This window comes from Cryptomeria japonica, chromosome 11, assembly GCF_030272615.1.
Source record: "Cryptomeria japonica chromosome 11, Sugi_1.0, whole genome shotgun sequence".
NCBI lineage: Eukaryota > Viridiplantae > Streptophyta > Pinopsida > Cupressales > Cupressaceae > Cryptomeria > Cryptomeria japonica.
The window spans coordinates 33,318,414-33,390,502 of NC_081415.1; the positions used below are offsets into that span (position 1 = coordinate 33,318,414).

The 72,089-nt window shown below is 36.9% G+C and overlaps 1 protein-coding gene across 1 annotated transcript; it reads left to right on the forward strand.

Moving 5' to 3' along the window:
• The first annotated feature begins 26,891 nt into the window (after positions 1-26,891).
• Positions 26,892-53,128, forward strand: LOC131031364 (uncharacterized). The gene is made up of 5 exons (XM_057962464.2): positions 26,892-27,295; positions 44,836-45,040; positions 51,710-51,778; positions 51,994-52,141; positions 52,229-53,128. Exons 1-5 carry the CDS (start codon positions 27,043-27,045, stop codon positions 52,925-52,927), a joined length of 1,374 nt encoding a protein of 457 aa, XP_057818447.2. The 5' UTR covers positions 26,892-27,042; the 3' UTR covers positions 52,928-53,128.
• Positions 53,129-72,089: the final 18,961 nt, after the last annotated feature.

Here is a 72,089-nt window from a genome sequence, read left to right on the forward strand (position 1 = left end):
TAGAATCTTAACTTGGGGAAATTAGTAGTTCCGAATGTTTTTGTAGAACCATTGTCGATCAGGGAATTGGCTAAGTTTATCATCTAGAAAGCATGACTATGAGAATGACTAATAACTATATTCTGTTGGAGGTCTCCAAGGAAGCCATTGTGCAGTATTTTGATTTGGATAAAAGTGCCATCAAAAGTTTCAATGAGAATAGATTGGAGGAAAAATACTATGCAAAAAGGTAAATCTATAGGGGAAAAATTGTGCCCCTCTACATGAAAAGGATGTATAATGGAGCAAACACTTCTCTTTGATTCTGAAAAGAATCCATTTGAATTAAAGATTTTTGATGACTACTTTGTGAAGACCTACTATGCACTTTTCCAAGTTTTGGGAGAGGATTGTGGGTTGAACCAAATGCCAGTTAATTTTATGGTGATGACAATAAAAATTCAGCATCTTAAGACAAGTGAGCTTTATGATTTTGCCACATATCGTGACAAGTTGCATGAGGGCGTAATGGAGGCCAAGAATAAAAAAGGAGATCTAAAATTCAAACATTATTCATTGATTTTCTATATGATTATTTTCCAAAATAGAACAAATTGGGATGATGCCCTGTAGGTGAATAAATTTGACCCAGGGACAAGGGAAAGATGGCTCATTTAGAGATGGACCCAAATTTGGGATAAAGGGTCTAGGTTTGCAAATTATACGGTTTTTTGTGATCATTTTGTAATGAAAGTTTTAGGGATGTGTGGGGTTAGGTTGCCAAGGTTCCCATTGCACATAGCAAAAGGTCCTTAGAATGAAGAATTAAAGGACAAAAAATGTTGAGTATCTAGAAGGTGCCTTCTCCCACAATTTTGAAGATTTTTTCTTATATTCATATTGTACTATAATCAGGGTTTATGGATGCCCTCAACCACATTATATTTTGCCACTCACCGTCCCCCCATGACTGACCTTCATTAAATTCTTATGGCAGTTGATGTGGATAGAGAAGTGGTGCAGGAGCACCCTTCCAAGCTCTTCCTCTTTCTTTGTTTGTTGGTGTTATGCTTCTTTTGAAGCCATTGTATATAAAATAAAGAGCCATGTGCTCACTGGTCCTAGTTAGGGTCCTAGTTGAGGTCTTAGGGTCTTGAGTCAAAATTTGAGGATTTCTTGGAAATAGGGGGTATGTGTGCATTTGAGGTGTTTAGGGGTCCCTCATAGCATGGTGGAGTCCTTAGGTTGGCCCAATGTGGGTCTAGGAGTCAAGAAATAGGAGTCAAGAAAAGCAACATTGGGAAAGTTGCTCAAAAGTTGCAAAAGTTGCATGACAACTTTTAAAAGTTGTCAAGCAACTTTTCCACCATAAGGCCAAAATCCTTAGTTTGGCATGGAAAAACCCTAATATGGGCACACAAACTGAGGAGAGGGTAGTATAAGTACTTCCAAACCCTAAGTTAATGGGTTGGATGTCAGACATTGTACGACCCAAGTAAGAAAAGCTTGACTGTGACTGTTTGTTGGTTACCAGTCAGTTTGAATGAAGCTACCGAGCAAGTTAATGGATTGATTTGCATGTAAAACTATGTGGAGTGTCTTCTATGGTGTAAATAATTTCATTGTGAGCAATTAGATTAGGTTTTTATTTGCAGGTTGTGTGTGTTTGTAAATAGTTTGTAAATTGCCTTCTCACTATCTAGTTTTGGACTGGTTTGTGCAAATGGAATCATAACTCCATTCCCCATTATGGAAAAACAATGAAACCATGGGGAATGAGAGTAGAGACCTTATACCATAGTTCAATGCAAGAAGGGCCCTTGAAAGTGCAAGGAAGCCATTTGAAGACCCATTCCTAGGCGAGACTGGACGGTGCTCGGTTAGGAATGGTTGTTGGTGCAGAGGTCTTGGAGAGCAAGGTTGGTCAGAGGAGAGTGCACCCTTTGGAGGAGGTGTAGAGGAGTGTGTGAAGCACCACTAGTGTGAAGGAGGAGCCTCCACCAATCTAGACAAGGTGGCTAAAACACAAAACATTCACTGTGACCTAGGCAGACCATAAAACCCTCACAAAACCCTTAAAAACCCCAAAATTCGCCCAAGGCACTGTACGGCCACTTGGAGGCCCAAAACTAGAGAAATCCTTGAGCCCTTACCAACTGAATGGTAGTCCATTTTGGGAGTTTGGGTGGTTTGTGCATCATTTGTGAGAGGGAGCCCTAAAAGTCCGGGTAGGAGGCCTAATTGGTCCTAATTCTTATAGCCCTATTTTGTAGGCAAAACACAAAATAGTGAAATCGGTAGGAGGGATGAAGGTTGTAACTTCTTGGGGGCACATGGATGGATGTAAAACATGGTTTAAGACATGTCCTAACCTTTCTAAGACCTTGGAATGTGTAGAACAAGCCTAGCCCTTATTAGCCATAGTAAGGGGTTTTGAGTCTCATGAGTAGGTGAGACCATAGGAGAAGCATTGCAACTCATTGGTGGGTGGAATTGGGCAAGGTCAGGGGATTCCTAAAGAAATGGAAGTCCTAGAGACCCTAGGGTGTGTAGAGAACACCAAGTGATCCAAGCAAAGGATCTAAGAGCATAGACTAGGCTAGTCTATCCCAGACACCATCCCATCAAGAAGGATATAGTTTGAACAGAGAAGAAGGGACAACACCTTCCCAGGATGATATTTTTTGAAGATATTCATGTGGGTAGTGACACTTTGGAAAAGGTGCAAAGATTCTTAATAAGCAATTACAAGCTCAAAGTAGGTCATGCAATAAATTTTGACCTGAAGGGGTATATCAGTGAATTAAGGATCCAAAGGCTGAAAGTGAGAGACTATTCTCGTCAATTCAATGAGAGGGAAGACCTAATTAGGAATTTCCAGATCCCTGGATGCCATTCAAAGAAGGGGGAAATGGGACTACCTTCAGAATTTGGAGAAGGAGAGGAAAGAAAAGGACCCTAGTTTCCAAGGATTCTACACCAACATATAGAGTGAACTTGCTAGGATGATGTGCAAGATGAGGACTTTTGGTGAAATACTTGCCACTGAGCTGAAAAGGAGGAAAGATGCGTAGGCAAAATAAAATTTGGAGGAAAGGCCAACTTATGAGCCCTCAAAATCAAAAGGAAAGGAAATCCTAACTGGAGAGTCTTCTCAAGATGTTCCCTCACATCCCACCCCACAGAAAGAAACCCCTGCAGCAGGTTCAACAAGAAAGGTGGAGAAGGGGAAAGAAAAGCTCTCTGATTTCGTGGAAGTCATTGAGCCTGAAGTTGATACAAGTGTCTGACCACCTTCCCTACCAAGGGATACTTTCAAGGAAGATAAACTAGCAAAAGTACTTGTGGACTTGGATAGGTCACTCATTTTGAGTGTAATTCCATTGGAGGAAGCAATTGTTGAGAGGATAATTGCCTCTATGCAATTCATGTCTGATGAAAATTTTGTTAACACCCCTAAATTCAAATCATTTTGGATGAGGGAGAAATTAAAGAATTTGTCTAAAGAAGAGCTCCAAAATTTTGACAAGGACAATATTAAATGCACCCTTGAAGAAGGAAGGGAAATAGTAAGAAAATTTGATATAATGCTTATCCCGGGGTGGTATTTAGAGAATTTTTTTGTGCTAGATCAGGTCATGAGACAGAAGGACCCAATATATGCTGAAGAGTTTGGTGAGCATGGGTCGGGGACCAGTCCAAGTGTGAAGTCTTTTGCACTATGGATTGAAGCTACGCACACTGATAAGCCAATTATTCTGCAAGGGGTTGAATACAAAGTAGGAGATGTAGTAATAAGAACCATGACTGACACTTCATCTATTGAGGCAACAAAAATCGCAATGCATGTTGCACATTTTGCAAAGCTAGCAGCTAAAGAAAAAGCAAAAAGACATGAGGTTCTAAGGAATGGGCATATGGCCCTCACACATGATCATAATAAATTATACATTGAGAATGTGAGGTTGATAAAATAAATTGAAAAGAAAGACATTAGATCCTTGACAGGACCCAAGCCAGAAGATTTGGAAAAGTTGAAGGAGGATCTACAAAAGGCGAAGGATGAAGCAAGAAAGGAGTATTTTGAAATAAGAAGGTCAACAATTTTGCAGATTTCTAATAAAGTTATTGATAAGTTTAGTGAGGTCCATGCCTCTTATTCTTTAATGTCACAACAATTCAGCCAATTGGATGAAATTCTTTCATTATTTCAACCTATTAGAGTTATTTAGTTCACCAAGGGTCAGATGCTAAAGGAGATTCTTTTGGCAGTAAAAAATGTGTCATCTGCACCCCAAATTGTGGGGACAATGTGGAAGAATTGTAATTTATTGATTAAAGAGCTTCCCTACATTGAAAAAGAGAAGAAAGCATTGGGTGGTAGGATTGAATCATTCAAAGGCCTTTAGAAGTGGGATATTCTCACTATTTTGATCAAAAGGAAAGGAAAAAGTCCGAACAAAGAAGAAGGGACAACACCTTCCCAGGATGATATTTTTTGAAGATCTTCATGTATGTAGTGACACTTTTGAAAAGGTGCAAAGCTTCTTAATAAGCAATTACAAGCTCAAATTGGGAAGGTGTTGTCCCGTATTCTCTATTCAGACTATATCCTTTCCTTTGCTTTAAATCGGGTTGTATGGAGGTAGAAGGTAGAAAGTGAATATGGATTGGTATCATGTCCCTAGTTTAAATCAAATGGGTATACGGGGCAAGAATGTTGGAAGGATAATGAGCCTTAAGACCAAAAAATTAGAAAGGCAATTATATGAATTTTCAACCCTAGGATCTAAGAAAACTAGTTAGTAGTGTAGAGAAACACCTCGAGGTGGACGAAAACCCACGAAACAACACTACTAAGACACCATAAAATATTGTACTGTAGGCTAGAGAATTGCCTGGGGAGACACAATAGGTAATTGATATCAACTCAGAAGGAAATGTTGAATTTTAAGGAACCCACCAAATAAGAACTTTTGATGAGGCTCAATTAGAAGACCCAAATGCAACTTATAGAGAAAACAATTCATACTTGGTAGCTGATGAGATCAAGAGTATATAGTCGAAGAAAGAGGGGAAGAATGAAGAAAAGGAATCTCTTTTGGACAAAGGATTCAACATAATGGGAGATGAACATGCAAACTCCTTGATTGATGAGTTATGTAGAACCTCAAATAAAGAGGAAGAGAGTGAATATGAGGAAGAAGAGTGAGAAATTCTAGAGGAAAGAATGATAGAGTAGACCCAATCTAACAAAAGTCTAGAGAAATATGGCATAAAGAAGGGACTGATAAATTTTAGTTTTCCCAAGAAATATTGGAATCCCTTGTTGTTTATCAATAGGAACAACTCTTTGATTGCATTAACTCTTTAAGGATCAATATAAATTGCCTCTTTGACAACCACATGTCCCAAAAATTACCCTATGGGACTCCAAAAACACATTTCTTGGGGTTTAAGGACACCCTAAAATCTTGACAACTCTTAAAAACCCTTTCCAAATGATCAAAATGATCCTCTTTTTAATTTGAAAAGATAGTAAGTTTGTCTACGTAAATGTGAATAATCTCATTCACCAAACCTTGGAAAGCTATGTTCATTGCTCGTTGGAAAGTAGCGCTAGCATTTTTTAGGTCGAAGGGCAGCTTAGCATATGTGAACATCCCCCATTTTGTTGTGAAATTATTTTTATGTTGATCTTTTTTTAAGACATAGCTAGTTGTATTCAAAGAAACCATCAAGCATTTAGAAAACCTCTTTTCCCCAACTGCTATTTGTATAATATGCCACATCGAGGGGAAGGGATAGTGATCTTTCAGAGATGGCCAATTTACAACTCTGAAGTCTACAGAGAGTCTAATCTCCTTTTTTCTTCTTTATTAATACTAGATTAGACACCCATATAGAATTATTGATTGGGTAAATGATTTTTGAATCAAGTGGTTTCTTGATTCTTGGGCCATGAGAAACTCAATCTTTGTATTCACTTGTATTTGCTTCTATTGTATTGGTTTGACTCCCTGCACTAAATCAATTATATGTTGCATAATGTCCTAATTGTACCCTTTAAGTCTTCATAGTTCCAAATCATGACCTTGTCATACTGCAAAAGGATATCAATCGGTCCTGCTTGCTTTGAGAAACATCATTTTCCACCTTGAGTTTCTCATTGTTTTTGACACCTATCTCTGAATTATCTCCTTTATCTACTACAAACATCCTCTTGTCAATCTTCACATCATCATAATCAAACATATTCTCAACGGTTATCAACCTATTTGGAAGTTTATTAGCTTTCAACTAAACAATCTGATCCTTGTAGGATTCCTCTACTTTGGGCTATAACTGATATGTGAATTCTCCCGAATGTTGCAAAAATAATACGATATAAGAGTCACTCTAAAAAACTTTCCAATTCTAAATTTGGAATGGATAACATGGTGATTATTTTTATTGCATTTTTATTAGCCAATAGATCATTGGTCAAATCAAATTGAGAGTCGATGATCACCATCCTACCTACTTCAACATTATGGGACCTTGGAACTTCTTGGATATTGGAAGCATCAAATGTTTCAATCAAGTCTCGTACACAGTGGTGATGAGATCTCATTCAAAAATCATTTTCCATAACAATCCCTCTAATTTGTTTGACCACCAATTCAAAGTCTCCAAAAACTGTTATCTGTTTCATGCCTATTTTACTGATTACAGTCAAACCAAGAACCAAAGCCTCATATTCAACTTTATTGTTAGTCCAACTAAACTGAAATTGAAAAGATCTAAGAATCTTCTCTCTTGCAGGAGATGTGAAGTAAATACTAGATCTAGAGCATGTCTTACACTTGGCACCATTAAAATGAAGAGTCCAAAAGAGTTATCTACCTTTGGAGTCTTTTTTTTTCTTCTTCACTTACTTTATGATCTCGAGAATCATTAGATTTTCATGATATATCACATGAGTCCCCAAGCTAGTTGAGTCATAATTCCCAAGAGGGTCATTTTTTATATGCTCATTAATGAGAGCTTCTTCCCCCAAGCTTCTATTTCCAATTAATGCCTCTTCTTCAATAAGTTCAACACAATACATCTCATCTTTTGAAAAAGATGTATGAGTGCTTTAAAGATTATAATTGCATCATCAGTGATATGTTCCCCGTGTAAAGGCTCTGATATTATTTTCTCTTTAATCCATACTTGGTTCTCAAGATCAAGTGAGACCAATCTAAAGACAAGTAACCTCCAAATTCTAGTAATGGAATCTTAAATTAAACAAAGGTTGAAAACAAGTGGAATATCTATGACCATAACTTTCTAGGGAAGAATGATGTTGGGGAAAGAATATAATGACAAAAAGAGCTCATTGATAACCCCTATTGTCATAATCTTCTTCCTATCTAACTACATCACCCTCTTCTCCAAAGGTTCATACTCTAATTGTAGTGAATCCATAATTTATTTGGGTATCATAGTACTACACGTGTCGTATTCCACCATAGAATTATGTAACAACTTATCTCACATAATGAGAGTCAAATAAAAATGGGTGGTCTTGGGTTTACTCACTTCTCCCCTTAAATTAATGAATATCATTGCCACCCATGGTTGTGAACATTTCCTTGGTTACTTTGCCTTGGTTTGATTTGTATTTATAGCCCGAACTGTAGATGTTGGCTACTCTTTATCTTCTATTGCTTCCTACAAAAGGATATGTTGTAATCGTTTGTCGTTGTGCCAAAAGCTCAAACTATTAATGTCTAATACAAACGCTTGATTTGATGCGATCTATGAGAGGCAATTAAACCATCTCATGAGTCCCCAAGAAGGTGTTGATCACCAGTCAAAATTCTCCATCTTAGCACTAATCGAGCCTTCAACACCCACTAAAGTGAGATTCGAACCTGTTACCCAGGGCTTTGATAGCAATTGTTGGAATCATTTGTCATTGCACCAAAAGCTTGAACTATCAACACCTGATATAAATGTCAGATTTAACCCGATCCACGGGAGGTAGTTAAGACATGTCACAAGTCACCAAGGAGGTGCTTACCACCAAGTCAACATGGTCTTCTATTTGGGGATGGACAAAATATCCCACAAAGAGACATTAGTCGGAGCCTTATTCAATTGCTCTACTACATTTGGCGACCCTTGCGACTGAAGTATAGGACTCTTTGCCTTATCTAGCACTATGTTATCTTTCTTTGGAAATGGTGGAGATACCTCTTGTGTTGTTGGATTCCTTTGAAAAGTTATCTCAAGTTGTGGGATCACTTCTTGATTATCAACCTTCGTTCTATTTGACTTGATAAAATAATTTGACTAGACTTGAGGCACTTTTAAGGTAGAAGCATCATTAGTAAATACTACTTCTTCAAACCATGAGAAAAGTGCACGGTTGGTTGCATTTTCTTCTTCTTGTTCTAGGGACATTGCTTGCATCTTAGCCACTAGAACAAAATTTTCAACCCTATAAGATTGATATCTATAATAGGGAGGTACTCCTTTAGGCATTGCTTTCTACCTCCTTTACCCTACTATCTTCTCCTACAAATTACCTCTCAAATAATCTCAAGGCATGTGGGCATTTTTGTAGGGAAGACACCATTCATTAGAATCATTTGCCAAATTAATTTGATGCAACTAGCTCTCAATGTGATTTAGGCACTATTGCTTGCAATAAGGTCATAACTAGAACAATATAATTGGAAAGTTAGGTCTAGTTTGGCCTCATACCCCCTTGATATTGACAGTATTGGTAATTTGGCCTTCTTCCCCGATAATTTTAATAAGGGGGCCTTGAGGCTATAGCTTGTTGCCTCTTAAGGCTAATTATTTCATTTGAAAAGATTTGTAGGATGCTTTTCATGTCATTCATTTTTATGGCTAATGATGATGAAGCCAAAACCATTGCCTGGGTAGTGATATATATACATACATTGAAGGGGTTGGCTTGCGAGGTGCTTGGAATTTCCTCTTGGGGTGTTATGGACAATTCATGAAACATAGGCATAGGCAACCTAGTTGGGAATTTTACAACAACTATCAAACTATTCTCAACCTTCATAATGAAATAATATGTATCCAAGAATGTTTGACCCCTAAGCGATTGGATTATCATGCCTACATCTGAACCAAACTTCAAATAGAATAAAAATGTCATCTTTGTCGAGGGTCAAGTCGTTACCATGATCCTTTGTCAATTTTTATGAAACCTTGCTTTAAAATTGATGATAACATTTTATGGGGCCCTCTCTATTGTGATAAGTTATTGCAACATAGGGGATTAGTCCTCCTTTTCATTGAATTGATTGAAGAAATTATCTCCTAACTAATCCTAGTTGGAAATTGTGTTAGGTAATAGGGATCTATACTAATTGAGGGCTTTCCCTTTAAAATATGTGGCAATCAATCTAAGGGCCACATATTCCTGAGTGACAAGGTGTATGGTACAAATATTTGCCACATCCTACAAGTGTTTAATAGGACTTTTGAAATCTTTCTTGATAAACTTATGAAGCACTTTGAATGCATTATTTGGGATGGGATCCCATACATTTGGAGCCATTAGAGGAATGAGAGGATTTTCACTATCCCATGATACAAAATTTCTTGGTGAACTTGAAATAGCCATAGGTGCCTACACTTGTTTTTGCACTTCCTTAGGTTCAGTTGCTCTTCTTCAAGTGACTATTACTAGAGGTTGTAACAAAATACATGGAGTTTGCACCGATTGTGATTTGGTAAAGGGTCCCTATTTCATGCAACTTGACTTTTAATTAAGAAGCGAAGTATGTCCCACTAAGCATACCAAAAAAAATGTTCATTCTTAAGGTGCACACCAAATACACCACAATATAGAAGTTTCAAAAATATGGGACTATGCTTTGCGAAACAACTTCTAAGTTTTTAAGAAGTTGGCTCTTCTGATCTTAGGGGAGTTTAGAAAGAGAAAAAAATACTCTTAAAGAAACTAAATTTACTAGAGATCCCAATCTAATGTGATACATAACAAATTAAATTAGTTGTCCTTTCCACAAAAAATAATATAACTTGTAAGGATTAAAATTCATGGAAATTCTAAAAGAGTGCATGCATGATATAAAATTCAAGTTATAACCCAACATTAAGAATTATAGAAGCCAAAACTAAGAAATTAGAGAGCTAATATTTCCAAATAAACTAAGTAGAAAATACCACAGACTCTTAATTTTTGGGGGAGAAAAATTACAAGTCGTTATGGATTAATCTTAAAATATTCAGATCCCTTTGCGAGAAGCATCTACTAAGACTCGCTAGAAGTAATATTACAATTATTCTTATAAAACTAGAAAGTATCAAAACTCAATTACACTGAAAAAAATAATTTTATATATGAAAAGATCTTGTAATCATGGCAAAAATTATGGATGTAGCTGGAACTCACTAGGGCTACTATCGATTATGGATGAAACTAGTGGGCATGTAGCTTACACTGCCAATTGGAACTACTGGTTATTCTGATTACTCTTCCTTGGATGGTGGTATGCGTTGGTTTGAAGCTACGACCAAAAATAACTAATGACACATCTCCAAAAAGCATCAGATTATCCCTCAATCCCAAGGAGCATTGTGGTGCCACATGTCTTATCATGCTTCTTTTCATATTTGTTCCTTACTTAAACTAATAACATGCTAGGCTAATATGTTCTTACTAATCTAAAAACAAGGTTGCAAGAAATTTGTTGACATTATACACTCAGATGAGAATGGTTGATGTTGTCATTTATGACAACCAACTGGTAATAGGGTTCAAAGGTTCTACAGGCAACAGACTTCACCTACCAGCACTGACGGTCACTACAAGGTTTATTCACACCGACATCCAGTTACACTAGCAACAGATTTTACCGGCAGTCCAAGCCGACTTGGAAATAATATTGTTTATGTGAAATGTATTGTAATGTAATATTATATTTGTATGGCCAACATGATGTATTGTAAAGACTCGTATATGTATGAGATCTTGTAGGTCATTTGAACATATGATATGTAATGTAAGGAAGCGGTAATATGTGATAGGTTATGTTAGCAAATAATTGTATATGCATTTTGATGTATTTATCTTGAGAGCGAATAAGAAACAAAGGAAAGCGAAGCAAGGTTTTGGTAGAGGTATTAGACAGAGCTTAATCCGGTACTGAATCCAGCATTGCAGATGCTATTTTGAGCAATACATTGTTATTGGATTTAACCATCCAATTGTGTAGTCAGTGAGACTCCATTTTTGTTGTTGAGCAGTGAGCTCTAGGCAGTTGGCCTTCCTGCATGTGCAGGCCCCTATTGTATTGAGTAATATTTATTCATATTGGCCAGTGAGTAAATATTGTGGGTCACAAATCCCACTGAGGTTTTTCCCTTATCGGGTTTCCTCGCCAAAAATATTTGTGTTGTGCATTGATGCTTATTCTTTTGTTTCTCTTTACTGCATTATAATTTGCATACTGGTATATTGGTTTGGGTTGTAAAGTTGCAAATAAGTTTAAATCTTTCATCCATCGGTTAGACACTGATTCACCCCCCCCCCCCTCTCAGTGTCTTTGGGACTAACCAAGTATCTAACAATTGGTATCAAAGCCTAGTCCTCTATTTGCAGAAGCCTAACAGCTTGAGGAAGATTCTAAAACCGGTACCGATGGAAAGTTTGAGACAACAGTTGGAAGGAGCTCTTGAAGATTTTGATACAGAATGAATTAAAGAATATCAAACTAGAAGATGAACTCAAATCTGCTCGGGAATTCATCAAAGCACTTCAAGAAAACCTAGTCATAGCAAAGAATAAGAGAAAAGAATTACACGTGCAACAACAAAACCAAGATGATGAAGAAAAGGAAACTCTCAGAGATATTACAGAGAAACTAAGACAAGAGAACAGTAACATGAAGAATGAGATGCAAGATTTAACCATGAGACTATGTAAGGATATTGAAGATAGAAAGAGGAATGAGGAAGATTTGGCCAGAAGACTCAATGAAAGATCGGATGAATCTTTAAGGCTTAGTTATGAAAATGATATGCTTAAAACAGATTTGATTCACATGCAACATGAGAAAGAGGAACTTATAAGACAAGTTAGTACTTTGGAAAGTGAGTTGGTCGCTGCAAATGAATTCAAAGACAAATTCAAGAAGAGTTCAGACAAGCTTGATGATACATTGAAAAGTCAAAAACCTGATGGAGATATAGTTGGACTTGGATTTGAACATGGAGAAAGTTCTGGAACTACAAATAATCATGATCACAGCAAACCGGTAAGACAACCTAATGCTTATAAATTCAATGGCAAATGTTTTAATTGCAACAAATTTGGTCATAGAGCAAATCAGTGTAGATTTAGGAATAATCAGAATACAAATTTACCCATCGGTCAATGTTCCAAATGCAATAAAAAATGGTCATAACTTAGACAATTGTAGAATGAATGTGAAATGCTATGTTTGTGGTAGATTTGGACATCTATCTAATCAATGTAGAACTCAAACCGGTTAAGGTTATGGAAAATCTATTCAAAGAAACAATGTAACATGTTATGCATGTAACAAGATTGGGCATATTGCAAGATTTTGCAGAAGCAAGAGTATACCGATGAACAACAAAGGATCTAATGACAAAGGAAAAGGAAAGGTGAATGAAATCAAATGAGAATTCACTTAACAATGGATCAGGAAGAGAGATCAGAGGAATGATGAATTTGTCTTTGCACCGGCAGAACAGAGAAATCCTGCACTGACAGGAGACTCTTCATCTAACTAAGGAATAATCCTTAGGGGTAAGGAAACTAATTGAAGATCATGCATTTACCCTCAGTTGGTGGTAAGAAGTCATATTTCTTCTTTATCGGCACATATGTTGAGTATTCACTTCACCGACGAAGCATTTAATGCAGTTATAAGTTAACTTTTTGGTTATAAAGCACTTGAATTTCTCATTTCGACTCACCAAGCATTCAAGCATTCAAAGAGCGCAGAAGTTGAGCACCAGCATTCAAGAAGAAAAGCAACAAAGGGTTTTTAGGGCATCCAAGGTTTTCACTTACATTCGACAATCAAAGGTATTTATCTGACGAAATGGCCTCTTCATCCTCCATTCTTGAATTCATTGCAAACCCTACTATTGTGTAAAACATCAAGCGACCTAGACCAGTCTTTAAGATAATCCCTAAGATAGCAAATTTGGATGACTCCATTGGTGCATTTTCGAAAATCCCGAAAGGAGTTGCATTTGCTAAAGACCCTGGGGCATACATTCACTGTAACATCGAAGATTTAGGGTCTAAGGATTTAAAGAACATGTTCGTGAATGTTATCATTGACAAACAAGGTGTAGTCAAACCAGAACACAAGGTTGTTGAAGATTTAAGATTCATTAACATCCTTCACATGCCTGAATTTTCAGATGAGATTGTCTTTTATGTTCTTAGCAGAGTTCACGATGAATTTTTGTGGTTAGATTCAATTTTCAAAATCACTAAGGAAGCAATTAAGGTTGTTACTGGTTTACCTTCTACCGACACTAGGCCTGAGAAGAAAAAGAAAATTCCAAACAAAGAAGTTATGAACTTAACCGGTGCAACATCAACTAACAGATCACTTAGGGTTAGTGATATAACCGATAACAATGTTAAATATGCTAGTATGGTTATTGAATACAAAGTTGCTCACACTAATAGGCTGAATTTTGTTTCAAGTTTATGCATTCATAGTACCTATTAGATGATTATGAATAATGCTAAAATTGACATCTGTGAATGGTTGAAAGATGAACTGTTAGAAAATTTGGATAAAATTAAAGGTGATAAGAAGGGAATATTCAAGTTTGGGAATTTGATTGTATGCTTAATGCTATATTTCTCAAAGGAGATTCCTGATATTGGACACAAGGAATTTTCCTATTATATCTCTGTTGGAAAATAGATTAAGGGGGCAATTACCGACATAGGCTCAGATGGTGACAAACTAGTAAAAGAGTATTTCAAGGACTTTCAAGCTAAAATGAGATAAAGGGAAAGGATTTCCCAAAGCATTGTTGACAAATATGACAAACATATATGCTTTGTGATTAAAAGAGATGAAGTATGGATGGAGGTAGTTAGACTTAGAACTATCTGGATAACAGAGATGGGTTATGAAGTGGACTCACACATCTTGGAATCTTATGCCAAGATACTCTTAGATGCTCCACTGGAACCGACAGAGAAGATCTTTGGTAATGTTGAAACTATAGAGAGTGATGTTACTATGCAGAAGCAGAGGAAGAAAAGAGACAAAGTAATAAAAGATGCTTCGAAGTTTGTTGAAGTTGTTAAGAAGGGATTGTTGAAACTTGATTCGATGAGAGTTGTTGCTAAATAAGAAAGAAAATCAGAATAACAACTGGTAGCACATATTTCTCCTATGGCTACCTCATCCGGTTCTGACAATGACAAGGCTGTTGAATTCAAAAGGGTGGAAAGAAAGAAAAGAAAAGAAAACCCTCACCGGCACCTGCTCCATCACTGAAGAAATCAAGAACACTTAGAAAGAAACAATGGGCTATGAGAGAGCCCAGTGGTCAGAAGAAGAAAGACACACCAAATAAACAATCAGAACTAAAGGAACCTAACACTCTTTCATCGATAGAACTGATAAATGAAATAACCCAAGAAGGAAATATTAGTAATGTTAGTAAGTTTTATCATTCATTTATAGATTCTAATAAGGATACTATTGAGGAGAGCATTATTTTATATCTGGATATATATAAGAAGGTTCTTATTGAGGTTGTAGATGTTCTTTCTAATGATCTATATTTGAGACTCGAAGCAAAGAGAATGTTTGTTATGGAGTTAGATAAGAAACTGAAGGTTGAGGCATTGTTAGAAGTTCATCTTGTTAATTTTAAGCAAGAAATAGATGATTTAATATCTGAAGCTAATAGGACTATTTTTGTGAGTGGTCATCGACAAGTTAGTCTTATGACCAACAGAGTAAAAGAGATTGCAGATGAAACAACAAATAAGTGGGATATATTCTTTGTTGAGAAGGAGAAAAGAGAAGAGAAAGATAGACAAAAAGTGGATAAATAATTTACTAAGGTATATTAGAAAATAGACAAGGGTAAGAGTAAGGTTGGCAGTGTACCTGACATCATAGTTAAGGACAACCTACCGCCACCGGCACAGGACACCCCACCGATAGTAGCAGAGGCACTGGTAGAAATAGAAAATGAGCCTGAAAAGATATCAGAGGAAGTGAAAACAAATAATGTTGATTCCGAGTCAGACATTCTATTCATAATGAATGTTGACACTTAGGACATCAATATTGTATTGGACAAGGAAATTGCAAAGGAAAAGAAATCTGAAGCTATAAATGTTGAGAAACCTGAATCATCGGTCAAGACTGTTGACACTCAACAAAATATTGAGATACCGACAGAAGTAGAAAAAGATCCAGAACATACACAATCAGAACCGGTAGAAAATAAGAATGAGAATAAGAGTAAAAATAAGGAAGAGAAAGTGGATAAAGAAGAGGTTAAGGTAACTGAACAGGTATCTGGAGAAGAGAAGAGAATTATTGCAGAACCTAGCACTCCTAGTACTTCTACTATGGATTACAGACTAACAGATGTTACTAATGTATTATTATATTCCATAAAGAAGATAATAGAATGCAATGCCTTAGCATTTAAGGCTATTGATGATTCTTTACCAATTTTGCAGATGATTGCACTAGTGTGCAAGGTTGATCACATTGTTGGGTCTATAGGTAAATTGGACACATTGTCCAAATTCATTTCTTCTAACATTCAAACTGTAGATAAGATAAATGAGGAGACCATTCATGAAAGAGTTAATAAGGAGAAGGATGAATTCTTTGACAAAACAATAAAGGATTGCACACAACAGATTGATTCATTGCTACCGGCACTGAATTCCACCATTCTGGAATACAAGGAATTGTATAGGGAAGCATGCAAACCTCACCATCTAACAACAGATATTGATGAGCAAATAAAGAAAACACGGAAAGAGATTGATGACATTACTGGCAATATGATTGGTCCTTCGGAACTCACATCTGTTTTGGATCAAGAGATGGCTATTTATGAATAGAAGATTGAGAAATTAGAAAGGGAGAAAGCAAGGTTGAAGATGAAAACCCGGGAGTTAAAGAACAAACTTGGTCCTAGATTGGATAATTTGTTAACACACCAGAATGAGATATCTAAGGCAACTATTCAAGGGGAAAGATCACCAAAGAAACAGATGCATTATCTCACTGGGATGATCTGGCAGATAGAGACTAAAATTTCTGACACTAAAAAGTTTTTGCAAAGTCTTAACTTGGTTTTGGTAGACATTTTTCAGATTGTACATAACCGACTACAAGTATTTAAGTAAATTTTGAAATTTTGATTCTTTTTGACATCCTTTGTCATTGATGTCAAAGGGGGAGTGGTATAATGAGAAAAATATACAGAAGGAGATCACTTGCTCAGGGGGAGAACTCCTAGTTTTTGGACTTCAAATTTTGGATATCAATTTTGATTTTTCTCATGAGTGTTGCCATCAGTGCCAAAGGGGAGATTGTTGGCATTATACAATCAAATGAGAATGGTTGATGTTGTCATTGATGGCAACCAACTGGTAACAGGGTTCAAATGTTCTAGTAGCAACAAACTTCACCTACCGGCACTGGCAGTCACTACAAGGTTTATTCACACCGGCATCCAGTTACACCAACAACGGATTTTTACCGGCAATCCAAACCGACTTGGAAATAATATTGTTTATGCGAAATGTATTGTAATGTAATATTATATTTATATGGCCGACATGATGTATTGTAAAGACTCATATATGTATGAGATCTTGTAGGTCATTTGAACATATGATATGTAATGTAAGGAAGCGATAATATGTGATAGGTTATGTTAGCGAGTAATTGTATATGCATTTTGATGTATTTATCTTGAGAGCGAATAAGAAGCAAAGCAAGGTTTTGGTAGAGGTATTAGACAAAGCTTAAACAGGTACTAAATCCAGCATTGCAGATGCTATTTTGAGCAATACATTGTTATTGGTTTTAACCATCCAATTGTGTAGTCATTGAGACTCCATTTTTGTTGTTGAGCAGTGAACTCTAGGTAGTTGGCCTTCCTGCATGTGCAAGCCCCTATGGTACTGAGTAATATTTATTCATATTGGCCAGTGAGTAAATATTGTGGGTCACAAATCCCACCGAGGTTTTTCCCTTACCGGGTTTCCTTGCCAAAAAAATTTGTGTTATGGTGTGCATTGATGCTTATTCTTTTGTTTCTCTTTACTGCATTATTATTTGCATACCGGTATATTAGTTTGGGTTGTAAAGTTGCAAATAAGTTTAAATCTTTCATCCATCGGTTAGACACTGATTCACCACCCCCCCCCCCCCCCCCCTCTCAGTGTCTTTGGGACTAACCAAGTATCTAACAAAATCATGTCCATGAAGGAGGAACTAAGGCAGATAAAAATGGGTATTCTCCTACAACAACAGAGGAAAGAGACACTCCACACCTACAAGAGCTCCAATCAATAATAGCAAACATAGAAATAAAAGAATCTAAGCTAAAGGAGCAACTTGAAGAGGAAAAATCATGGGTACAAGTAATGAAGGGTTCAAAAGAGAGTCAAAAGGAACTCATAGAGAAGCAGATTATAGTGCAAATAAGGGAAGAAAGACAATGAAAAGATAGAGAAACAAATATAATAACAAAATGCTTGAAGGATTATGTGGAAGGTGAACATACAAATAGGTTAATAAAAGAATTTCTTGCAGACAAGTTGGAGTGGACATTGCATATTCATCAAGCAAGCAGAATTGGAAGTGTGTCACGAGATGGTGAAAATAGAAATGTAAGAGTAATATTGAAAAGTATTGAGGACAAGAATAAAATTTTGATGAACAAAAGGTTTCTCAAAGGCACATGATTCTTAATAGATGAAAATTTAACTCCTTTACAATTAGAAGAGAGAAAGAAAGAATGGGAAAAAGTCGTAGCAGTAAGAAGTGCAGGTAATGAAGCATGGATGTTTAGATGGAAAGCCAAGTTTAGCAACAAAACAACACATAGTAAATAGGAAGGTGACCCCCCTGGGAACACCTCTCAATGGTAAGCTGGAATTGTAGAGGTTACCCTTGGAGGAGAGGGCCCGGTTTAGGGCCCATTGCAGAAGGGATGGACGTGATTGTCCTCCTTGAAACACACGAGCATGAAGGATGTAAGGTTCAAAATTTTGAGGGATATATGAAGGTATCATTATGGAATGAGCTAACTGAAAGTGGAAAAGGCCATGGAGAAGTAACAATCTTAGTAAGAGATTCTTGGGAAAGAATTATACACGTGGAAAAAGAAGACCCTAATAAAAAATACATATGGATAAAAATAGAGGATAAAAGAGTTCACTATCTACCTTGCAACATGCTACTTTTCTCCTCATGGCTCAAAATTTTATAAGAAGAGGAAATTAGACAAAGAGGACCCTTATGCAACCTTGAAAAAAGATATATCAACATATAATGACAAAGGTGAGATCATCTTAATTGGAGACTTTAATGCTAGAACAACCAGTAACCAATCCCTTTGCCTTAATGATGAGGAGGGAATAGGTGGAAACCATTTATGGTTAGAGGAAGAAGGGAGTCAAAAATGGGAAATAGTATCTCAAGATGAATTGCTAGGAGTTTGCAACTTGTATGATCTAATAGTATGCAACGGTTTTAAGGATTGACCGAGCCAGGGAATATTATGTTCCACACTTATAATGGCCAAAGTGTAGTGGACTATGTTATAAGCTCAAAGAAGCTTGTGACAAGTGTAATAGATGTTGTGGTGAAGGATTGTGTCATAGAAATCAAAATCAAATCACAACCCAATATATGTTAAGACTGGCATGCAAAAAGACAATCAATTAGAAAAGAAGATTCAACAATTAGAAAAGAAAGATGTCACTCAAGGAGTTATCCTCTTGACACATGAAAATAAGGAAATCTTTCAAACAATGCTTAAAAAACAACTGCAAGAAGAGGGAGTCAATGGGTTGGTCAATTAAAACAAGGAAATCATAGGTAGTGTAAAGCTTACATCCATAATCCTCGGGGCACCCAACTCTTGCAACATGACTAGACCCAAATAGGGCAATAAGAATAGCTTCCCCGCAAACCCTAGTATGATGAAGACTGTGTTAAGGATATAGCTTCATTCAGATTGAAGCAAGTAATATATACCGACATTGAATGAAAGGTCATGTCCCCATCGGGTCATGACTCTATGTGGCATAAGCCACATAGAAATCATGCCCCTACGTGGACATGACTCTTCATTCTTTTATTTATAGGCATCGACACTTGCTGTGAACTGAAACCAATAACTGTGGCAGTTTCACAAACCAATAAGCTATCGATATTATCATAGAAGATTAATAGTTAGAGTTATATATATACACATCTGAGGTAAAACATATTCATTGTAGTGATCTTATTAAAGTCTATCCTCATTGCATATTACCAGACTATTGTATTCTCTATCTCTGATCTAAATTCCTTAACATTGTATCAGAGCCACATTGGTAGAGAAATAATAAAATAGTGACACCTCTTTTATAAAAAAAATTCAGACTTGCACTCAGAATCAAAGGAAAATCAATCATGGTGAGCAATTTTAGAGTGGAGGATAGACTCGAAGGCGCATCCAACTTCGTCTCATGGAGAATTCAAATAACAACAATTCTTCAAGAACTCGAACTAGATGCATACATAGAAGAAGATACTAAGAGGCCCGAAGACGAGCGAGAGAAAACAATCTGGAAAAGACACAACAACGAGGCTAAGAAAATCATAATTGATGTTGTTAAAGATCACATTCTCCCAACCATCTCAAAACTAACTACAACTGATTATTTGTTCAAGACCATTCAAAACTCATATGAAATAAATAATGCAAGCAAATTGCTCACTTTAAAACAGCAATTAATGCATATCTACATGAACAAAGGAGAAAAAATCACATCCTATTTCATGAGGATTTCAGAATTTAAATACCAATTGTCAACTATTGGGAATAATATAGATGATATGGAGCTATCTCTAATAGCACTTAAGGGATTACCATCCAGTTGGGAATCCTTTATTCAAGGCATTAGTGCTCGTCCGACACTACCAAAATTTGATTAACTCAAGAATGATTGTACTCAAGAAGAATCTCGACTAATCACAAGAGGATTGGGTCCAAACAAAGGGGGAGAAATTCAAGCATTGTATGCTAACACAAGCAACAAAGGGAAGAAAAGGAAGTTGAAACAAAAGAGAGGAAGTAATCACAAAAGCAAAGACTTCTCCAAGATTCAATGCTACAAGTGTGATAAATTTGGACACACTCACAGGTTCTACCATGAAAGAAAGAAATCTCAAGCAACCATACCTAAAGTCAAGGAAGTAGAGAATCCTCTATTTTTATTAGCCTTATCAAGTGAACTAAAATCAAACAAACATATGTGGATAATCGACAGTGGAGCATCTTGGCACAACCGGTTTTAGAGATCAATTCGAAACCTTTGAAGGCCACTCAACTGAAGAAGTTACATTAGGAGACAATTCTACCTATCCAGTGAAAGGAATTGGGACCTGCTCAATTCAATTAAGAATAAGAGTTACATTACAATTGAAAGATGTTCTCTTTGTACCACTGATATCCTGACGAGATTTATATTTTCCTAAGTCGAGGAAAATACACCACTAATATTCTGACCAGATTTGGTATGATAGATTGTAAGCCTCTATCCATTCCAATGGAAACAAATCTTCATAAGCTCAAAAGTGAAGCAGTAGATTCAGAACCTATAGATCCTACATACTATAGACAAATTATTGGATCTCTTATGTACCTAGTAAACACTCGTCCTGATATTTGTTATGCTACCAATGTGTTAAGTCATTTCATGTGCGAACCTAAGAAGATTCACCTAATGGCTGCTAAGCATATTCTGAGATACTTGCGTGGCACTATTGGACTTGGCTTGAAGTATAAAAATGTTGAGATACAACTCCAAGGGTATTCTGATTCCGATTGGGTAGGAAGTTCCATTGATCATAAAATTACAACGGGGTGTTGCTTTAGTCTTGGATCAACTATGATATCCTGGTTTAGCAGAAAACAGTCAGCAGTTGCTCAGAGTTCCATTGAAGCTGAATATATGGCTGCCTCCATGGGAGCACGTGAGGCAGTATGGTTAAGGAAATTGCTAGTTGGAATATTTGGGAAGCCCCTAAACCCCACTATGATTCACTGTGATAATCAAAGCTGCATCAAACTTTCTGTAAATCCAGTTTTTCATAATCGATCCAAGCATATAGAAATCACATACCATTACATAAGAGATATGGTAGACAGAGATGTCATCAAATTGACCTACATCAGCACTGAAGAGCAAAGTGTCGACATATTCACCAAACCTCTTGCAAAGTTGAAAGTGGAGTACTTTAGAGGTAAAATTGGTATGACTAAATTATAATGGAAATTTTTGATATTAATTTTAATCATATGTAATTGATATATTCATGAATATCTTGAATACAATATTGCATGCATGTGGTGACAATATTTCATGTGATGTAAGTGTAAGATTGCTATTGTAAGGTGACGACTTTCACAATAGCCTAATCTGTTATCAAGATTGACTACATTAAGTTGTTGTCATGGAATGTGCCAAAAATCTTGATACTAAATTTGCTATGATGAGTTATTGAATTGTTATCATTAAATGATTGTTCTAAAATATGTTGGAAATTATGATAACAATCATATCATGATTGACTACATTAATTTGCTGTCCTGGAATGTGCCGAATATCATGATACTAAAATTATTTCACTTGTGATAATGACAATGTTACAATTGTCACTAGAATCAAGGTTGTAATCTGTTAAGACTTCAAGTAGTTGTTGTCCCAGAGTGTTGGATATCGGATAATCCATATCTCTCTGAGATATGAAGTATTTCAACTAGTAAGTGTTACTAAGTGAATGATCATGTCAAATGAATATGTATATCTAGAATGTTGTTCCTTAAAACTTAATTATGAAATTCAATCTTCTTTTGCTAAGAGGGGGTGTTAAGGATATAGCTTCATTCAGATTGAAGTAAGTAATATATAACGACATTGAATGAAGGGTCATGACTCTACATGGCATAAGCCACATAGACGTCATGCCCCTACGTGGACATGACTCTTCATCCTTTTATTTATAGGCATCGACACTTGTTGTGAACCGAAACCAATAACTGTGGCAGTTTCACGAACCAGCAAGCTGTCGATATTATCATAGAAGATTAATAGTTAGAGTTATATATATATACACATCAGAGGTAAAACATATTCATTGCAGTGATCTTATTAAAGTCTATCCTCTCTACATATTACCAGACTATTGTATTCTCTATCTCTGATCTAAATTCCTTAACAGATTGTAAGGTAGCAAAGAAAATGGTAAAAATACGAGGTAACAACAAGGAATATACAAAACTATGAGAATGAAAAAAGAGGAGTACATGCAAACAAGAAGAAAAGAGTCGATTAAGATTGGGAGACAAAATTCAAGGGGCTTTTGGAAAGAGTTGCAACAAAGAGACACAAGAAAATAAAATAATATGACAAATTTTCAATAGATAGAATATGCAAAGTAGATATATGAGAGAGTTCAAGACAAAGTTAGCTCTCTAATGATCAGATTAAGAATTAAACTCTTCTCTTTAGACAATAATTAAAGAAGGAATTAGAAAGCTCGCGATGGGTAAAGCTCAAGAAATAGATGACATACAATTAGAACATTTAAGATGGGGATTATAAATCCTCACACCTCACATCAAAATAATATTCAGTGGAATCATACAAAATGGATTTCCAACAAATTGATCAACTAGTGTGATCATTCCCTTGCTCAAAAGTGGTGACATCAATAACTCCTCAAGTTACCGTACTATAATGATCAATCCTCTCTTCGGTAAAATTTTTGGGAGCATGATAGAAAGGCAGATTAGTATTTGGGCTGAAAAAGAGGAAAATAGAGCAAATGAGCAAGAATGCTTTAGGCCAAAGTATTCTACCATTGATCATTGAATAACACTCAGACATTTGATTGAGAAGACATGGGATAAACAAGAGGGGAGTCTTTTGTTGTTTTGTAGATTTCAAAATTTAAGCTTTTGACACAGTGTTGTTCATAGATTGTATGACTAAGTTTGGGCTAAGATACGAACAAAGCAAGGATTATTAGAATGTTGTAGAAGTGACATTGGGGTCAAGCAGGGCTGCCCATTATCCCCTACCCTAATTGGGTTATACATTGACAAATTAGAGGAATGGATAGACAAGTTTGGGGGTGGTGGGGGAGTTCATCCAACCAACTATGTAATAAAGTTGCAAAAGGAGAAGGAGAAAGAGGTTTAACAATCACATAACATAATTTCCTTTGGATTTGTTCAAGATTTGCATGCCTTCTTTTGCTAGCTATTTGTGAGTCCCATAGGTTATTTGCCCTTGTGTACGTCATTAAAACATTCGTTCATTCATTCACTGGCGTTGCATAAAGGAAGGGTGAGCATCCTCAATGAAGAGAACACACACCAAGACGACACACATCCCACTTGCGAAGGGTGATTTACTTAGCAAAAATAAACATGAAGTTGACTATGCCATAAAGGAATCTCCATCCTTGTTTGAAATATTTACGTTGTTTCTATCAATGCCTTGAGCATGGAACTAGAAAAATGTAGAACTTGTCTATATTAACCATTCTCTAGTCTATGGAGGCAATCCAAAGTCTAACACTACTTCATCGAAGAACTCATTTAGTCCTTGCCTCCATTATGGTCTAATTGATGAGACTTAAATCTCTCAAATCACTTCCCTTAATTCTCTTGCTTTTAGAAAGGTTGTCAAAAGCATAAAAGGGAAATCAATGTTGAGTCCATAATAATGAATCATTGTCATGAATTTCTCTCCTATTGTAGATTTCATGGCATGAAACACTATTATTGCCTTACTCTAAAAAAATATTTTCAATTGAAGTTTTAAGACCCCTCATAAGAAGGCAATTTACTTCCCTCCTACCCAATAATCTCACATTTTGTATATGTTTGGTAATTGCCTGTTGTAATACAAAAAACTTGTATAAATGAGTGCTTTGAGTACTTGGAGAGATACTCAAATTGATCTCACATGCTTTAAAATCTACCACTTATTATCATAAATGCCTTCAAATATTCCAAGCAAGATCTACCACCTTATATTATGAGAGACATATTTCATCGTATAAGAATTTATTTGATTTTATATAATATGAATTGTTATTTAGTTAAGAGTTATATATATATATATATATATATATATATATATATATATATATATATTCCAGATCGTTTACAAATATTTTGCTCATATGAGCATCAACTTGAGACCATTACATGACACTAATATTTGCTCATATAGAGAAACCATAACCATGACACTAATACTAGCTCATTTCGAGAAACCACACTAGATTCAAGCCGTGGAAGTCCAAGAGTCACAAATTAGAATCCACTTATCATAATCTACCATTAGCTCATTTCGAGCAACCACACTAGAATCAACCTCTGGAAGACCAAGAGTCACAAATTAGAATCCACTTATTAGAAACCACCTAGAAGCCAACAAATATTTTTCTCGTATGAGCATCAACTTGAGACCATTACATGACACTAATATTTGCTCATATCAAGCAACCATAACCATGACACTAATATTAGCTCATTTCGAGCAACCACACTAGAATCAACCCGTGGAAGACTAAGAGTCACAAATTAGAATCCACTTATTAGAAGCCACCATTATCTCATTTTGAGCAACCACACTAGAATCAACCTATGGAAGACCAAGTGTCACAAATTAGAATCCACTTATTAGAAACCACCTAGAAGCCAACTATGGAAGACTAAGAGTCACAACTTTGAATTCCATATTAGATGTCCCTTTGGGATTTGAACTTTGATCTCCACAAGGAGAACTCAATGCTTTAACCAGTATAACACAACCCCTTGGACAATTATTATACAATTTCATAAAGCTATATTACTATATTACACCTTTATGTAAATGATGAATTTGGAACTATTTTATTTAGTTAAGAGTTAATTTATTTATTGAATTTATTTTTAGAAGAAAATTACAGACTAGGGTATGTACCCATTTGTATTAATATGAAAATTAATATTACATCATTTTTTTATGACATCCATGATGAAACCTCCCTAAAAATTAGAAAAAAAGGATTCCGCTTACTCAAGTAATTGATACAAGTAAAACTATCCCCAAAGCATATTTATATAAAATACATATTGCATCATTTAAATAGTTATATATAAATTTTATTTCAAAAGTCCCTACCACCCAAAAAATCATCTAGTTGACCACATTAGAGTTGGGTTGAGACATCTCCATCACCACTTTGGCACCTCATCTCTTGTAATATGCATCTCCACTCATCTTGGCTCCTCCAACATCTCTTTGACAAATTCCATTCTTCCCATTGCTTCCCTCGTTGATAATATTCATCTATATTGGAGTCCTACATCATAAAAGGTTACGACGAACTATTAAAGTGGTAATATAATTATGGCCAACATCCACCCCATGCTCGAAAACCAACTCCTTGTTTGACGATGTTGATAAACTAAACCATATCTCCCCTCCATTTAGTTTATACACACTTCTCCATTATCCTTTTAACCTCTTCTTTTCTTCCTAGTTCCAAGAGCCAAGCTAAAACATTGAGGCTATGTCAACACTATTCCCATCTTTATAATCCAAATTTAAAAATTCTTCGCCCAACACCATTTTGATGGGCTGGAGCATCATAGGAAAGAGGTGTTTGAAAACATTTTGCAGCCTTCCATTGGAGATCCTTCCCTTGAAAGTGACCTATCTATTTGTGGCTCTTAGACTAAAATTTGCTTCAATATTTTATTTCACCTAGCTCTATGTAAAGCTATTTAATGGTAGTTATGTCCTTTTACCCCTATCTATTACCAAAACTTACCCCCTTCTTATCATTTCTTGTCTTTCCAAAGTGTCTGAATTTCTCTCAATATCAATGTCAATTAAATAACACATCCCATCCATTCTTCAAATCTTCACTTGAATTTGTGCCATACATCCTACACAATCATTCCACTTTCCTCCTCCAACCTATCAACTGACCATCACACCCATTAGTTAGTCATTGAGTTCCCTTCCTGATAAATATGAGTTAGTTGAAAATATTTGCATTCATCTAGCAACTGCCATATTGGCTCCAAATATTTATTTAATTTTCAATTAGGACTCCTTCATTTAACAGAATTCAAAATGATTTGGGAATCGCTCTCTAAATGTATTTGTTTAAAACCAAGTCTTCTACCCATTCTCAAGGTGAGCTATACCACCTAAATCTTTTCTTCATTGTTGGTTCTATCCATCATTTTTTTTATTCAAATGCTATCAAATTCCCTTCTCAATCTCTTATCGCATACCTTGCCCCTAATGACTCTAAATTCTCTCATGAAACCCTATCAGAGTTCACTTTTACCCATCCTTCCATCAGAGGTGTCCAATTTACCTCGCTTCTCACCTCCTCTTGCAATTAAACTTGCTAAATACCATTATCAATTTTTTTTCTTTTTTAAAATTAGATGAATATATTTAAAATAATTATATAATATATATATATTCTACATCGCATCATATTCTACATTAATATAGCTATACTAAATATATTTATTAATTTCTTGAACATCTATCTGACAGGTGCCATTTCACCGGGCTAAAACACAAACTCTTTAGGGGCGTTTAACACCGTCGATGAAAAAACTTCTTAATAATAAGCCAATTTTTTAGGGTTTAAGGTTTGAAGGTCATGTAGATTTCAAGGTTTAAAATTCTGCAGGCACTTCAATTCTCTCTCGCATTGATAAAATTATTTTATCTCAATGATGAAGGAAACTGCAAATGCTCAGCAAAGAGCAACGGAAGAGGAAGTGGAAGATGTTAAAGATCTAAAGCGTGCAATTTGCGAAGAATGCAGAGAAAACCCTTTTAAATACAAATGCCCCGGCTGCGGATTGCGTTCGTGCAGCTTGCCCTGCGTCAAAGCTCACAAATTACGTACGCGTTGCACAGGCAAGCGAAACCGAACGCAGTATGTGCCTCTCTCACAATTCGATGAAAATTGGCTTGTATCAGGTATGTTCTCTTTCATTTCTATGGCAGCGTATACTGCCTTCCCTCTTGCTATTTTCTTCAATCTGGATGTCAAACTTGATCATTTTAGTAAAATTATTTTGATAAGTTATCCTTACTTGGAGTACTTGGGCTTGATAAATCTTCTAAGTACTCTACTTCCCCTGTGACCTGCGCCTGAGCTGATAATCTTGGGCGGGACATTGACACTGCATGCTCTGATGGGTGCCCCTGATTAAAAATGACAGATCCTGATGAAATTGGTCACATTTCTTGTTTATCTGCTGAACAAAGTTGGACAGATAAGGAATTTAAGGATCATAAATACAGTATAACTTTGTAGCATTCACTAATAAGGACTGATAATTTGAATGCCCAAAAGAAGGATCAGGTACTAGTATTGTCTGTAAATGAATCAAACATTCATCCCAAAGCTTAGGGTCTCGCTGCGATTTTTCTGTGAGTTTGTTATCTGTCTAGGGATTAATTTTATATTCAAATGCAGCATTCATAATAGCATGAGCATGCGTTCTTCTCAGGGCAATATTTTTCCTGAAAAAATGAGGACTATAAGGTAATGCTGGAATATGTACCTCTGTCATCACCTTCCCATTCAAGCCCATGCCAAAAAAATTGCTCAAGAGTCGAGTTCAAATTCAAGCAAGCCAATGCATTAAGCAAAACATATTTTTTTTTTGTGCCGCAGCCATTAAAATGTGTAATGTCCCCTACTGGGACTTAAACCAAATCTGCCCAAAATTCTTCAATTAAAATTTGAATAATGCTTGGAAATGGAAGTTGTATCTCAGTATTCTGATATAGGGCCTGCAACCAGGTTAGTTTCACAAAATAAATAAACACATACACCAATATTATACAATTATAATTCAGATTTACTGCTGTGACATACATATGGAATTCCCTCGTGAAATTTTATCCAACCAACTCATCATCTTAAGGGAGCACCAGTTGGGAGACCATCCAAGGCTCATCAAGCCATTCCACCGAGCCCAGGAGTACGGAATGACAACCTCTATTCCCGACTCCCAGCTCCACTTGGGGTGTCTCTACTAGCGTGGCTTCCTAGCTACTTGCAATCCTTTGTATGTATTGTCTCCCCTTCAAAATGAAATGATCGATTGGATGATAAGTTTAGGGGAATCTTAATAACCAGTCTATTATGCAGAATCATAGAAAGAACAATAATAAACATAGAAATGGATATAACAATATTCATATGTTATTTATACATTATTCTACATCTTATTAAATGAAAGATCAGTAACATAACAGCCCAATCATTATGCATTATATTTCATACCACACTGTTAAATAATTATAAATGCTGCTGGTCAATATATGTTTTCTCAGTTCTGCAGATTGTTTTCAGATCTACTGCCCGATGATTACTTCTTCGATGCCTCCTTGATGGATTCTTGTACCTTCCATCGATGGTGAACAATCATGTCTCCTCATGCGGTTACAACTTCTTGGAAGAGGAGCGACTCTTCCTTGTATGACTGTTCCCTTTCATAACTAAACAGTCTTATGAATTGCTGGTTTAACATTTTGAAACACTTCTTATCGTTAGTCAAATCACACCTTACTATTCTTAATACTTAATTATAATTTATGTTTGTTACTGCTTGGGGGAATCGCTGCCATTAGGAGGGACGATCAGATATTATTCAAGGTGTAACAATTTTTAAGGCATGAACTGTTATTTCATTATCACCATTTGATTGTCGCCGCCTTCATCCCCACGATGATTCGCTGCTTTTATTAATACTGCGATTGCTGACAATGATTGAGTATTGAGTGCCCTAGGATCATGAAATTGTGAAGTCTTACTAGCATAAGACAATTTCATAGTTTGATCTGTTGTTTCATCTATTGCTGGGATTGGGTCATGACAAAATGTTTGCAATGTCTGAAACAAAATCTGAATGTTCATGCAACAGAATCAAGTTTCTATGAACACTTCCAATATTTCATTCTTGAGGAGAATTAGCACATGCAAGGTGCTATGAACACTTCCAATATTTCATTCTTGAGGAGAATTAACACATGCAAGGTGCTGCCACATGGACCCATAGCTAGAGGAAAGGTCTCTAAGTGCCTTCAGCTGTAGAATGAAGTCTGAAATTAGGACTCCAAGAGAGTCCTTTATCACTAACATGGTCCTTAAGAGAGCTGGTGCTTGAAATATGTGAACAAAAACATCACAAAAGTATTTGGGATAAACCTAGATGATGTATTCCCCCTTACCCTTCTTGCTGTTCCTTGATTTCTATAAGATGGTAGAACAGAACACAAATCTTGCAAAGGAAGCACCCTAATCGAGGTATTGAGAACTAAGTTACTAAGATAAATATGGGAATGGGTATGGATTCAAGATACAGGTACACTGGTATAACAATTTTTTTCTCTTGGGTACAGTACATTTGGGTGAGTATATATACACACACACACAATTTTTTGAAAGAAATATACAGAATTGTAAAACTAAATACATTTGATAATATGATACTTCATCATTGATCAATGCCAAATGCCAAATGCCAAAATGGTAGTGATAAAGATAAATGTTAAATGCCAATTGATAGTTAAATATTTAATAAATTAATATTATCTTTATCAATTGGCATTTAATAGTGATAATTTTAGCTGTCTATGTTCTTGATTCTGGTCTCCACTCCCAGACCCCCTCATTGTAATCAAATTTCTTATATGATAAGAGATCCCAATAACTAGTGGGGGTTTGGGAGTGAAGACTTTAATGGTTTTGAGGGGCAGCAATAATAAGTTACACAAGGTATTAGATGTGAGAAAAATTGAATGATAGAGGCTGTGCGAGGAATCAGGCTGGAAGTGGGGGTTCGGGGGCAATGCCTTCAAATTTTCTTTTTAGAGAAAATGAGAAAAGAGAGAAAAATGATCTTTATATTGGGTGAAATGATACTTTTAGGGGCATTTGAGGGTTTTTGGATGCAAAATAATAAGTCAATTTTTTTTAATTTTCTCTTGGGTGCTTTTTGGCCTTGGGACTCGTGGGGTTGCCCCAAGTATGCCTAGGGTGTGCCCCAAACGCCCCAAATTCCCTATGGGTATATGGCCCGCATACCCATAGGGAATTTGGTGCATTTGGGGCATACCCCTGGGCGAACCCAGACCTAGGTGAATTGGGTGTCGGTGTAGGTGCTAATACTTGCATACCCTGCAACGTAGATTGAGAGTTAAATCCTTTTTACTAATTTTTGGTAATGCCCTTATTGCAAAATACTTCTTGTCAAGCACTAACTTCAGATCATTGCTTCTTTATTTGCTTTGTTGGAGTTTCTATTATTTTCACTTGCAAATGTTTGAAAAACATTCCATAAGGGGACGATATCTAGTTCACTTGCACAGATTTCTATCAATTTGGTCTTCAACTTCTTGGGATGATGGATTTTTCCTACATACATACTCATTATCTTGATGCATGAGATAGTGAAACCATTTGCAACTATCACATTATACTCTTAGAAGTTCTTCGCTTTCACTTTCCTTTTAGCCACAAGGCCTTCATTAATAAAGTTGCAAGTAACCTCACTATCAATTAGCATAGTAGTCCACCGTTGAAATAACTCCCCATGAACTTTGAATAGATGACATTTTGGTGCCCTTAAAAGGGCTGCAATCATACCCATGCTAGTCTTGGTATTATCGTTTAGCAATTTTCTCCAATTATGCCTGATGCCGTTCTAACTTAGTAGTTTCATAACTAGTGTCCTCCACATCCTTTTGCTTAAAGTTGTCCAAAAATCTCTAACTAAAATCATCAAATGCATATACAAACCCGTGCCCCTATGTAGTCAAATTGTGGTTCCACCACTAATGAGTGACTCCTCCAAGTTAAGCATAGCAAATTTAATTTCTTCCTCCTTGTAGATTGTGCTTAGTGAGAAATAGATATTTAACTTTTGGATCCATCAAATGAGGGGACAACAAGCTTCTCCAATCGATTTTGTGGATCTTGTTGAGGTTGTTTTAGGGTGGGTCTTCTTTCTTCCTTGTTTTGGTTTTTGACTTCAATGTATAGAAGTTAATCAAGGAGATGCTTGATTGAAACTTTACACTCTTTGCTCTATACTTAGCATAGAGAATATACTAGTTGTCCTCTAATCATTTGTATCCTCTTCCTATGTATGGCTTCTCTTTGCAAGAAGTGACTTGCAGTAGTCTAGTACCTATGACTTGCTAGTGTCACCAATGGACTCAATCCTCTAGGATCACTTGCAAAACCAAAAGATGCCTTCAACAAGAGAGGAGCAAGAGCAAATATTCCTTGATTATGGGGACAATGGATTAGATTGATGTTGGACTTACAATGTATATAAGATGCATTGCTTATATAGGGAAGGTGAAAGATAGGAATCGACAAGATCATGACATGTGTCTTAATCTTGTACAATGAGATGGCTAACACGATAAACATTAAATTACCTAGGATAGAAGAAGTAAATGTCAAGATAAGATCACATGACAACTAAGACTTCTAGAAAGATACCTAGGACCTAAGTAAATATAACATGTGAATAGGACTTACTAGTGAACTAGTTAGGTAAATTACCTTATTCACCGACATGATTGATTGTAGTGGGGCATTTTGGTTCATTGTGGAAGATGAGGATTCCCTTGTGCATTGTTACTTATAGGCATAGTTGCATGGTTTGGTTAGGGCATAGTTGAAAAACCTTGCAAGTGCTCACAGGTCAAAAAGCCTAATGAGTTAATCATGCCATTACTCGGTGGCGTGTTTTCTAGAAAAATCACGACGATTAGTACTCAAAATATCACAAAAATGTGCATTTTATGCCCTATAAACCATCAAAAACTTGTCCAATGTTAGCATATAAATGATTTATTCCGAATTGTGATTTTTTTGAGGGTTTTTTACTGTCTTCAATTGTGAAAATTGAAGGCACAAATGAGGCCAACAACGTGCGACTAGCATAATTATTTGTTTGTTACTATTGTGCCCTAATAAGGTGAAAAATTGCTGCTATATATATTAAGCATTTAAATATGCAATTATTCTTTTAAATATGCCCTAATAAGGTAAAAAATTTGCTACTATATATATTAAGCATTTAAATATGCAATTATTCTTTTAAATATAGCAGTGATGTTATATTAAATATGTGATTGGTATTTTTATTATAGCAATGATGCTATTTTGAATATGCAATTATTCCTTACTTTTTCAATTAATCAGTTTTTGACATTTTCTTATATTAAATTCTATCTATTTTTAACTTTTGGCAAAACAAATTGATTTTATCACATTTAGATTGTATGTACTCTTGAATTTTAATTATTTTAAATATTTTGATAATTCATATCTATGTTTGGATGTGGGCCACCACCCTGATAAATTCTCAATATTATTGTCCAACAACTAGATGGGGTTTCAACTTCACCAAATCATATATATTTTTTATCGGGAAGATGTTTTCATGATTTAGCCTATTTTGGCATTGCCCTATGTATTTTGATAATCCATTTGACAACTAATGCTTCAGGTCCATTTTGATAATCCATTTGACAACAAAATTCAGGTCCAAATCCAGAAGGTGGATTCTCCACTGTTACAATTGCAGAAGAAAATGAGATCCTCAAAAGATACCACGATATCATTGCAAAAGAAGAAGCTTTTTGGAAGCAAAGATCTAGATGTATTTGGCTGAAGGAAGGGGATAAGAACACCAGATTCTTCCATATGTCGACTATCAAACACAAAGCTGCTAATAGGATCAAAAAATTGATGGTGGACAATGTGGAGCTGGTCAAGGAGGAGGAGATTAAAAATGAGGCAAAAAGTTTCTTCTCTGATCTTCTTTGTAGGGATCAGAGCTTGGATGATGATGCTCAAAATGCCTTCCTCCAGAACATTCCTTGCCTTATTGATGAGCATAAGAATGCTTTTTTGACTTCCATCCCTTCGGAGTTGGAGATCAGAAATGTTAGTCTTTTCTTTTGAGGGCAATACAGCTCCTGGTCCTGATGGTTTCCCTATGTTCTTCTTCCAAGAGTTCTGGGATATTGTTCGGAAAGATGTCCCCAATGGGGTTAAAGAATTTTTTTGGGCAAGAAGATTACTGAAAGAAATTAATGGCACTTTCATTGCTTTGATCCCCAAAATTCAAGGAGCTGACTCCATGGATAAGTTCAAGCCTATCAGTTTATGCAACTCTTTCTATAAGATTATTTCCAAGGTCCTCACCTCCAGACTCTTGAATGTCCTTCTCTCCTTGACCAGTCTTCAGCAGAATGGTTTTGTGCTAGGAAGGCAAATTCTTGATTCCATCATTACTGTCCATGAGAATATCCATTCCCTTGTTATGGCCAAGAAGCAGGGTTTTATTCTCAAGCTTGATCTCTCCAAGGCTTATGATTGGGTGGATTGGTCCTTCCTCATGAAGGTTCTGTTGGCTTTTGGCTTCTCTAACAGATGTGTGGACCTCTTCAAGCAACTTCTCTCCTCCGCCTCCTTTGTTGTTCTTGTTAATGGCTCCCCCTCCCCTTTTTTTAAAGCCTTCAGAGGTTTGAGGCAAGGGGATCCCATCTCCCCTATTCTCTTCATCATTATGGCTGAATGCTTTGGCAGGTACATGGAAAGTATGGTGAAAGGTCTCCAACCCTCTTTTGCTGATCACACCTGCTCCCACCAGCAATTTGTGGATGATACCATCATTATGGGGGATTCCAGTATCTCGGAAGCTAGAATCCTGAAGGACACCCTATGCAAGTATGCGTCTGCTTCTTGCCAGCTTATCAACTGGGTTAAAAGTGAAGTGTTTTTCATCAGCACTCCTGAGAGAAGGCAACATAGAATTAGTAGAATTCTGGAATGTCGGATTGCTGTTCTTCCTGCTACCTACCTTGGCCTCCCCTTGGGCATCTCTCCCCCTGATTCCTTTTGGAGTTCTTTGGTGGATAAATTTCAGAGAAAACTTGCTGGTTGGAAAGGTGCTCTCTTAAGTCAGGCTGGCAAGTTACAACTTCTTAAAGCATCCCTTCAAAGCATTCCTATTTATGCTCTTAGTCTCTTCAGAATCCCTGTTAAGTTTGCTGATGCTATTGAAAAAATCCAAAAAAAATTTCTCTGGTCTGGGGTTGAGGAAAAGAAGAAAATGGCTTTAGTGGCTTGGGACAAGGTTTGTAGATCGAAAAGCAAGGGTGGTCTAGGTCTGAGGAGAATCAGGACTCTCAATGAAGCTCTTTTGTCCAAATAGATGTGGAGACTGTTCCACTCTGACAGTGAGTGATGTGAAATTTGGAGAAGTAAGTATCCTCTCTTGTCTTCATCTCTTTTCTCTTTCATCAACTCTGATTTCAGCTTCAATGGCTCTCACATTTGGAACCATGCTTCAAAGTGTAAAGACAACATAGCCAAAGGGGTTAAATGGAGAGTTGGTAATGGTAGGAAAGTCAGATTTTGGGAAGATCCTTGGTTGCTTGATAAGCCTTCTCTGGAAATCGCTGATTGGGCCCCTTTTGCTGCCCCTTGTAAAAGAGTTTTTGGTTCCTTGGTTGAGGGGTACTGGTTAGGTGACAAATGGCAAAATATTGAAGGTATACACCTTGGCCTCATCAATCTCAAGAAAGACTTGTTTTCTGCTTGGCTGAATAATGAAGAAGATATTCTTATTTGGAAACTTGAGCCCAAAGGCAACCTTACTGTTTCTTCCATGTATGGAGTGTTGACTCTACCCCCCTCAAAGAATCCCTTATGGTCTAAAGCTTGGATCAAGGGTCTTATTCCGAAGATCAATATCTTCTACTGGACTATCCTCCAAAACAAAATTTTGACTCCAGACAACCTAAAGATTAGAGGTTTTAATCTCCCCAAGAGGTGTGTTCTGTGTAATGAGGAGGAAGAGTCTGTGGACCACTTGGCTATTCACTGTTCTTTCACTGTCTCTATATGGGAAAACTTTCTTAAGATTTTTTGTATGGTATGGGTGTTCCCTAACTCTATTCAAGACTTGTTCCATTCTTGGAGCTACCATTGGTCTAATCCCTCTTTAAGAACTTTGTGGCAGCTCTCTCTTCCTCACATCCTGTGGGGGATTTGGAAAGAAAGGAACAACCGCATCTTCAGGGATACTTCTCTCCCCAAGGCTGTTGTTTTTCAGAAAATTCAAAGGGCTATAGTGGAGAACCTCAGGACCATTGGAGAACCTTGCACTCCTGTCAATTGCCTGGAAGCTCACATCCTCAACTCCTGGAACCTGAAGAGTGCTGTTAGGGTTGATACTAAACAAAGTAAGAGACTAGAAGCTAAGTGGTACTCTCCCCCTCCTGGATGGTTCAAAATCAACTTTGACGGTGCTGCTAAAGGCAATCCTGGACCAGCGGGATGTGGTGCAATTCTCAGAGATGAAAATGGCATTTGTAAGGAAATTGTTGATGTTCCTATAGGTTGCCAAACTAACCATATGGCGGAAGCTATGGCTGCTCTCCAAGGCATCCTTCTGGTTAAAAGGTGGAACTGTCCTTATCTCTGGATCAAGGGGGACTCTAATAATATCATTAACTGCCTTAAAGGAATTACCAAGCCCTCATGGACTATTAACAATATTATTAAGGCTGCTAGGGATCTTATTAAAACCTTTGATAAATGTTTCATCTCTCACATTTATTGGGAAGCAAATGGCCCTGCTGATTGGGCAGCTAACGTGGCGGTCACTCATGACAACATGATTACTTGGAAGGGTGAAGAGGATCTTCTTAATGATGCCAGATCGATCATTTTCATGGATCGATATAACTGCACCTCAAAGATTTTAAATGGATTATATAATGACTAATGGCGTGACTTGGAGGACTAATATTAATTATTATTGTGTCAGTACCAATAATGATAAGACGAATGCCACCTTCGCCCACGCTTTCTGGGTTTTTGGGGCCATATCTAGAGATTTCTTTGCATTAGCTATCTGCAACTCTCGAGTTTCTGGTTTGAGCTGTGAAATCATGGGAGGTAACAGGCGTCGCTACGAGCCCAGTAATTGTAAAGAATGGAAACAAACGGAGGAAATTTGGAGTATCTTGCAGAAGGGCGGGCTAACGAAGTACATGGAAAGACTCCATGGGAGGGATGCTAAAATCACTAAGTTTTTCACCAAAAATTGGAGGAAGGGCACCCTGAAAATGGGAGATCAAACTATCACCATCGACGAAGACCTCATTGCTCAGGTGACGGGTCTCCAGAGGGAGGGAAGTAATTTCTACAAGGACAAAAAGCTTAGCAAGGAGGCCATCAAGCGATACCCTGAAACTACTAAGGAGAAGAAGCGCCTGGTTAAGCTTAGCAAGACCTACTACCCTCCCAGGGCCTTTGCTAAGTCTTGGAGGGAGGTTCTGTTTGCAATCATGCGCTACATCACTCTGGATGGCAGATTTACCAAAGTTCATGGTTACCATTTCGTGCTGTTCAACCACTTCAGGTATGAAGACAAAGTTAACATGCCCTATTTCCTGATTTGCTCGATGAGTGCCACTATCAAAGTCTACAGGGAGAACCCTAAGGGAGACATTGCTATGCACCAAGGTCTAATGGTTCTAATCTATGAACATATTAAAGCTAATCAAATCGCTCGCCCCTAGCTTTCTGTCTCTGAATCTGAGGAGGAAAGGTCAGACTCTAAATTTTCTGTGGGTGAGGATTCTGCCGGTGATTCGAAAAGTGAGACTGAGGAGAGCTTGGAGGACTCCGAGGTTGAATTGGGTAAGAAAAGAAAACGGGAGAGCGGTAAGCCGTCCTCTTCCAAGGGCAAGAAAAAAAGCAAAGAGAAGGTCTTCCAGATTCACTCTTCCTCCTCCTCGGAGGTCTCTAAGGACTTTGAAAAGGATGACTCTCCGTCCCCTCAGAAGAAGAAACCTAAATCTTCTTCTCAGAAAAGGAAAAAGCAGAAAAGGCAGGGCAATTCTGAGCCGAAGACGGAGGACAAAGAGCAGAACAAGGATTCAGATGCAGACCAAAACGTTGAGGAGAAGATTACGGGGGATGGTTTCAACCAGAGTGTTGGTAGTGATGCCGAACAGAATACCGTTGGTGAAGACCCCAAAACTGATTAGGCTAAGGTTGGTGAAAAAAGCCCCCCTTCTAACCCTTTTGTTGAGGGTTTGAAGGGGTTTGTGGACACCCTCGACTGGCTCATAAATAGTCACAAGAAAGCTGTGGAGGAAAACAAGAACCCGAGTCATAGGATTCAAATTTTGGAAACTATTAGCATCGGTGAAGGTAAATCCATGGCTGAGCATGTTGATGATTTGGGAAAGACTATTGCCAGAGTTGAAGAGATTAGGGACGCCTTCAATCCAAGGTTTGAGCAAGTGGAGAAGGCCCTGGAGGAAATAAAAAACAATGACACTTTTAGGGACCAGAGAATGGTGGATGGTGAAAACAAACTCATTTTTATTCAGTGGCGACTTGTCAGTGCCAAGTAGTCAGGACTCAGGGGGGACATTCAGACCCCAGACATCTAGATTGTAGGTCGTAGGGCCAATGAAACATATATTATACATTATAGTCTATTATTGCTTCTTCAACAAATTGATATTTTTATAGCAGCCTTTATTTCGTTTGAGATGTCGAACAGGAAGAGGGGTAGGAAACCTGAACGTGGGGAAGGCCATGAGAGGCCAACGAAAAGCAGAATGTTGTCTTCGTACTTTGGCATTGGAAAAGATTGTGGTGAAAATCAGGAAGGTACATCATCACAAGTACAAGTACAAAATTCGCCACCTACACCGCATGTTGAAGACGGTGGCGAACCTGATTTCTCAGATCACGATCTTGAAGAAGATTATTTGGTAGATGCCCAAGTTAGCCGGAATGATATAATCGACTTGGGTGATAATGCCATTGATGATAATGCACGGAAGGGGAAAAGAAAAGCCATATCAAAAAAGGGTGAACCACAATCAAAAAAGGATCGGGAGTGGGATATGTCGGTAAGGAATTTTCAAATTAATTGGGTATCAAAGTATCCATTCATTGAACCATTGGAGAATCCAATTGAAGGCGAGCCTCCAATAGAATGCAGGTGTAAGATTTGCACTTGGAAACATAACAAGGAAATTAGGTTGCAGCTAAAATTTGACACCATAGAAAAGCATATGGGTAAAGTTTATGAAAAACAAATGATAGACGAGGTTGAAAAATCAGTGATAAGATGGAAAACAAAGGAGGAATGTAAGCATGTGAGGAATGCCGAAGAGTATTATTTTCATGAGAAAATACAGACGAAGCCTGCTGAAGTTAAAGGTTCTATTGAAGCTACTTTTGGAAAAGCAATGCAAATAGAATAGAGGGCGTGCTATGACAGATTTCCCATCAATTAGTGGTTTATTACACTTTTTGAAAGTTCCTAACTATCCTAATAGACACTGGTCAGTAAACAGTGGATGGCAATGGGCAAGTTGTCTTGCTGAGGTTGAAAAAGAAGATGTAAAGCAAAAAATAAGAGTCCAACTTTATTGCATTTTCTTTAGACGAAGTTACGGCAGTAGACAATACTTCATGGGTATGTATGCATGTTTATACTATAGAGAATCATATCCGCCAACCTCATCTACTATCTGTTGCTAAAATGAAGGAGAGTGCGACAACGGAAAATTTATTTCAACTAGTAAAGAGAAGTTTAATTGAATATGGAGGTATGGATACATGACAGTAGCCAAAAAATTGGTTTGTGTTGGAACAGATGGAGCTTCAGTAATGCAAGGTCACAGGAACGGTCTTTGTACAAAGATTGAAACTTCATTTGCACTGTACATTACTGCAATTCACTGCATGGCTCATAGAATGAATCCAGCTTTTGGAATTGTGAGCAAGTTTGCTTCGGTTAAAAAAAATGAAATTTTAATCAGAGAGCTCTACTCACACTTCTGTCGAAGTCCCAAGCGATTTATGGAATTTCAACACCTTGCTAATGGAATAACTGATGGAAACAAGCTTCTCAAGGATAATGATACCAGATGGATCTCTTTGGATGATCCAACGCATCGAGTGTTTTCAGAATATCCATCCTTGATTGGACTATTTCACACAACTCGCGACGAATTAGATCAACCGAAATTTCATTACCTTCTTCGGAGGTTAAGTAATTTAGAGACACTCTTAACTTTAGCAGCTCTTCTGCTCATGCTAGAGGAAATGAGGAATATTATGAAGGCTGCCCAAAAAAGAGCTCTGTATATTGCAGAATATGCTACGTTGCGTAAGATGATATGATGACCCTCGACAATCTCTATTGAAATCAACCAACACTATCTGATGAAAAATTTGTTAAGTAGTGGAAACTCATAGATTTGAACAATCCTGATAACTTTTTACGAATCGGTGCAGACGGGGAGGTATGTGCCAATGTACGGGGAGTTGAGATACCAATGCACTTCTATGCCACGGTCGACCTCGAGGAACCAGGAAAGCGCCCCAGGAAGCAACTAGCAAGAGTTACAAGGGAAGATTTCGACAAGATTGTTGAAAGTGTAACTACTTCTGTGAAGAAAATTGCGTATGATCTTTCCTCACAAATTAGAAGCAGATTCTCTCTTGACAACCTTCTTGAAGCCATGTCAATTGTGTTTCCTCATTATTGGAGCCTCAACATTGTATCTGATTTTCGAAGTAAGCTACTGATTTTGATAAAACAATTTTGCATATCCAGAGAATTGAATGGAGTAACTATAAATGGAATATTAGACGAAACTCATCTTCGAGAGCAATCATCTCGTTTTGCATACACTATGAGAGAACAATATGGCAAAATGGAGAACCCCCACGAAGAGGGATCAGTAACAAGGCTTTGGAAAACTATAGTTGAGAACTCAGTATTGCGTGATTCAATGCCGGAATATTTGATGCTTGCTGATTTATGTCTTACCATGATATTGGGTTCGGTGGAAGATGAGAGAGTTTTCAGTGCTTTGGGGTTCCTAAAATCAAAGCTAAGAAACAAACTAGACAAAAATTTGGAAAATTGCTTGAGGCTCTATACATCTAGGCATGATGTCCACACTTTTCCTTACGATAGGGCACTGCAAATCTGGAGGTCCAAATGTGAAAGAAGAGGTTTGGGCAACACTTCAAACCAAAGTGCCAGTGGTACTATTGACTCATGTACTGGACCTATTGGTAGCATTGAGATGCAGTTCAACAAAGGTATGCAGATTCAGAGTGAAGAAACCACAGACAAGAATCAAGAAAGCTCTGAATTTGATGAGGATGAATGGCAACTGTAAGATATTGGTATTTGATGAGGATGAATGGCAACTGTAAGATACAGGCATGAAGGGTCCTCATTGCTCATCAAAGACTACATCACGACTATATAGGAGACGAGATGTCTCAATGTCGATCAAGCGGTAGGCTTTGTGAAGACTACTGTATCCAGTAAGCATAAGTTTCTGGCTCTTGGCATCCAACTTGGTTCGTGAAGCATTAGGGATCCAAACATAAGCAAGGGAGCCGAAAACCTTCAGATGACTGATTTTGGGCTTGCGACTTGACCAGGCCTCTTTCGGAGTCTTGCCTTTGACCGCCATAGTGGGTGACTGGTTCAAAAGGTAGACTGCAGTGTTAACTGCTTCTGCCCAAAACTGCTTCGGAACATGTCTGTGGTCGAGCATGGATCTAGCCATCTCAGTGATTGTTCTGTTCTGACGTTCAACTACACTATTCTGTTGGGGTGTGTGGGGTGTGGTTAACTGGCGCTTAATGCTATGAACATCACAGAAGCTTGAGAATTCATTAGAACAAAATTCCCCCCCATTATCTGATCTAAGAGCAATAATAGATTTCCTAGACTCTTTTTCAACTAGAGGTTTAAACTTCTGAAATACAGTAAACGCTTCTGATTTCTTTGCAAGAAAATAGACCCACATTTTTCTACTGAAATCATCAACAAACAACAAAAAATACCTGGACCCAAGAACAGAAGGAGTAGCCATAGGGCCACAGATATCAACATGAACAAGCTGAAGTACTTGAGAAGCCCGCCATGAATCGCCACTCTTGAAGGGTGTGCGATGTTGCTTCCCAACCTGGCATGCATCACAAACTCCAAGCTGCTGAGTCTAAATTGCTGGCAATCCGAGGACAAGCGCGTCCCGAGCAAGCTGAGCAAGATAGCGCACATTTAAGTGCCCATATCGCTGATGCCAAAGTGTACTGAGAGAAGACTACCGAGCAGCCATAGCTAGGTCTTGAGAAACACCGGAATCTGCAAATCTGAAAAGACCATGATCCTCAAGACCAATTGCAACAACTGATTGAGTCTCCCGATCAGTGATGGTGCACTGATGTGAATTGAAGGTGACATCCAACCGTGGAGAGTGTCACAACATCTGATTGACTGAGAGTAGATTGAGTTCCATCCCTGGAATGTGGAAGACATCGAGGAAAATGAGATTCCTCCCAGCAGACTGAATCTGAATGTTGCCTTTGCCGACAATCGTGTATTCTTCCCTGCCACCAAATACAACAGAATCTGAGTAAGGCTGGTAGTCAGTGAACCAGTCTCGACGGTGGGTGAAATGACGAGAGGCACCTTGAATCAATATACCAGGCAGACGATTTGACATGATCTGTGGGTCTTTTAGCCATGAAGGCGTAAAAGGCAGATTCTGTTTGCTCAGTGTGCTCTGCATTGTTTGCTTTGGGCTGCGAACTAGATTGCTTAGCTGGGGCAGCTAAGCACTTCCGACATTCAACCTTCATGTGACCATCTTGCGGCAATAGTTGCATTGAATGTTCTTTTTCTGGGAGCCTTCTGATGCAGGAGCAGAGGGTTTCTGCTGAGAAGATTGCTGGGAATGAGACTTGCCCTTATCCTTGTGAAAAGATTTAGCAGCAAAGGCTTGTTCTGTGGAGGTGGAGTTGGAATTGCTACCGAACTGCTGTGTCCACCGATCTTGTCGAAGTAGAAGTGTGCAGAGATCTGTGAACTTCAGATCAACACCAGTAGAAGTGATGTTGAGAGTTTTGATAAAATGCGCGTAGGACTTGGGTAAACTTTTAAGGGTGATTACCACAATGTCCTCTTCCTCCATCTGATCATAGATTTCCTGAATCCTATTCAGGTGATCCTGGAGCAATTTCCGCTCATCCATGACAATAGAAAACAAAGTGTTCTTGAGAAAGAAGGCCCTGCTTTTATCAGAAGTCTCATGTAGGGTTTTGAGATGCGCCCATATCTCGGCAGCTGTTTTGCCGGATGGAATTTGAGGGAGCTGATCATCAGCTACGGATAATTTGAGAAGCATCACTGCCTCTCGATTATGCTGGTCATATGCAACTTGATCAGGACCAGCTGTAGTCGAATGCTGAGTAGCACCCATAACCACCGGATCGCTGCCGCGATATTCGAAGATGGTGAGCATCCGCTGCTTCCATGTGCAATAGTTCCGACCATTGAACTTTTGATTTCCCTCGAGTAGAATATTCATCATAGATGCCATGGCACAAATTTCTGTGAAAAACTGTGAAGGCACGTACTTCGAGGCAAACTGTCGGAGGACCCAAAAAAATGAAGAGGCACCTAGAAGAGAGCTTGAAAAACCCTAAAAGAATATGTTGTCGGAATTTGGATTTGTTGGCTCAAAAATCGAGGCACCCAAAAAAAACGGATGATAGCCCAGTTGAGCTCTCGAAAAAACTACCACGAATTTGTGCTCAGAAATTTTTTTCGACTGAATCTGGAGGGTCAATACCCTAGCCGAAAGTAAATGCGGGTTTGACCAAGTTGCAGGTTGCAGAAAAAATGGTGGGTCTGTACTGCGTCGAAAAATGCCGAAAAACCTCGCCAGATAGATGCTCGGGGTTGCTGCGGCAGGCAGAAGACACGCGCAGGGTGACGCGTAGCACAAACCAAACCGGCAGCGGAAGTATCAATCAGACGTCGCGGGAGGTTGCCAAAAATGCAGGTCGCGTGACAGAGTCAATCGAGCAGGCCGCGCAGAAATACTCCGCGATTTTGCAAATACAGGGAGGTTGTGCTAGTACGACCCTGCAAACAGGAAGAATCCAGTTACACGAGATGAACAGAGTCCTTAACAACCTCGCCAAGAACAAATTTCGAAAATAGAAGATTTCAAAAAAACGGAAAAAATTCTTCACGAATTTTTGTTTGAAAATCTTTTGAAATTTTTTTTTCCAAAAATCTGCAGCAAAAATAAGAGGCCTGAAAAAATCTCAGAAAAGAATTCACAAATTCTTTATTCAGGCTAATTGGTAAAATATTTGCTTAATATTAACAAAGATCAATAGATCATTATATACAAGAAGAAAGACGATGTTTCTTTAGGAAACGATCGTGAAGAATAGAAACATTCTATTCTAGCTAACAGCTAACTAAGTATTTACAGAATTTTACTGTAGATAACCATTAACAATAAATAGAAACTATCTATTATCGTAATAAGAGGAAGTGCTAAAAGGATTTAGAAGAGCAAAGGGTGTTTGAGGTAGACCGACAGAGTGTAGAGCTGAGAGACAGAGAACCGGTAGAGTGCAGAGCCGAGAGACAGAGAACCGGCAGAGTGTAGAGCCGAGAGATAGGGAACCGACAGAGTGAAGAGCCGAAGGTGTAAGAAGAAAACCGGTGCTATGCAGAGCAGACACAACCGGTGAGAATAGAGTGTGATTCATATTGAGATCTGATTAAGCTATTAGTAGCTAATTCAACAAATCATCCATTTGTTGCTTTCTAACCATTGCAACTTAAATCTCTTAACCGGGTGGACTTTAACATGTCCCTTTTGTAAAATCCCTTAACCGGGTGACATCTTAATTGATGTTCTCAAGTCCTTTAATCGGGCTACCTTTAACAGGGTAAAGGCACTAATCGGCCTTAAACAAAATCCCTTAACCGGGTGGTACCTAACAATGTCTTTGTAATCTCCTAACAGGGATGGCTCCTCACTGGGCGTACTCCAAAAGAGTGCAAATTTTGTGAGTTCCTACTCACACCGTGGTTTTCTCCCATTTGGGTTTCCACAAGATAAATCTTGGTGTCACTGTCAACTTTTCATGCATGCATATTTTACTTCAGTGATTAAGTATATTGATGAATATTAAATAAATATAGATTAGAGTTAAAAGTTTTAATTGTGAAAAACAGATCAAGTGCTGATTCACCCCTCCCCTCTTAGCACCGGTTGGGACTAATAATCTTTGAGTAATAAGATTTCAATTAGAAAACCTTTTAAAATAACATTGATATATCTTGATGACTTCGAGATACATGCATTTATTAATTTAAGATATCTATACTAGCATACCTATCTTTAGAAAATCTATGTAAAAGATAACAAGAGACATCATTCTTGAGACACCTATTTTTGATTGGATTTGTGATTTAAATGGAATAAGCACCTTGAGAGTGATATCTCTTAGCGTCTTTGATATAGATTTTTCTAAAGATGGGTATGCTAGTTAAGTTGGGTTTCTATATATGTTAAATTTAATTAGTTGTTTGTTATTGTTTTAGATTACAATCTGTTAGAGGAGATTTTGAGAATGACAGAAGCTGCCAAGCGGACTCGAGCTGGTGCAGATGACAGCAGGTCAGCTCGGTTTATGCGAGGAGGCAAGAGCAGACTTAATATTCAGGCCAAGAATCGTAACATAAACCTCTTACTTCAACCGAAGGGCATGTTGAAGAATAAGATCAACAGGTCGTATTATGATAAATTGTAAGTGCAGAGCTTCTTTCATTTTTCATGATAGGTAATGTAGAATTTTAATTACTTTACAGTCTGAAATGTAAACCGGTCTCTTGCATTTTGAGTATTATGTTTTTTTCCTCACTTGCTGGTAAATTTGTTTAATGGTTTACATGTATTTTAATGTACCAAGTTTCTCTAAGTATTTGGTAGAATCATCCATTGGCTTGCTGAAGTAGTGCAAGTATGCCTGTTGTGACATTTGTGGTGTTTGAACCATTACGAATGGCATAATTAAATTCTTTTTTCCATTAAGTTATATTTGATACAAAAAGAAGATGAGGTGTATGGACTGTCACCTCTACTGGTATCATTTAATGTTAATTCATTTCACATCCTTTCTTCTCAACTGAAATATTCATTCTAGGCTCATTGGTCATTATCACAAGGTCAGTAACATTGTTTAGTATTCACTGGGATTACTTAAGATAAGAAAAAAGAAAAACATCTTGTTTGCGAAGCTGAGTTCTGCAGCTAAGCTATCAAGACACTACAGGATTTCTATTCGTTCATTTTAAAATTTCAGGGCTATAGTGGTGGTTGATATTTCCGTTCTTCCTTGGTTCAGTCCAAATAAAGTTTCACATCAATGAAATTGACTTTTATTCATTTAAAAAAAATCAGTGCTGTAGTGATGGTTAAACTTAATATTTCTGTTGTTCTTTGGTTTAGTCTAAATGAAGCTCCACATCAATGAAAGTAGCAACCTATGTAGCTATTTTTCTGCTAGTACCCTTATTGTGAATGGAGATAAGTATATTTAATTTTTTAAGCTTATGGATGATCAACTTCTTAACAGAGATTACTAGCTCTATGGGAAGATGATTTGAGCAGAGCACTAAAATATTAGGTTCATTGCTCCTCCCACTGCAATTACCCGAAATCTTCAAATTTTTAGCATCCTATTCTAAACTACAAGTCAAATTTCATCTTACTGAAAAGCAAGATACACTTTCTACGACTCTTGGCAAAATTTGGCTAGAGCAGGTGGAGAAATATTCTACTAAGTCCCTTTGACCGAATACCTATCAGTTTTCTACAGTGGCTTTCCTTCTACAGAAATTGCTCCTCTCTGCACTCGCATTAACAAAGTAAAAGAGGCCTTTTATTGTACACTAAGGTGGACGCCCATCACTTGAAATATGAATCACATTATGATAATCACTGCAGTAAATCACAATGCAATGATGATTAAATGCTTAATCGGAGGAGTAAATGCCTTAATAAAATTTAAATTTGTCTCTTCCTTTCTCTAGTGATTGGGAGATTAGTTGGTGGATGGAACAAGCAACATCAATGGCTTGGAGTTACTTTAGAGGCTGTTGGATATATAAAATCAGAGTATGGTTATCAGCTAAGTTGCAGATTCGGGTATGAGTCAATTTTTTTTTCTTGGGTATGGGTACAGGAATATATCTATGTTCCGCCAAGTTTCGGGGACAGCAAGGGTTGGTGGGATGTGTTTCCAGTATGGGGGTATTTTTGGGCCATTTTTTAGGGGACGTCTGTTAAAAAAAATAGGGGAATTTTTAAAAATATTGAGAAATTTCAAATATGCATATCATAACATTGATAAAACATTCATCAGAGACTTTGTAGAAGTTTAATACATAGCATTAGACTTGAATTGAGATTTCACATGAGAATCGACAAACAAATGAACAAAATTCAAATGCTTTCATTGTCAATGTGCATGCATATTATATTAGAATTATAGCAAAAATTCCCAAAGGCTCCAAGTATCAACTTTGAAATGACAAAAACTGTGAATAAACATAGAAGTCCATAATCAGCTGCCCATTATAATGAAATGACAGAAGTAAGAAAATATATGGCTGTCCATAATTAGCACATGGTAGGTTTAAGAGTCTAAATCAAAATCAGAACTCGAGTCTGAGTTACTGCTCCTTCTCTTGCCTGCTCTTCTCGTTCTTTGCAAATCTAAAAATGAATGTCTTTTTCTTCTTTTTGGTTATTTAATGCTTATATTAGGTTTTGGTATTGTTTAATGTGGTTTGGGGATCCTTGTGGGCCCAATCAGCCCTTTTTCAAATTAAAAAATATGTTTTTTTAAAATCTTGCAGGGTACTTTGAAACTTTGCTTGGTTGGGGACGGGCAGGGTACTTGTAAAAGCTGTCCCCGCATCCTCATACCATCCCCAATATGGGAACTTGGATACCAACACAAGGGATGTGTCCTTGTGGAACATAGGAATATATATAAAATTATAAATTATAAGAAGAGTGATACTCATAATTGCCAATAAATAGAATATTTAAATACCTTATTCATAACTTGCAAAAATGAAAATACTTAAGTCTCAAATTATAAATATAGATAAAATAGTAAACATATATTTAAATAAATATAAATAAATAGTAAATATAAATATATTATATAACATAATATATATATATATATATATTAAATACATCATACATTTAATATTATATATAAAAATTATTTTATATATCAATTATATATTAATAATGTATAATTCATATAAATATTTTAATATTATGCTAAAAATTTCCTATACCCATACCCAGATCAGGACCTCATGCCATTACCAATGAATACTTCTGTTACTAGTGATATGGTTCAACAAAAGCCTAAAATGGTACAAAGTTTGGTTAGTAATAAAAGTTGTTACCAGTGAAAACATAGCGAATAGAGCAGATGCCAGACAGGGTTCTGCCTTGACGAACTTAAGCCATACCCACAGATGGACCCATAACGGACCGGGACCCGTACCAAACCCATAGGATACGGTGGGCATTCTTGCCAAATCCAGTAACATAGATTATTAGCAATAGTAATAAAGGCTAGTATGTTAGTAAATAACAAATGTTAAGTGTGTTCATTCATAAATAGGTTAGAAAATGTCTTGTCTGGAAATTTTCCATTAGGTAGTTGTGTAGTGTAGGTGGTTGTAATGGGAAAATGGCTTTATAAGCCAATGCAAGCAAAATGTTATATTAATCTTTTGTAATCCTGTATTATATGAAATCTAGTTTCAGTTCTTTTGTCTTGGTGTAGTTTGTAACTTTGTGGGCTCTCACCATTTAAATACTGAGTTACCGGGTTCGGCCCCCTAGACCCCTGGTACTGGTCTAGTCCGGTCCTGGTTTGGGGTTCGAGTCCGGTTTGCCTGTGGTTCGTGTAAAATTTAGGCAATCAGATGTTAATCTAATTAATTAAATTATAATCAGGCTGAGAATAAGCAGAAATAACAATAAAACACACGACACAAGACACAAATACCCTGGGAAAACCTCCCTCTTGGAGAAAAAACCCAGCATCAAAGATTCAGATCAGTTCCTTTATTTATAAGCAGATTACATGAACGGTATATATCAGATTACTTATCTGATTGTAGTGCCAATCTAGGGCAGATTCAAATCAAGTATATGCAGTTGTAGTATATCTTTAGAGAGAGCAGAATATTGACATCACTTGGAGAAGGAGATCGCTGAAGTATAGGACACCACTTTGCCCAGCAAGCTGTCCAATGGATTCGCTCAATAATCAGATAGACTTGCAGCAGTATGAAGACTTAGATCGCTTTCTTTCCTTCCAAGTTCGTTGACTAAATTCGCATAAGGTGAACGACTCTTGATGAAGATAATGTAATATATTTGAAGTGTGAAATGAATCTTGTTTATATACAAGATTCATGTTCAAGTTTTCCCAAGTCGGCTTTAACACAAATTGCCGCCATTTTACATATTTTAAGTTTGCCCTTTTGGCGCCCAATTCGGGGCCTGCATAAATTGCAAGTTATACCACGTTTCATTTTGGGCCCTACATAAATTGCAAGTTATACCACGTTTCATTTTGGGCCCAGCCCTATTAGACATGTAATTGCTTAACCTTATTACAATGTGATTAATATTTTAGTTGCCACTAGGCATCATTAAAATATAATCCGAACTTAGCTATCCATTTTCAACAGTTCGGACAGGGTTCGTGATTCACAGGCCTGGTTCGAACCAGGGCAAACCCAAGAGGACCCAGGTCGAACCCAGGGGTCTGACAGCCCAAAAATGGATTTTGTTTTTGCAAAATTTAATTTATTTTGAATTCCACCACATAAAAAAGTAAAATATGACCCTAAAAGTGAGTTTTAAAACTTGAACTTGGCTCATTTCACACAAGCAACATGACTACAAGCAAGGGGAAACGAAGATGTGGGATATGGAGCCAAAACATACTGATTTGGATGATTTCACTTCTCAGCTTGTTGCATTTGATGACTCAGATAGCGAGCAAACTTAAAGTGCAAGTGCAAGTGCAAGTGGCATTGGCTTTGATTCATCTAATGTCAATGTCAATGATGAGGAGAGGAGAATGAGGATGAAGAATTAGAGGATCCATTTGATGATCACACTTTAAATTGTTGAAAGTTGAAACAATGATACTTGAATATTTTATCATTTTGATATTAAACTTGATGTATATGATGCTGTTATGGTATGATCATGATGCTATGATCACAAGTTTATATTGGTTTTGTTGTTTATATGATGCTTTGTGGCATGCTAATCTTAATTCATGCTTATAGGCTGCATATATATATATAATTTACATGGTTTTGTACTAACGACCCCAAACCCCTTTTCAAAATTTTGCCGTACCGGCGTACCGGTTCTCCGAACCCGAACCGGCGCCCGAACCCGAACCGGCAACCTAGTTTAAATATGATATAAGAGCAGGTTACTTTGAAGGAGGAAGAACACCATTGTGCTCAATTCAATCGCTCAATGTGTCCTTGTTGTGATTCCATGCCATTTCCATTCAAAGGGAACAGTATAATTGGTGAAATTTGTGTCCAATTCATATAGTCACTTCCATTGAAGAAGAGCGAAGTAGAAATTGAATGCCAAAGGTTCACCAGCAATTTGTTTGCAGTCAATCTATTTGACAAAGCTTTGTTTAGAGATTTGTTACATTTGAAAAGAGATATAAGGCAATGGTTCTATGTTGAAAAAGAATGATATATGGACATCATTCCATTTTTACATCAATCCGGGCTTTTGGCATTCTGGCCATTGTGAAAATGCACCCTATTGCAAAGAAAGCATCTGCAGTTAAAGAAACTAAAGGTGCAAATAGACTGAGAAGGAGAATAAGTTATCCAAACATGTGAGGCATTTTTATAATTATTAATCATATATTCATAATTATCTTAGTCATGTATCCTTTACTCTACGCCCAAGAGCGGATATCCCATCCCTCTTGGCCTCGTCGCCTTTCACCATCTCATATGAGGTGGTGTACCCAGTGAGGCATCCACAGCCATTCTCCCTCATCATGCCATCCTTCTTCATCATGCCATCTAGTATCATTCCTTGTAATCTGAAATAACCACTGTCTATTAAACCTTTCTTGCTTCAAATAGCCTTAACCAACTTCAACTCGGCCTCATTCCTCTTTAAATAGTGTTTCTGTAAATGGGCCTTGCCTGAGCAGGTCCCTAGATGGCTACCCTTGCCATAGAAAGGAGATATAACACTGAGCAGCAACAAAGTTCCTGCATCTACAAACCAAGCCAATCTTGAATTGCCAATTGGACTTTCCAGCATGCCACAACAACTCTTCTCTACTCCTTGCATGATATCCCATGCATTAAATCAAGCCCCTCACATGGCTCCAACCAAGTACTGTAGTGCGTGAAACAAATTCTGCCCTGTTATTTATCTTTAAGACAAAACCCAAGCTCTTGCTGTATAATGACTATAGAAAACAAGCATAGCCTAAGGCGGCTGGTCCAATTCTATTATTAGTTAATTAAGACTAAATTATCCCAATCTTAAATATCTTCAAGCATAACCACTTGATTAGCCAAAAAGCGTGTCCTTTGTTTTGAGACCTATAGTAATGAGAAATCTGGGAAGAAAGAAATTTTGATTGGCACAACCATTTCTTAAAAAAATGTTTTGATTAGGGCACTGACCTTTATTTTATTTACCGCACTGAGCAACAATCTGAGAATCCCTCAAGTTGCTTTGGGACCAACTAGTAATGTTGTCCATTCCACATAATTATTGGTTTGTTAGCTTGAAAATATGGAATCACCAAGCACAAAGTCACCATTATTATCAACTAAAACATAACCAACTCCCCCCTCATGCGGTATTTGCCAACTTAACTCTCTCCAACACTTGCTTTTTCTTATTCGCCCTTGCCATGTTTAAAATTATTTATGTTCAATTTTAAAATATTATTTAATATTTCATCTCTTTTAGTTTTGTTCATTGTTTCAACAAATTGTAATATTAATATTTAAATGGTATGTGAGCTTGTTACCCTTAGTTTTCTCTGCTCATTCATTCAAAATTTTATAAGGGGCATCTTGATTCACTAGCATCTTTTAATCTAATCGCGTTTTAAAAAAAATCTACTTGTGCATTTACCTTTATTTGACTGTTGGTCATGCAAAAAATGTGTTTTTTTAGTGTAGTAATTAGTGAAGGATAGGTTTATGAATATGATGCTATTAGATATGAGCTTCAAGCGTCAAAAATTGGATTAACATAGAAAATAGAATCTATCTTTTTACTCAATTGTGTTGGTGTCAAACAAGCATGAATGGTTAAATTGTCAGTTTTCTAAGAATACCTTTTACTGCTTTGCAGTCGAAAATGCATATGCTGGACAGTTGAGTGGCAGTTTCATTCAACAGATGTTACGTATATTGACCACAGGTAGTTCCATTTACCTTGGTGATGGTATCTGAAGAAAGTGAAGTTCTTGAGAATTTTTTCCTGTTGTTAATAATCCAGATTGGTATTCATCATTCTCTTAGAAAATGTGAATCATTGTTTGCCTTCCAAAATGTTGGATTCTTCTGAATTATGAGTTTTCAAGAATATGCGTATATGAGATAAAATAATTCATCAGGTTCTGTTTATTGGTTCAGAATGGATGAACATGCAAGTCTACAAAGTATACTGGAAAAACATCTGACAATTGGTCCTGGGAATCCAGTCATACGACATAAACTTAGGCATTTCTGCAACAACCCCATTGAAAGTTTGAAGCTCTTGCTCAAGAAGGAATATATGGAGGTAATAAAATTTGTTGTTATTTATATGTTCATAATATCAGGATTTACGTTTCTTCTTTGTGTGTATAATTATAACTGCTTTCAGCAGGGTGACAGAAAGGTATATTTTGACCTGAACATTATGGAACCGTTGCGCTCTCAACTTGCGTGGAAAACTATTATTGAGTATCCTGTTATTCTTGTTGTTTTGCCATCAAATTTGATAGAGTTTGAACTTTCAGAAGATACGAATCCAGTTCCCCGAGAAGTTCTAAACCCTTCAAAAGTTGATGAATTAGAGAACCTTGCATATCAAGAGTGCGCTCCCTTCAAGGAAGAAGAAATTGAAGAAAAAGAATTTGAACCTTCAGAAGGTTTGTGTCCAGTTCCTGAAAAAATTCTTAAAGGTTCAAATATTGATGAACCTGCTCTACATTTGGAGGGTACTCTCCTCAGGGATGGAGAAATCATGGAAGGAGAGTTTGGATTTATCAAGGATATGAAGCCAGTCCTTGAAAAAACTGTAGAACCTTTAAATGTTCATGAACTTGATGATCGTGTGCATCTAGAGGGTTTTCCCATCAGAGAAGAAGAAACTGAGCAAGGAGAGAATGTATTTTTAGAAAACCTGATTTCAGTTCCTGAGAAAAATTTAAGACCTTCAAATTTTGATGAACTTGATGATCTTGTACATCTGGATGACCTGGCCTTCAGGGATGAAGAAATTGAGGAAGGAGAATTTGTTCCGCACCAGCATTTTGATGGAAAGCTTTCCTTTGCAGATGGATATGGATGCTGTTATGGATGAAGTGAATGTTGAGATGCTATAACGTGGATGGATTTTGGTCAGATGGCCCAATGGCAGGAATTGTGAATGGCTTCTGAATTTTAAATTTTGCAGCTGTAGTCCAATCTGGTTAAGCGAAATTTTTGATGTTTTTCTCCACATCTAAGAGTTGTATTTTTAACTGTTTAATACGAGTGGTGCATCCATTTAAAGTTGGGTTTACCGTTTGTCTCAAACCATAGTTGCGAAACTTAACAAAGTCCTGAGTCAAGCTGTCAAAAGCGAGTTTTGTTGGATCCCACTAGTTGAGAAATCGGGAGTAAATATATTCCTTCTACTTATCCCAAATAGTGAAAAATTCACCCCAGATAAAAACCCTTTTCTTCAATTGCTTACTTATTTCTGAATAAAATCTACTGCACAAAAAATGGCCTGAAAGAAAAATAATTTGCAGCTTCCACGGTTTTGACTCCAAATTATTTGGTCTTGAAATCCTCTAGATGCATAGTGCGGGACTCAAATGAGACTTGCATATATGTACGTATAATACTGCTGTTGTTTTGCATCTCTGATGAAAGTCAGATTTAAAGAATATTGTGAATATTTTAGAGCAGGGATGTTAGCTAGAATCGGTCTCAATTTATTTTTGTACATTCCCTAAATCCTTTTCATTTATGTTTTGATATATGGCATTATTTCCGCAGGCCATTAGAGCAGCAGTAGAGAGCGTTCTTTAGGTTTGGTAACTGCAAAGATTTTTTATTGGTGAGTTTTGGATCACATTCTATGATCCATTATTTTGTTTCACATTCGGATAATGGATTATACAGTGTGATCCAAGATACATTGATACATTTCGTTTTACACAATTATTTATTAGTTCTTTATGAATTATATAGTGTTATTATTTTTATAGAATTCTCTAATATAATTATAAAATTATTATTATTATTATTTTTTTAAACCATATTGGAAATACAACATCGTTTTGTAAATTTTTTTTTTTTTTTTTTGACATATAGCTTTATTATGCCTAAATTTAGTTTTAGTTTAAATTATATCTAATTTTTTTATGTGACTTGTAGATTTATGATGAGGTTTATAAGGCACAATGTTGGAATTGTTTGCCGTCGTGCCAAAAGCACAAACTATCAATGTCCAATACAAATGCTAGATTTAATCCGAGCCATGGGAGGCGATTAAGCCATGTCACAAGTCCCCAAGGAGGTGTTAAACAAAATACATGCTATAAACACACAAACATTGACCGATAGATAAATTTAACCAAGTAGTTAAACAAAATACATGCTATCCAAAATGAAATAACGGCATCCGCATAAAGTAGAACATCCACCATAACACAAGTGTTTATACGTGAAAAACCCAAATAGGTAAAAACCACAGTGAGATGAAACTCACAAGTTAACTATTTGCAGTAATAGAAAACTGACCGGTTAAGGTCTTACAAAGAGCTCTGCTAGGAGCGAATCTTGTTAGAGATTCCAAGCTTGATGAGAAGCTTATATCTTGTTAAGAGTACTACCCTGTTAGGAGTAACCTCGCTGGAGGATTTGAGAATCCAAACTAATGGCTCACCTTGTTAGAGGATTTGTACAATGAAGCTTGTTAGAGCTTACCCGGTTAAGGGATTTGTACCCGTTGTAATGATTAGAAAACAACAAGAGTAGCTTGATCTGTTCTGAGTAGCACAAGATTTGCTTGATTAGATCCTTCTAAGTACATTCAATACTGCTTTGCATTTTAACACTTATCACTTCTCAACAAAAGCTTTTTCACTCTTTTCACATAACAACTCTTTATCTATTATTCATAAAAATGATTCTCTACGATGTCTTTAAATAGACATACACACCTTATGTCGGTCATAGGAAGACAATTTCCTAGGTGAAGTGAATCTAGTTATATAATCATAACTCATCACAAAAATGACTGCCAAACAAACGGTGCTGGTAACTCATCACAAAATAGATAACGGTTAGAGCAGTTTAATACCGGTTGAAATAAAACTAGTGAACCGTTGTTATGGGATCTTCCACTTGATCTTCTTCTTCATCTTCATTCCGATTCTGATGCCGACTTAGTGTTAACACAGGTTATCTCAAAGACATATACTGGTTATCACAAGATACCGGTTAGAGATAGATCTTTAAACATACCGGTTGATAGTATAAACCAATTGAAGTTACACTGGTAGTCAATGTTATCATATATGTGAGAGAGTTTCATCAATGACAACAAGTGATGAATACATTACAATCATCATCAAACCAACAATCTCCCCTTTTGGCATTGATGGCAACACTTAGAAAATTTTGAGTAATTTACAATATTGCTAAGTGTGCATACACAACATATCTACATATATATACACATACTCCCTTTGAATGTAACACTCCTACTTAATGCCGTAAAACTCCCCCTTAATGTATGCATAAATTCAAATTCTCAAAAAACACACATACATATTATTACTCCCCCTTTGACAACAATGCCAAAATGATAAAGTAAAATATATACATATATATAGAAAAAGTTGTATCAAAGAGTTCAACATATATTACATTTTGAAACAAATTCATGCATTAGCAATTCTCATGAAAATACTGTTGAAATTCTGCTTCATCTAAGATAGAGCATTCTGCCATGATTCTAGTATGTGATTCGTATACTCTGATGTAGACAACAATTGAGAATAGAATTCTTCCATTAAATCAAACGAACACGTTTCAGGAGTAGTAAGAATAGCTTCTGCACTGGAGTAGGCTCTCTAAAGAATGTCGATCTGTGAGGTGAGCTGACTCTTGAGCTCTCTTAGAGATTGAAATCTCTTAACTCTCTCATTATCATTCATGATTAGTCTGTCATGCAGTTCATCTATAGACCGGTTAAAGACATGAATGGAGTCCTGGAGTGGGACATATGCCTTGCACAACCTTTTTATTTCTTGCTCAGTTTCAACTTGATTTTTGGAAATATCAGAATAAAAGAAAGCCATTATGAGCTTTCTTCAATAGACTGCCATTATGAGATAAAGCTATTTTGCCATTCTCAATGTGCTTTGCTAGCTTATCTCCATATGCCTTCTTATGGCTTTTCTCAACAGACATTTGAGCAACATCTTTAAGTGTTTTGAATTGATCAGATGCGTCTGCAACTAACTGACCAAGTTTGCTGATAGGAGTAGGAAGATGTGCGACATAGGTTTCCGGTAGTAATCCAGACAAGATTTCTACTGCATTCTGAATTGTCTCTGCCTCAATTCTTTGTTCTTTCATCCTCTTCTTATGTGCACGACTTTCCATAATATGAGCAAACTTCATCATTTCGGAAGCACTTGGGGTATTCATATCGATAGGTCTTGAAATACTTAAAGAGTCTTCATTATCATCATCATCAAGCAGTTTTTGCTTTCCCTTTTCAGAGGATATACACTTAATGATGGCTCTTTTTGTATTTGTGTCTGTTTTATCTTCCGCTTTCTGAGTAACTGCTTCCTCAGTGGTCTCCTTTTGAGTGATCTCAATGACCGGTGGAGATTGGGGTTTCTCCAGTTGAGTAGTTGCCGGTTGGGGTTTCTCCAGTTGAGTAGTTGCCGGTATACTGACTTCCTCTGGTTGAGTAGCCGGTTGATCACCTGTTGTATCCTGTACTTCTATGATTGAAGGAGGACCCATATCTTCAGATAGGTCCACTAAATCCTCAATGTCCTCATCAATATGAATAACTGAGTCATCCTTCTCGGTTGAGAAGACTATATCAGCTGGGACAATTTCCTCTATATCCATTTTGGGTAGAGAAACATCATCTGCGGTTTCATCCTTATTGATAGATTGGAGGTTATCTACCCTTTGTTTGATTTGACAGGCTAGTTGATGAGTTTCTGTTTCAATAGCTGCCCTTTTTCCATTAAGAAGCTTCAATCTCCTTATTTTAAAATCAAAATATACTTTGTATTTTTCAGTCAAAGCACTAATTCCTTCTGATGATAATGTGGGAAAATATTGTACAAATACTTCATCAATAATTACTTCATCAATAATTTCCTTATCCAACTGAGTGACTTCTTCCCATTTTTCTAACAAAGTATTATACAAAGATATTGAAATATCTTTCTCTAACTCATGCGGATATCTACAGTAGTGATTCAACAAAGTTATTACCTATTGGTGTATTTGCTTCTGCTCATCTACAGTAAAAGAATCATAATGTTCTTTAACATTATCAAACCTGTTTCTTCCCAATGACTTCATTGTTCTTTCAAATGTTATTGCAGGTTTGTAGGTGGCAATATCTAGTGGTGTAGTTGCCTTTGGCACTACCTTTGCCTTCTTAGATGTTCTGTTGATTGTCTTTTCCTTTTTAGGCTCTTCTTCAGACTCTGGTTGCAAAATTTGTTTTCTTTTCCTCCTCTTCTTTGGTACATTCTCCTCTTTCTCAATTATTTTAGGTGCCGGTTCCTTCTTGCTTAGGACACTCCGAGTCACCCTTGTAGTTTTCTTCACAGGAGATTTTTCTTCACTTTTCTTTTTCTTTCCTTTAGTTTTAGCTACAGATTTAGTATTGGTTTCAGCAGGTGCAACTTGGATTGCAAGAATATCCAATTTTGCCTTCTTTTTGTCTATAGGCGATGCTAACAGGGTATTAGCATAGCCAACCAGTAAGTCATGATTGACTTCGTAGCTCATATCTTCCATCTCTCCCTCTCTGGGTTCTCTTGCTTGCATTAAGCAAAAATCAATAGTAACCGTGAAAGATTATGTCTTTTTCAAAATGTTTTACTACATCTTCAGGTAACCTCATTCTCAGACTCATTTTCTTTTGAAATTCATTAAAATACCTGTTGGTGGCAGCCGAAAAGGTATTTTTTACAACCTTAATGCTGTTTCTAATTTGAGCATTGACCGGTTGTTCTTTGGACCATTCAATGTCATCTATACCTGGTAGAAAATTCTGAAAGTAGAAAAATAACCCAACTAGCAGCTGACCAAATTTGAACTTCTGAGTATTGTCCTTTTTGATGGACTTCAAATTTAGAAATAGCTGGACTCTGATAGCTTCACAGATATCATAGTCTTCATTTTCAACAATCATACTATGTGCTATATGAATTGCTGCGGATGGAACACTGTTAAGTCTACTGGAGTAAAATACTTTGTAGCCTATCACCATTGCTGCAAATTTCACCGCAGGATCTCTGATATTGTTAATAGAGAAAGCACGCCCATCAGAGGTGGAACGAGTTAGCTTGAAGACTGTGTCTTTTGTGATTTTCCTCAACTCAGGAAATTTACCGGTTGAGCAATAACCCTTTACAACCCTAATGGCTTCCTTGGTAATTGTGTGAGTCCTTTCCAGATACATATTCTCTCCATGTACTTGACTCATAATTATTCTTATGTGCTCTTCTTCAAAATCTTCAAGAGGGTAGGCGACATTATGAAATCCTTTCTCAAAAACCCTAGAATATTTAGCTCAATCTTTCCTTCCTCGTCACAGAGTGATTTCAGCCGAGTATAGATGTGAAGAGTTCCCATATCTTCAATTTTGCAGTCTATATAGTTGGACAAATCACCTTGTATAATGACTCCACTTGGGACTTGCGACAATGCATTATAGACATAATTTTCTCTGCCTTTACAACTTCCTCAGGCTCAACAGTGATCATTAACCTCCCTACAGATTTAGAAGTAGATGCCATTCTAGATAAACAAGTTTCAAAGCAAGGAAATACCTAGAATTTAGCATGTCGCTTCGATTCCCGGTTGGATTGTTCAAATGCGCTCCCGTTCTCTTCTCTGCAGCTTCCTATTCTACTTGATTTCTCTTAATCACAAAGCAATTTGCTAATTCGCACCAAGACTATCTTGCTCTGCTCTGCAATCGCTTCAATTCTTTTTCGAAAGGATTAGGGTAAAAATGATAAGGTAAAACTTGTTTTTATCCTTTTTACTGATCGTAATAAATGCTCATACTTTTAGGTTACAAACCCTAATTTCGCCGCTTAAGTGAAATACTAGTTGATTGACACGTCAGCACAAAAAGTCATCAAAATTCAAAATTCAAAAAGATTCTTTCTCACTTATTCTACAAAAAAGGGTTCGAAATATGTTTTACTGTTACGCTCCCCTTAGCCGTTGTAGACAGGCTTAAGTCACCGATGCTGGGCTCTCTTCACTGGGTGAAGGAGTGATTTCTTCTACAAGCACTTCTTCGCTCTTCTTTTTCCATGTCCGATTCATATCTTCTCTTGTTTCCTCAACATCAATTTTTTGCTTGCCTTTCCAATCATTAGTAGAGTTGACCGGTTTGCAGTTTCTGGTTCTGCAAAACTTTGCCAGATGCCCTAGTTTGTAGCAGTGATAACAGACCATACCAGATGATCTACAGGGTCTTGCATTTCCTCTTCCTGCTCTTTTTCTACAGTTCATAGCCATATGACCAATTTTATTACAGAAGGTACACACAACATTTGTTCCCTTTTCAATGTCGAACGGACTAAACCGATTGTCATAGGATCTTTGCCAGTTCTTGTTCACCCGGTTATCAAAATTCCTTGTTCGGTCACCATATGGTCTAGGATGCATGTGTGGTACAAAATTGTTTGCACCATATATGCACTCAATATGTTTATGCCCATACATTCCACAAGTGTAGCAATGAACTTCAAACTTTCTAGATACATACCTAGCATTGGTATTATAACTTGCATTTCGGCTAGGTTTGTTCCTACAAACATTTGCAGTATGACCAGGCTTATGACAAGCAAAGCAGACATGCTTGAAAGCTTTCTTACCGGTAGTTTTCTTGACTTTTGAAACATTTTTATTTTTTGGATAGTTGCTCTTGGTACCAAAGGATTCACCTTTTTCAGTTGTATGAAAGCCAAGTCCAAAGATATCACCCTTCATTCTCTGTGATTGAATTTGTTCTTCCAGTATGGTAGAACTTTTGACAAACTTTTCCAGTTTCTCATTGGCTTCAGCAAGCTTAGTGACAAGATCTTCATTATTCTTAGATAGATTCTCTTTCAGAGATGATGCCAACTCGAGGTCTAGTTTTAAGTTCTCCTTTTCTTCTATTTCAGCAATTAAGTCCTCATGCATGGTGTCTCTTTCCCGTTTGACTTTTAGAATCTCTTGATCTTTTGCTTTGATAAGATCTTCAACAGCTCTTCTGGATTCCATTTCCTAACTCATGCAGATAGTGAGACCTTCCAGTTCTCTTCTTAGATTCAGTTTCTCACCCTGCAACTTTTCAACTTCTTCTGATAAGGCATCAATATTAGCTTCATCTGAAGAACTATTGTCAGATATTTCTAACAGTTTTTCATATAGCTCTCTCCTCTTGACTTGAGAAGCTTTCAGTTTACCCCTAAGGGTTCAACTTCATTTCTACTGGATTCTAGTTCTCTAACCATCTCAAAGTAGCTTCTGTCCCCCATGGTGGTTTCAAGATTCCCTTCTAAGCGGTTACGCTTCAAAGAAGTTAGGCTCTGATACCAAATGATGGACTTGAAAAGCACTGAGAGGGGGGTGGGGGGAGGGGGGGGGGGGCAGGGGGGAGGGTGCATCAGTAACTCCAAAACAAATACTACTTTAACATTGACCGATAGATAAATTTAACCAAGTAGTTAAACAAAATACATGCTATCGAAAGTGAAATAACGACATCCACATAAAGTAGAACATCCACCATAACACAAGTGTTTATACGTGAAAAACCCAAATAGGTAAAAACCACAGTGAGATGGAACTCACAAGTTAACTATCTGCAGTAATAGAAAACTGACCGGTTAAGGTCTTACAAAGAGCTCTACTAGGAGCGAATCTTGTTAGAGATTCCAAGCTTGATGAGAAGCTTATACCTTGTTAAGAGTACTACCCTGTTAGGAGTAACCTCACTGGAGGATTTGATAATCCAAACTAATGGATCACCTTGTTAGAGGATTTGTACAATGAAGCTTGTTAGAGCTTACCCGGTTAAGGAATTTGTACCCGTTGTAATGATTAGAAAACAACAAGAGTAGCTTGATCTGTTCTGAGTAGCACAAGACTTGCTTGATCAGATCCTTCTAAGTACATTCAATACTGCTCTGCATCTTAACACTTATCACTTCTCAACAAAAGCTTTTTCACTCTTTTCACATAACAACTCTTTATCTATTATTCATAAAAATGATTCTCTATGATGTCTTTAAATAGACATACACACCTTATGTCGGTCATAGGAAGACAATTTCCTAGGTGAAGTGAATCTAGTTATATAATCATAATTCATCACAAAAATGACCGCCAAACAAACGGTGCTGGTAACTCATCACAAAACAGATAACGGTTAGAGTAGTTTAATACCGGTTGAAATAAAACTAGTGAACCGTTGTTATGGGATCTTCCACTTGATCTTCTTCTTCATCTTCATTCCGATTCTGATGCCGACTTAGTGTTAACACAGGTTATCTCAAAGGCACATACCAGTTGTCACAAGATACCGATTAGAGATAGATCTTTAAACATACCGGTTGATAGTGTAAACCAGTTGAAGTTACACCAGTAGTCAATGTTATCATATATGTGTGTGAGAGTGTTTCATCAATGACAACAAGTGATAAATAACATTACAATCGCCATGAAGCCAACAATTGTCCACTAAGGAGATAGTGTGTTGAGTTTATTGATGCATATGATAATGTGTAAGTGTTGAAGATGTTTGAGAGCAGTCGTGCCATTGATCAGAGACTTAGAAGATAGTTCCGAGATTCATCTAAATATATAATGATCTGATGCAAATGGTATGTGTTGTTTCACTTGATTCTTGACTTGATTATATGTTGCAGTCATTTTGGTCGAAGTCTAAATGCTTAGGAAGTCAACACCCGATGGTTGAGTTTAGTTTCATGTTTGGTTGTTTGAAGAAATCTATTAAGTATAGAACAATCTACTTTCCTATGTCGACGTGTTAGTATTTTGCTCCGCACTCTTTTGCTTTGCATGTTTTGTGTGTGCTATTCTCGAAGCATGATATGAAGAGCGTCAAACATCATTCTACCAATTTTTCAGGATGCAACCATTTGTATAGAAAAGTTGTTAGTGTCGAACTTCATATCATAGTTTGTCACTATAAGGTGCTTTAGTTGACTCACCATAATGCTCCACATTCTGTTGCAATGATTTGTTTTGGCAATGCAGTTCTGGGACGATATCGAGGACAAAGTATTGGACCAGTTACATGAGTTTTAGGGTTGTTGGTGCTTTGGTGCATGGTATTCTTTATGATGACTTCATGCAATCAGTTTGGTTTGCATAGTTCATACCAGTTCAACAATGATATTCCTCTCCATTAACACTTAATGATTGATCTCTTCAAGAGATGTCGCATGATGGTTGTATACGATCTCTAGGGCCTTGATATTTGTTCACATGATGTTTTGAGTCTCTCCCTAATGGTAAAGAGGTTAACAATTAGCAATCTTGACAGTGGTGTTGATATTTGGCTGACCGGGTATGTTCCTTCAATTGCGGTTGATCTAGACCTATTTCATTGCTGTTGAAGAATGTGTTATGGTGTGGTAAATATTTAGTTATGTGCTATATTGATCTGCACTAATTTTGTGGTTGATGTATATGCTTGGAGTCAACCTATTCTGGGTCACACATTTCTTTTTGTTAAGTCCTAATTGAGCCGATCTAAGTGATGTTTTTGGATGGTGCATAGGATATATAAGGATGAAAAATCATATGTGGAGGTGTGAGAGTTCATGTGAAGTTTGATGATGTGCAAAATATATTAGTAATATCTTAGATGCTTATGAAATGTGTTGAATCTATATGACAAAATATTTTGGGCTACAAAGAGAATTGCACTATTGACATTTGTCAAATGATTCTTCTACAACAGGTCACATTATGTATATTATTATAATATGATTGTATTTTGTTCTAGAGAAGTGATCTTCAAATCACAAGTTTTGTATCTTGTCCTAAGGCAGTGCACCTTAGCTTGTAAGTCCATTCATGGAGTAGTTAGCTTCCTTGACAGTGAGCCTAAAACAAACTTTGTAACAACTTGTTTCATATATTGTCAGTTGATACTCACTATGGTTTTTACTTGCTTAGGTTTTCCACGTAAAAATCTTGGTGTTCTTGTGCTGTGCACATTATGTTTCATTATGCAATTTTAGTTAAAAGGTTCTAAAGTTAATGAATGGTTAAAATTTGATTTATGCTGATTCACCCCCCTTTCTTAACATTTGGTTGTGTTCAACAAGCTCTGGGACATTTTAGTGGAATGAAATGTGGCTCACTATAGAGTCTATATAGGGATTCAATCAGTACATTTCTTTGGTTTTGGAAAAAACTTGGAAAAATGACATGGTTATTGTCAGAGGGTTCGCTTTCTAGGTTTTGACGGGGACTATTGCAATGAGAATCCCTGATGATGGTGTGAAAATGGTGAGAAAGACCAAAGAGGATTACAAGGAAACTATGAGGACCTTTTCAAAAGGAGGGGAGAAAGTTAATAGGCTCCAAAATGGCTTTAATTGTGAATACCTCTTGTGCATCTAGTCAAGAGTGGTTGAGCTCCTCATTAGGTATGTTTCCCTGGAAGGCCAATATAAAATATTTCATGCCTTCTTGTTTCCTATGTTAAACCACTCCAAACATCACATAAGGCTAAATTTTGGTTTTTGGATTTAGACATCCCTTGAGGAGTCCATTTCTAAAGTTTTTGGTTCTAGGAAGCCTCCCCTCCACATGGCTCTTACCCCTATTTTTAACACTATGCGTAAAGTTGTTAACTCGTCCATTCTAGTGCAACATGTCAACTCTAAATTTCCTATTCCAAGTACAACGTCCTCGTTCACCAATTTGGCCCCACTGTTAACCCGACCTTGAACTTCTTCTTCCAAGTCACAAAGTGCCTTGATACCCAACAAATTTTGGTTGATATTTCCTCAAAAAATTCTAAAGATAAAAAGTGAGTTTTTCTGATTAGATGGGTGTTTCTTTTGTCCCAAATACTGATTCTAACTTTGATTGCTTGTAGACTTTTTACAATTTTTTACCTCCAATCCTAATTCCCTTATCACTCCTCCGTTAGACACACTTTCTTGTTACCCTTCTAAGGTTCATTCTATCGAGCAAGATGAGGTGCCTATTTTTAAGTCCATCCAATCCCAATGCATCATGTGCCTCAAATTACAAGAAAAAATAGAGGAGATTTGTGATGCATTCAACCTCCATATGGAACTGTCAAAGTGGTAGATGACCCAATTGCATGAGGGAAAGAAAAATGTTTAGACTTTCGAGATGATGGTGTTCAGAAAAGCCCAAGAATGGTTGGAGGGATCCCTCCATTAATGGGTGTGCGAGTAGACTAAGAAAATGGTTGAAACCTTAAAAAATTGGAGAATGATAAAAGAGGAGATTTAGGACATTTAAAAAGATGCCGGTGAGAATAAGAATTAGATTGATATGGAAGTATAAAATTTAAAAAGGAACTAGGAAGTGCTAATGGATAAAATACAAGAGATCATCGAGTAATGTAGGGAATTGGTAAAGAATATGGCGACTACAATCCAAGTCTATTAGCATGAGTTGGCGAGAAGGAAAGAAAAGAGGTTGAGGAGGGAAGCAGTACTCTCAACCCATGGCCTCCCACAACATGAACAAAGAAGACCAAAACAAATATTATAGACTCCCAACTCTCCCAACTAGGTGGATGCTACTGCTGGTTCCTTGACTCTGGTCAGAGGAGTTTCCTTTGAAGATCATCAATAATTCCTCTAAAAAGAATGGTTCCTTGACTCTAATCAGAGGAGTTTGCATTGAAGATTTTCTAGAGTTCCTCCAAATAGAATGGCGGGTTATAATAAGCATAAATGGCTTAATAATAGGCTATTTTTTGTTGGTTTGTCCCATGAACTCTTAGTTTTTGGTTTTTTGCTCAATCTGACATCTTGCGAGATTCATTTCTGTTACCTTGATGGTTGCTTTATAGCGAGTCTGGGCCCTTTCCCATGCTAATCTAATCAAAACAATAACATATCCTATAAATTCATTATTTTTTGACTTTGTAGAAAATTTATTATTTATTTTTTAAATACAAAGATATTCAAATTTTAAAATATATGTCTACAAATAAAATTATTAAAAATTAAGATATAAATATACATTATATTATACATTATAAATAATTATATGTATCATCTCTGATCGACACTGAAGAAGTTGAGGAAATACAACTTCAGAGATTCCAAGAACACCTGCATGCAAATACCTGTCACAAGAGAAGAATGGAGGCACATAAAGCAAAAAAACATAAATGCTCTGAAGAAGAAGATTATCATTTAGAAAGGGAATCAATTTTTAATGAACAAGTACAATACAATCCTTATAAAAGGATAATAGAAAACCTAAAGATATGCAACCCTAAAGAAACCCTAAAGGGATAATGTGTATTTAATAATTATTAAATACCTACAATATTTATTAAAATGCCTAAGTTTAGCTTAAGCGTAGAGTTTAATAGACTAATAATTAAATAAACAATTATTAGCTAATACAAGATAACTCTAACACCCCCCCTTAAGATGAACTTAGGGAGTAGCTAAAAAACTAAATGCATGAAGCAAAAAATGCAACTACATGATGAAGGCAAATTTGGGTCCCGACAACAAGGCCTGATGAGGTACCCAATCACAACCAAATCTCTATGAATCGGAGAAATAGAGAAAACCATGTGGGAAAAAACTCTACTCCAAAAAGAGATCGAAAAGCAAGAAGAACACCACTGAAGCAGGAAATAGCTGCAAACACTGTTGAAGAGTAACTGCTGATCTGAAGAACCTCCATTGAAATAGAACATGACCAGGTAGAGAAGACTGTAATTTGTATGAGTGCCCTCAAATGACACTACTCAAATCAGATGGCAAACAAAGGCAAACAACTGAACTCGAAGATACAGATGGCATGAGACACCAAAACTTAAAGAGCTGATCAATCGAACCAAGGAAGCATTAGAACCAACAGGACAAACCTCCCCATAAGGCTGAAAAGGGAGAGGGATAGGTACACTAAAAAGAACGACCAACAAGAACTGCATGACGAAGAACAAGAAACATCGAAGGTGCAGAGAAAATACATAGTGTTGTGGAAGGAACACTCACTTGACACACATCATGAGGCTAATGTCGTGGAAGGAACACTCATGTGACAAAGGTAGATGGCAAATAAAAGGCAAACACCAACCCCCCATGGCACTTTATAAGTAGTGTATGTACAATAAGGCACAAGATGTGCAAGATCTCAAGTAAACAATGCATGATGGCACTTTATCTCAGCGCGTTTGCATAAATGAAATGCTACAATGATAAGAAGACTGGAAATAGAAATAGGAACCAAAACCGAGACATCCTACTCAGAGAAGAGATCCCAGGACCTGAAACAACCAAGATATCCACCAGAGTGCTGAAAAGCAAAAAAATGAATAAAATATTCCTGGAGCAGAATTTGGAAAGAAAACTCATATGACTGGAAAAGAAATAGGACAAAATTTTCAATGATATAATTTTTTTCGAAAAACGGAGTTCGGATGCTCATTTTATGGCTCCCGGAGTGCAAAAAAAACCCTCTAGATTTGACACTAAAAAAAGCCATCAAAAATGCAAAATCAAAAGTTCAAACCCCCAGATCTAGATAGAGCTTGAAAAGAGCTTTCTGACGATATAAGGTTTTTGAAAAATCGCCTCCGTATGACCAAGTTATGGCCAAAAGAAAAAACCCCTCTTTTAGGGCATAAAAGGGTGTGTTAATTTTTTTTTTTGATGAAAATTTTCTGACGCATTTGCAGGTACAACTGTATGGATTTTTGTGCCTTGTAAAGCGTGCCAATGAAAAAATCATGGCCCAGATGCACTTGTCACCGAAATAGGTCGAATTATATATCAAAATGACTGGAAACGCCCTTCGGAAGCCAACAGTGAGGTCATTTTTTGCCCAAACAACACTAATTTTGTTTTTTTAATGATATTTTTTGACAAATTTCTAAAAATTCGTGCAAAAAAAAGCAAAACCAATGAAAAAATTTCAGATTCCAAATTTGTCAAAATTTGACAAATTTTATATGGAAATTGGGGTTTTGGGGCATTCTGAGCTCAATAGTGAGCTCTGTTTGAGCCCAAAATGATTAGAAACAAAACAGCTACCCCAGATCCAATAAAAAACTCTGAAAAAACTTGAAACCTTCCTCCAAAAAATCTTCTGAAAAATCAGGAACAAGCAGCAGCAGATGCAGGCTCTGATACCATGAAGAAGTTGAGGAAATACAACTTCAGAGATCCCAAGAACACCTGCATGCAAATACCTGTCACAAGAGAATAATGGAGGCACATAAAGCAAAAAAACATAAATGCTTTGAAGAAGAAGATTATCATTCAGAAAGGGAATCAATTTTTAATGAACAAGTACAATACAATCCTTATAAAAGGATAATAGAAACCTTAAAGATATACAACCCTAAAGAAACCCTAAAGGGATAATGTGTATTTAATAATTATTCTAATTATTAAATACCTACAATATTTATTAAAATGCCCAAGTTTAACTTAAGCGTAGAGTTTAATAGACTAATAATTAAATAAATAATTATTAGCTAATACAAGATAACTCTAACAGACACAATGCCACTCTTTGTCAATTGGTCACATTGGAGGAAGTAAGAGTTGAGGTTTTCTAAGAGTTTGATGTATTATGTCTTTCATTCATGATTAAGGTCAGCTATTTGTTAGTTCAAATAATGCAATTAACATTTTTAATTTTAAACTATCTTGTTTTTGTGGAGTTTTTTGGGGCATAACTACGTGTCTTAAAAGTTTGGTGATAGAGTCAAGTTTGACTCTCACAACCATGCCTTGAACTTTAGACCAAACATTTTACCCTTACGTGCCTTAGGTTTCATCCTTATATTTTTAGTGTCACTTTAGATTAGTTTTATGTTAAAAGGTTATGTTGTAATTTTATAAATTATAAATGAAATATAATTGATGTATATTTAAAAATAATTAAAATTATAAAATTACAAGAATAGTGGATATAATTAATTATAAAAAAATATAGAAATCTAAAATAAATATATATATTATGGGCAAGATGATTTTTGCATATGCCATCAACCTCATGGAGCAGATGTTGCATTAGTTGAGGTGGTTGCAACTTTTCATGTCATTCTTACCGCCAAAAATAAAGGGCTCAAAAACATCATTATCAGAGGCGTCTCCCTAAACGTGACCCATCTCTTGAATGGTATGGCTAAACCCAACTGGTAGACACATTAATTAAATGCCAATGCCCATAACCACATTGTTTCATTCCAAAATTGCATGGTTACACACGTGTTTAGGGAATGGAATAGATTTGCAGACCTTTTGGCTAACTTGGTAACTTAACTTGATGATGTCGCCATATTAGAACACATGCTTTCTTTGTCGATTCACATCGCCTAAAGAATGCATTTAAATATCAATGGCTTTTCAAATTAATTCGCTGACATTGAGGTGGCGTGCCCATACTACTTATGGGAATTCTTTTAGGCCCTTTAATTTTTCTCCTAGAGTATTAGAAACTTAAGGTATTATTATAATCTGATTGTATTTTGTTCTAGAGAAGTGATCTTCAAATCGCAAGTATTGTATCTTGTCCTAGGGCAGTGCACCTTAGCCTATAAGTCAATTCATGGAGTAGTGAGCTTCCTTGGCAGTGAGCCTAAAACAAACTTTGTAACAACTTGTTTCATATATTGTGAGTTGATAATCACCATGGTTTTTACTTGCTTGGGTTTTCCATGTAAAAATCTTGGTGTTCTTGTGCTGTGCACATTATATTTCATTATGAAGTTTTAGTTAAAAGGTTCTAAAGTTAATGAATGGTTAAAATTTGATTTATGCTGATTCACCCCCCTTTCTTAACATTTGGTTGTGTTCAACAAGCTCTGGGACATTTTAGTGGAATGAAATGTGGTCCACTATAGAGTCTATATAGGGATTCAATCAATACATTTATTTGGTTTTGGGAAAAACTTGGAAAAATGACATGGTTATTGTCAGAGGGTTCACTTTCTAGGTTTTGACGGGGACTATTGCAATGAGAATCCCTGATGATGGTGTGAAAATGGTGAGAAAGACCAAAGAGGATTACAAGGAAACTATGAGGACCTTTTCAAAAGGAGGGGAGAAAGTTAATAGGATCTAAAATGGCTTTAATTGTGAATACCTCTTGTGCATATAGTCAAGAGTGGTTGAGCTCCTCATTAGGTATGTTTCCCTGGAAGGCTAATATAAAATATTTCATGCCTTCTTGTTTCCTATGTTAAACCACTCCAAACATCACATAAGGCTAAATTTTGGTTTTTGGATTTAGATATCCCTTGAGGAGTCCATTTCTAAAGTTGTTGGTTCTAGGAAGCCTCCCCTCCACATGACTCTTACCCCTGTTTTTAACGCTATGCGTAAAGTTGTTAACTCGTCCATTCTAGTGCAACATGTCAACTCTAGATTTCCTACTCCAAGTATAGCCTCCTCGTTCACCAATTTGGCTCCATTGTTAACCCGACCTTGAACTTCTTCTTCCAAGTCACAAAGTGCCTTGATACCCAACAAATTTTGGCTGATATTTCCTCAAAGAATTCTAAAGATAAAAAGTGAGTTTTTCTGATTAGATGGGTGTTTCTTTTGTCCCAAATACTGATTCTAACTTTGATTGCTTGTAGATTTTTTTACAGTTTTTCTACCTCCAATCCTAATTCCCTTATCACTCCTCCCTTAGACACACTTTCTTTTTACCCTTCTAAGGTTCATTCCATTGAGCAAGATGAGGTGCCTATTTTTAAGTCCATCCAATCCCAATGCATCATGTGCCTCAAATTACAATAAAAAATAGAGGAGATTTGTGATGCATTCAACCTCCATACGAAACTGTCAAAGTGGTAGATGACCCAATTGCATGAGGGAAAGAGAAGTATTTAGACTTTAGAGATGCTAGTGTTAAGAAAAGCCCAAGAATGGTTGGAGGAATCCCTCCATTAATGGGTGTGCGAGTAGACTAAGAAAATGGTTGAAACCTTAAAAAATTGGAGAATGATAAAAAAGGAGATTTAGGACATTTAAAAATATGCCGGTGAGAATAAGAATTAGATTGATATGGAAATAGAAAATTTAAAAAGGAACTAGGAAATGCTAATGAATAAAATACAAGAGATCATCGAGTAATGTAGAAAATTGGTAAAGAATATGGTGACTACAATCCAAGTCTATATGGAAGTAGAAAATTTAAAAATGAACTAGGAAATGCTAATGAATAAAATACAAGAGATCATCGAGTAATGTAGAAAATTGGTAAAGAATATGGTGACTACAATCCAAGTCTATTAGCATGAGTTGGCGAGAAGGAAAGAAAAGAGGTTGAGGAGGGAAGCAATACTCTCAACCCATGGCCTCCCGCAACATGAACAAAGAAGACCAAAACAAATGTTATAGACTCCCAACTCCAACTAGGTGGATGCTACTGCTAGTTCCTTGACTCTGGTCAGAGGAGTTTCCTTTGAAGATCATCCATAATTCTTCTAAAAAGAATGGTTCCTTGACTCTAATAAGTGGAGTTTCCATTGAATATTTTCTAGAGTTCCTCCAAATAGAATGGTGGGTTATAATAAGCATAAATCTCTTAATAATAGGCTATTTTTTGTTGGTTTGTCCCATGGACTCTTAGTTTTTGGTTTTTTGCTCAATCCCACATCTTGCGAGATTCATTTCTGTTACCTTGATGGTTGCTTTATAGTGAGTTTGGGCCCTTTCCCATGCTAATCTAATCAAAACAATAACATATCCTATAAATTCATTATTTTTTGAATTTGTAGAAAATTTATTATTTATTTTTTAAATATAAAGATATTCAAATTTTAAAATATATGTCTACAAATAAAATTATTAAAAATTAAGATATAAATATACATTATATTATACATTATAAATAATTATAAGTATCATCTCTGATCGACACAATGCTTCTCTTTGCCGGTTGGTTACATTGGAGGATGTAAGAGCTGTGGTTTTCTCAATGCAAAGGGATAAAGCCCCATATTTGGATGGGTTTCTTACTTTCTTTTATCAAAGTTTTCTAAGATGTTGCTGGTCGTGAAGTACTTCTAGTTGTGGAGGAAGCTAGAGATAAGGCATATGTTTTTGATTAAAAAAGCAGTGTTAACTAGAGTGCTAACCCTTTACATAGCCAAAGACTATCAATTTAAAACAAACCAAGCAGGGGTGCAAACCCCCAAAGAACAAAGTTGGACATGCCAAACAAACCTGTTAAACCAACAACAACCCAACCCAACTCAAGAGTGGGGAGAAATACCCAAAATTTTACAATGGGGGGCTTGGGAAAGGAGGGTATATTTTCCCTTTCACCTATGACAAACAATCGTCCAGGCAACACTATCATTAGGAACTTTCAAAGAAAAATCAGGCGGGGAAGACCCCGCAGAGTCATTGCCAGACTGCTGTTATAGAACAACAACAGGCTGTTGCAGAACAACAATATGCTGTTGCAGAACAACAACATGCTGTTGCTGTAGAACAATAACAAGAGTAGAATCACCAGGAGAAGAGTGAAGGTGTGAATCAGGAGTAACAAAAGTAGGATCCAAGGGGGCAGAAGAGTCCTCAGCAACAGTAACATCAACAAAATTTTCAATAGCAGTAAGGGGCACCTCATCTTGAGAGGAATCAACCAAAACAAAGTCTGAAGCATTAATTGTCAAGTGATCTTCTGTAGCATCCTCCCACCAAGTAGCAACACCTCTATGACGGGAGAGAGATCAACAGTTTGAAGCAAGGTGACCCATTGAGAAGCACCTTCAACAACAAAAGGGGAGGCCCTCATAATCCAGCGGTTGAGTCCAAGGCCTATCCCCAACCATTAGAACCACATCCTTGGGGAGGGCCAGAGATATGTCAAGATAGGGCATATGTGGCAAAGGAATTGAATTGCATTTCATTGCTTTAATTTCAAAAGTTGAAAAAGTGGAACCCTTTAATGACTTTCAACCTATTTCTCTGTGTAACATGAAGGTCGTATGTCATTTCCAGATCTACCTCAAGCGTTTAAGCATT

Excerpts from the sequence above, each read along its gene's own strand:
- LOC131031364 (XM_057962464.2), top strand. The coding sequence starts at position 27,043 with ATGATGAAGGAAACTGCAAATGCTCAGCAAAGAGCAACGGAAGAGGAA. Across the intron at positions 45,041-51,709 it reads AGGTCGTATTATGATAAATT|TCGAAAATGCATATGCTGGA; the intron begins GTAAGTGCAGAG and ends ACTGCTTTGCAG. Across the intron at positions 52,142-52,228 it reads TCAAGAAGGAATATATGGAG|GGTGACAGAAAGGTATATTT; the intron begins GTAATAAAATTT and ends TGCTTTCAGCAG.